Below are 63,985 nucleotides of genomic sequence, written 5' to 3' on the forward strand. Positions count from 1 at the left end.
CGATTTATTGGTACCGCATATTCGATTTTTCGTTTTCGCACGTTCGATTTATCGGTACCGCACATTCGATTTATCGGTCCCACACAATCTATTTATCAGTACCGCACATTCGATTTATCGGTAACGCACATTCGATTTATCGTTTTCGCACGTTCGATTTATCGATACCGCACATTCGATTTATCGGTATCGCAAATTCGGATAAATAGGTATCGCACATTCGATTAAACGGTATCGCACATTCGATTTTTTCGGTACCACAAATTCGATTAATCGGTATCGCACATTCGATTAAACGGTTTCGCACATTCGATTTATCGGTAACAAACGTTCGATTTATCGGTACCGCACATTCGATTTATCGGCACCGCACATTCTATTTATCGGTACCGAAATATCGATTTATCGGTATCGCACATTCGATTTATCGGTACCGCACATTCGATTTATCGGTATCGCAATATCGATTTATCGGTACCGCAATATCGATTTATTGGTATGGCACATTCGATTTATCGGTACGGTACCGCAAATTCTATTTATCGGTATCGCAGATTCGATTAATCGGTATCGCACATTCGATTTTTTCGGTACCACAAATTCGATTAATCGGTATCGCACATTCGATTAAACGGTTTCGCACATTCGATTTATCGGTAACGCACTTTCGATTTATCGGTCCCGCACATTCGATTTATCGGTACCGCACATTCTATTTATCGGTATCGCACAATCGATTAATAGGTCTCGCACGTTCGATTTATCGGTATCGCACATTCCATTATTGGTATCGCACATTCGATTTATCGGTATCGTGAATTCGATTTATCGGTACCGCACATTCGATTTATCGGTACCGCAATAACGATTTATCGGTATGGCACATTCGATTTATCGGTACGGTACCGCAAATTCTATTTATCGGTATCGCAAATTCGATTAATCGGTATCGCACATTCGATTAAACGGTATCGCACATTCGATTTATCGGTAACAAACGTTCGATTTATCGGCACCGCACATTCGATTTATCGGCACCGCACATTCGATTTATCCGTACCGCACATTCGATTTATCGGCACCGCACTTTCGATTTATCGGTACCGCACATTCAATTAATCAGTATCGCAAATTCGATTAATCGGTATTGCACATTCGATTAAACGGTATCGCACATTCGATTTATCGGTACCGCACATTCGATTTATCGGTACCGCACAATCGATTTATCGGTACCGCACATTCCATTTATCGGTATCGTACGTTCGATTTATCGTTTTCGCACGTTCGATTTATCGATACCGCACATTCGATTTATCGGTCCCGCACTATCGATTTATACCGCACATTCTATTTATCGGTACCGCAATATCGATTTATCGGTATCGCACATTCGATTTATCGGTACCGCACATTCGATTTATCGGTATCGCAATATCGATTTATCGGTACCGCACATTCGATTTATCGGTATCGCAAATTCGGATAAATAGGTATCGCACATTCGATTAAACGGTATCGCACATTCGATTTATCGGTATCGCAAATTCGGATAAATAGGTATCGCACATTCGATTAAACGGTATCGCACATTCGATTTATCGGTACCGCAATATCGATTTATCGGTATCGCACATTCTATTTATCGGTATCGTACATTCGAATTACCGATATCGCACATTCCATTTATCGGCACCGCACATTCGATTTATCGGTACCGCACATTCTATTTATCGGTATCGCACAATCGATTAATCGGTCTCGTACATTCGATTGATCGGTAGCGCACAATCGATTTATCGGTATCGCACATTCCATTTATTGGCACTGCACATCCGATTTATCGGTATCGCACATTCGATTTATCGCTACCGCACATTCGATTTATCGGTACCGCACATTCGATTTATCGGTACCGCACAATCGATTTATCGGTACCGCACATTCCATTTATCGGTATCGTACGTTCGATTTATCGTTTTCGCACGTTCGATTTATCGATACCGCACATTCGATTTATCGGTCCCGCACAATCGATTTATACCGCACATTCGACTTATCTTTATCGTAAATTTAATTATCGGTATCGCGCATTCGATTTATCGGTATCGCACCTTCGATTTATGGGTCCCGCACAATCGATTTATAGGTATCACAATATCGATTAATCGGTCTCGCACATTCGAATTATCGGTACCGCACTTTCGATTTATTGGTACCGCATATTCGATTTTTCGTTTTCGCACGTTCGATTTATCGGTACCGCACATTCGATTTATCGGTCCCACACAATCTATTTATCAGTACCGCACATTCGATTTATCGGTAACGCACATTCGATTTATCGTTTTCGCACGTTCGATTTATCGATACCGCACATTCGATTTATCGGTATCGCAAATTCGGATAAATAGGTATCGCACATTCGATTAAACGGTATCGCACATTCGATTTATCGGTACCACAAATTCGATTAATCGGTATCGCACATTCGATTAAACGGTTTCGCACATTCGATTTATCGGTAACAAACGTTCGATTTATCGGTACCGCAGTTTCGATTTATCGGCACCGCACATTCTATTTATCGGTACCGCAATATCGATTTATCGGTATCGCACATTCGATTTATCGGTACCGCACATTCGATTTATCGGTATCGCAATATCGATTTATCGGTACCGCAATATCGATTTATTGGTATCGCGCATTCGATTTATCGGTATCGCACCTTCGATTTATGGGTCCCGCACAATCGATTTATAGGTATCACAATATCGATTAATCGGTCTCGCACATTCGAATTATCGGTACCGCACTTTCGATTTATTGGTACCGCATATTCGATTTTTCGTTTTCGCACGTTCGATTTATCGGTACCGCACATTCGATTTATCGGTCCCACACAATCTATTTATCAGTACCGCACATTCGATTTATCGGTAACGCACATTCGATTTATCGTTTTCGCACGTTCGATTTATCGATACCGCACATTCGATTTATCGGTATCGCAAATTCGGATAAATAGGTATCGCACATTCGATTAAACGGTATCGCACATTCGATTTATCGGTACCACAAATTCGATTAATCGGTATCGCAAATTCGATTAAACGGTTTCGCACATTCGATTTATCGGTAACAATCGTTCGATTTATCGGTACCGCAGTTTCGATTTATCGGCACCGCACATTCTATTTATCGGTACCGCAATATCGATTTATCGGTATCGCACATTCGATTTATCGGTACCGCACATTCGATTTATCGGTATCGCAATATCGATTTATCGGTACCGCAATATCGATTTATTGGTATGGCACATTCGATTTATCGGTACGGTACCGCAAATTCTATTTATCGGTATCGCAAATTCGATTAATCGGTATCGCACATTCGATTAAACGGTATCGCACATTCGATTTATCGGTAACAAACGTTCGATTTATCGGTACCGCACATTCGATTTATCGGCACCGCACATTCGATTTATCGGTAACAAACGTTCGATTTATCGGTACCGCACATTCGATTTATCGGCACCGCACATTCGATTTATCGGTACCACAATATCGATTTATCGGTATCGCACATACGATTTATCGGTACCGCACATTCGATTTATCGGTACCGCACATTCGATTTATCGGTATCGCACATTCGATTTATCGTTTTCGCACGTTCGATTTATCGATACCGCACATTCGATTTATCGGTATCGCACGTTCGATTTATCGATACCGCACATTCGATTTATCGGTATCGCACATTCGATTTATCGGTATCGCAAATTCGGATAAATAGGTATCGCACATTCGATTAAACGGTATCGCACATTCGATTTATCGGTACCACAAATTCGATTAATCGGTATCGCACATTCGATTAAACGGTATCGCACATTCGATTTATCGGTAACAAACGTTCGATTTATCGGTATCGTAAATTTAATAATCGGTATCGCGCATTCGATTTATCGATACCGCACATTCGATTTATCGGTCCCGCACAATCGATTTATACCGCACATTCTATTTATCGGTACCGCAATATCGATTTATCGGTATCGCACATTCGATTTATCGGTACCGCACATTCGATTTATCGGTATCGCAATATCGATTTATCGGTACCGCACATTCGATTTATCGGTATCGCAAATTCGGATAAATAGGTATCGCACATTCGATTAAACGGTATCGCACATTCGATTTATCGGTACCGCAATATCGATTTATCGGTATCGCACATTCTATTTATCGGTATCGTACATTCGAATTACCGATATCGCACATTCCATTTATCGGCACCGCACATTCGATTTATCGGTACCGCACATTCTATTTATCGGTATCGCACAATCGATTAATCGGTCTCGTACATTCGATTGATCGGTAGCGCACAATCGATTTATCGGTATCGCACATTCCATTTATTGGCACTGCACATCCGATTTATCGGTATCGCACATTCGATTTATCGCTACCGCACATTCGATTTATCGGTACCGCACATTCGATTTATCGGTACCGCACAATCGATTTATCGGTACCGCACATTCCATTTATCGGTATCGTACGTTCGATTTATCGTTTTCGCACGTTCGATTTATCGATACCGCACATTCGATTTATCGGTCCCGCACAATCGATTTATACCGCACATTCGACTTATCGGTATCGTAAATTTAATTATCGGTATCGCGCATTCGATTTAACGGTATCGCACCTTCGATTTATGGGTCCCGCACAATCGATTTATAGGTATCACAATATCGATTAATCGGTCTCGCACATTCGAATTATCGGTACCGCACTTCCGATTTATTGGTACCGCATATTCGATTTTTCGTTTTCGCACGTTCGATTTATCGGTACCGCACATTCGATTTATCGGTCCCACACAATCTATTTATCAGTACCGCACATTCGATTTATCGGTAACGCACATTCGATTTATCGTTTTCGCACGTTCGATTTATCGATACCGCACATTCGATTTATCGGTATCGCAAATTCGGATAAATAGGTATCGCACATTCGATTAAACGGTATCGCACATTCGATTTTTTCGGTACCACAAATTCGATTAATCGGTATCGCACATTCGATTAAACGGTTTCGCACATTCGATTTATCGGTAACAAACGTTCGATTTATCGGTACCGCACATTCGATTTATCGGCACCGCACATTCTATTTATCGGTACCGAAATATCGATTTATCGGTATCGCACATTCGATTTATCGGTACCGCACATTCGATTTATCGGTATCGCAATATCGATTTATCGGTACCGCAATATCGATTTATTGGTATGGCACATTCGATTTATCGGTACGGTACCGCAAATTCTATTTATCGGTATCGCAGATTCGATTAATCGGTATCGCACATTCGATTAAACGGTATCGCACATTCGATTTATCGGTAACAAACGTTCGATTTATCGGTACCGCACATTCGATTTATCGGCACCGCACATTCGATTTATCGGTAACAAACGTTCGATTTATCGGTACCGCACATTCGATTTATCGGCACCGCACATTCGATTTATCGGTACCACAATATCGATTTATCGGTATCGCACATACGATTTATCGGCACCGCACATTCGATTTATCGGTACCGCACATTCGATTTATCGGTATCGCACATTCGATTTATCGTTTTCGCACGTTCGATTTATCGATACCGCACATTCGATTTATCGGTATCGCACGTTCGATTTATCGATACCGCACATTCGATTTATCGGTATCGCACATTCGATTTATCGGTATCGCAAATTCGGATAAATAGGTATCGCACATTCGATTAAACGGTATCGCACATTCGATTTATCGGTACCACAAATTCGATTAATCGGTATCGCACATTCGATTAAACGGTATCGCACATTCGATTTATCGGTAACAAACGTTCGATTTATCGGTATCGTAAATTTAATAATCGGTATCGCGCATTCGATTTATCGGTATCGCACCTTCGATTTATCGGTCCCGCACAATCGATTTATAGGTATCGCAATATCGATTAATCGGTCTCGCACATTCTATTTATCGGTACCGCACTTTCGATTTATTGGTACCACATATTCGATATTTCGTTTTCGCACGTTCGATTTATCGGTACCGCACATTCGATTTATCGGTCCCACACAATCGATTCATCAGTACCGCACATTCGACTTATCGATATCGTAAATTCAATTGATCGGTATCGCGCATTCGATTTATCGGTACCGCACATTTGATTTATCGGTACCGCACATTCGATTTATCGGTATCGCATATTCGATTAATCGGTACCGCACATTCGATTTATCGGTACCGCACATTCGATTTATCGGTATCGCAAATTCGGATAAATAGGTATCGCACATTCGATTTATCGGTCCCACACAATCGATTCATCAGTACCGCACATTCGACTTATCGATATCGTAAATTCAATTGATCGGTATCGCGCATTCGATTTATCGGTACCGCACATTTGATTTATCGGTACCGCACATTCGATTTATCGGTATCGCATATTCGATTAATCGGTACCGCACATTCGATTTATCGGTACCGCACATTCGATTTATCGGTATCGCAAATTCGGATAAATAGGTATCGCACATTCGATTAAACGGTATCGCACATTCGATTTATCGGTATCGCGAATTCGATTTATCGGTACCGCACATTCGATTTATCGGTACCGCAATATCGATATATTGGTATCGCACATTCGATTGACCGGTATCGCACATTCGATTTATCGGCATCGCACATTCGATTTATCGGTACCGCAATATCGATTTATCGGTATGGCACATTCGATTTATCGGTACGGTACCTCACATCGATTTATCGGTATCGCAAATTCGATTAATCGGTATCGCACATTCGATTAAACGGTATCGCACATTCGATTTATCGGTAACGCACATTCGATTTATCGGTATCGCACTTTCGATTTTTCGTTCCCGCACAATCGATTTATCGGTACCGCACATTCGATTAATCGGTCTCGCACATTCGATTTATCGGTAGCGCACATTCGATTTATCGGTACCGCAATATCGATTTATCGGTATCGCACATTACATTGATCGGCACCGCACATTCGATTTATCGGTACCGCAATATCGATTTATCGGTCCCGCACAATCGATTTATAGGTATCGCAATATCGATTAATCGGTCTCGCACACTCTATTTATCGGTACCGCACTTTCGATTTATTGGTACCACATATTCGATATTTCGTTTTCGCACGTTCGATTTATCGGTACCGCACATTCGATTTATCGGTCCCACACAATCGATTCATCAGTACCGCACATTCGACTTATCGATATCGTAAATTCAATTGATCGGTATCGCGCATTCGATTTATCGGTATCGCACATTCGATTTATCGGCACCGCACATTCGATTTATCGGTACCGAAATATCGATTAATCGGTATCGCACATACGATTTATCGGTACCGCACATTTGATTTATCGGTACCGCACATTCGATTTATCGGTATCGCATATTCGATTAATCGGTACCGCACATTCGATTTATCGGTACCGCACATTCGATTTATCGGTATCGCAAATTCGGATAAATAGGTATCGCACATTCGATTAAACGGTATCGCACATTCGATTTATCGGTACCGCAATATCGATTTATCGGTATCGCGAATTCGATTTATCGGTACCGCACATTCGATTTATCGGTACCGCAATATCGATTTATTGGTATCGCACATTCGATTGACCGTTATCGCACATTCGATTTATCGGCATCGCACATTCGATTTATCGGTACCGCAATATCGATTTATCGGTCCCGCACAATCGATTTATCGGTACCGCACAATCGATTAATCGGTCTCGCACATTCGATTTATCGGTAGCGCACATTCGATTTATCGGTACCGCAATATCGATTTATCGGTATCGCACATTACATTGATCGGCACCGCACATTCGATTTATCGGTACCGCAATATCGATTTATCGGTCCCGCACAATCGATTTATAGGTATCGCACATTCGATTAATCGATACCGCACATTCGATTTATCGGCACCGCACATTCGATTTATCGGTACCGCACATTCGATTTATCGGTACCGCACATTCGATTTATAGGTATCGCAAATTCGATTAATAGGTATCGCACATTCGATTAAACGGTATCGCACATTCGATTTATCGGTAACGCACTTTCGATTTATCGGTCCCGCACATTCGATTTATCGGTACCGCACATTCTATTTATCGGTATCGCACAATCGATTAATCGGTCTCGTACATTCGATTGATCGGTAGCGCACAATCGATTTATCGGTATCGCACATTCCATTTATTGGCACTGCACATCCGATTTATCGGTATCGCACATTCGATTTATCGCTACCGCACATTCGATTTATCGGTACCGCACATTCGATTTATCGGTACCGCACAATCGATTTATCGGTACCGCACATTCCATTTATCGGTATCGTACGTTCGATTTATCGTTTTCGCACGTTCGATTTATCGATACCGCACATTCGATTTATCGGTCCCGCACAATCGATTTATACCGCACATTCGACTTATCGGTGTCGTAAATTTAATTATCGGTATCGCGCATTCGATTTATCGGTATCGCACCTTCGATTTATGGGTCCCGCACAATCGATTTATAGGTATCACAATATCGATTAATCGGTCTCGCACATTCGAATTATCGGTACCGCACATTCGATTTATCGGTACCACAATATCGATTTATCGGTATCGCACATACGATTTATCGGTACCGCACATTCGATTTATCGGTACCGCACATTCGATTTATCGGTATCGCACATTCGATTTATCGTTTTCGCACGTTCGATTTATCGATACCGCACATTCGATTTATCGGTATCGCACGTTCGATTTATCGATACCGCACATTCGATTTATCGGTATCGCACATTCGATTTATCGGTATCGCAAATTCGGATAAATAGGTATCGCACATTCGATTAAACGGTATCGCACATTCGATTTATCGGTACCACAAATTCGATTAATCGGTATCGCACATTCGATTAAACGGTATCGCACATTCGATTTATCGGTAACAAACGTTCGATTTATCGGTACCGCACATTCGATTTATCGGTACCGCACATTCGAGTTATCGGTACCGCACTTTCGATTTATCGGTACCGCACATTCAATTAATCGGTATCGCAAATTCGATTAATCGGTATTGCACATTCGATTAAACGGTATCGCACATTCGATTTATCGCTAACGCACATTCGATTTATCGGTACCGCACCTTCGATTCATCAGTACCGCACATTCGACTTATCGGTATCGTAAATTTAATAATCGGTATCGCGCATTCGATTTATCGGTATCGCACCTTTGATTTATCGGTCCCGCACAATCGATTTATAGGTATCGCAATATCGATTAATCGGTCTCGCACATTCTATTTATCGGTACCGCACTTTCGATTTATTGGTACCACATATTCGATATTTCGTTTTCGCACGTTCGATTTATCGGTACCGCACATTCGATTTATCGGTCCCACACAATCGATTTATCAGTACCGCACATTCGACTTATCGATATCGTAAATTCAATTGATCGGTATCGCGCATTCGATTTATCGGTATCGCACATTCGATTTATCGGCACCGCACATTCGATTTATCGGTACCGAAATATCGATTAATCGGTATCGCACATACGATTTATCGGTACCGCACATTTGATTTATCGGTACCGCACATTCGATTTATCGGTATCGCATATTCGATTAATCGGTACCGCACATTCGATTTATCGGTACCGCACATTCGATTTATCGGTATCGCAAATTCGGATAAATAGGTATCGCACATTCGATTAAACGGTATCGCACATTCGATTTATCGGTACCGCAATATCGATTTATCGGTATCGCGAATTCGATTTATCGGTACCGCACATTCGATTTATCGGTACCGCAATATCGATTTATTGGTATCGCACATTCGATTGACCGGTATCGCACATTCGATTTATCGGCATCGCACATTCGATTTATCGGTACCGCAATATCGATTTATCGGTATGGCACATTCGATTTATCGGTACGGTACCTCACATCGATTTATCGGTATCGCAAATTCGATTAATCGGTATCGCACATTCGATTAAACGGTATCGCACATTCGATTTATCGGTAACGCACATTCGATTTATCGGTATCGCACTTTCGATTTTTCGTTCCCGCACAATCGATTTATCGGTACCGCACATTCGATTAATCGGTCAAGCACATTCGATTTATCGGTAGCGCACATTCGATTTATCGGTACCGCAATATCGATTTATCGGTATCGCACATTACATTGATCGGCACCGCACATTCGATTTATCGGTACCGCAATATCGATTTATCGGTCCCGCACAATCGATTTATAGGTATCGCACATTCGATTAATCGATACCGCACATTCGATTTATCGGCACCGCACATTCGATTTATCGGTCTCGCACATTCGAATTATCGGTACCGCACTTTCGATTTATCGGTACCGCATATTCGATTTTTCGTTTTCGCACGTTCGATTTATCGGTACCGCACATTCGATTTATCGGTCCCACACAATCTATTTATCAGTACCGCACATTCGATTTATCGGTAACGCACATTCGATTTATCGTTTTCGCACGTTCGATTTATCGATACCGCACATTCGATTTATCGGTATCGCAAATTCGGATAAATAGGTATCGCACATTCGATTAAACGGTATCGCACATTCGATTTATCGGTACCACAAATTCGATTAATCGGTATCGCACATTCGATTAAACGGTTTCGCACATTCGATTTATCGGTAACAAACGTTCGATTTATCGGTACCGCAGTTTCGATTTATCGGCACCGCACATTCTATTTATCGGTACCGCAATATCGATTTATCGGTATCGCACATTCGATTTATCGGTATCGCAATATCGATTTATCGGTATCGCAAATTCGGATAAATAGGTATCGCACATTCGATTAAACGGTATCGCACATTCGATTTATCGGTACCACAAATTCGATTAATCGGTATCGCACATTCGATTAAACGGTTTCGCACATTCGATTTATCGGTAACAAACGTTCGATTTATCGGTACCGCAGTTTCGATTTATCGGCACCGCACATTCTATTTATCGGTACCGCAATATCGATTTATCGGTATCGCACATTCGATTTATCGGTATCGCAATATCGATTTATCGGTACCGCAATATCGATTTATTGGTATGGCACATTCGATTTATCGGTACGGTACCGCACATTCTATTTATCGGTACCGCAATATCGATTTATCGGTACCGCACATTCGATTTATCGGTATCGCAATATCGATTTATCGGTACCGCAATATCGATTTATTGGTATGGCACATTCGATTTATCGGTACGGTACCGCAAATTCTATTTATCGGTATCGCAAATTCGATTAATCGGTATCGCACATTCGATTAAACGGTATCGCACATTCGATTTATCGGTAACAAACGTTCGATTTGTCGGTACCGCACATTCGATTTATCGGCACCGCACATTCGATTTATCGGTAACAAACGTTCGATTTATCGGTACCGCACATTCGATTTATCGGCACCGCACATTCGATTTATCGGTACCACAATATCGATTTATCGGTATCGCACATACGATTTATCGGTACCGCACATTCGATTTATCGGTACCGCACATTCGATTTATCGGTACCGCACATTCGATTTATCGGTATCGCAAATTCGATTAATAGGTATCGCACATTCGATTAAACGGTATCGCACATTCGATTTATCGGTAACGCACTTTCGATTTATCGGTCCCGCACATTCGATTTATCGGTACCGCACATTCTATTTATCGGTATCGCACAATCGATTAATCGGTCTCGTACATTCGATTGATCGGTAGCGCACAATCGATTTATCGGTATCGCACATTCCATTTATTGGCACTGCACATCCGATTTATCGGTATCGCACATTCGATTTATCGCTACCGCACGTTCGATTTATCGGTACCGCACATTCGATTTATCGGTCCCACACAATCTATTTATCAGTACCGCACATTCGATTTATCGGTAACGCACATTCGATTTATCGTTTTCGCACGTTCGATTTATCGATACCGCACATTCGATTTATCGGTATCGCAAATTCGGATAAATAGGTATCGCACATTCGATTAAACGGTATCGCACATTCGATTTATCGGTACCACAAATTCGATTAATCGGTATCGCACATTCGATTAAACGGTTTCGCACATTCGATTTATCGGTAACAAACGTTCGATTTATCGGTACCGCAGTTTCGATTTATCGGCACCGCACATTCTATTTATCGGTACCGCAATATCGATTTATCGGTATCGCACATTCTATTTATCAGCACCGCACATTCGATTTATCGGTAACAAACATTCGATTAAACGGTATCGCACATTCGATTTATCGGTAACAAACGTTCGATTTGTCGGTACCGCACATTCGATTTATCGGCACCGCACATTCGATTTATCGGTAACAAACGTTCGATTTATCGGTACCGCACATTCGATTTATCGGCACCGCACATTCGATTTATCGGTACCACAATATCGATTTATCGGTATCGCACATACGATTTATCGGTACCGCACATTCGATTTATCGGTACCGCACATTCGATTTATCGGTATCGTACGTTCGATTTATCGTTTTCGCACGTTCGATTTTTCGATACCGCACATTCGATTTATCGGTCCCGCACAATCGATTTATACCGCACATTCGACTTATCGGTATCGTAAATTTAATTATCGGTATCGCGCATTCGATTTATCGGTATCGCACCTTCGATTTATGGGTCCCGCACAATCGATTTATAGGTATCACAATATCGATTAATCGGTCTCGCACATTCGAATTATCGGTACCGCAATATCGATTTATCGGTATCGCACATACGATTTATCGGTACCGCACATTCGATTTATCGGTACCGCACATTCGATTTATCGGTATCGCACATTCGATTTATCGTTTTCGCACGTTCGATTTATCGATACCGCACATTCGATTTATCGGTATCGCACGTTCGATTTATCGATACCGCACATTCGATTTATCGGTATCGCAAATTCGGATAAATAGGTATCGCACATTCGATTAAACGGTATCGCACATTCGATTTATCGGTACCACAAATTCGATTAATCGGTATCGCACATTCGATTAAACGGTATCGCACATTCGATTTATCGGTAACAAACGTTCGATTTATCGGTACCGCACATTCGATCTATCGGCACCGCACATTCGATTTATCGGTACCGCAATATCGATTAATCGGTATCGCACATTCGATTTATCGGTACCGCACATTCGATTTATCGGTATCGCAAATTCGAGTAATCGGTATCGCACATTCGATTTATCGGTAACGCAGTTTCGATTTATCGGTACCGCACATTCGATTTATCGGTATCGCAAATTCGGATAAATAGGTATCGCACATTCGATTAAACGGTATCGCACATTCGATTTATCGGTACCGCAATATCGATTTATCGGTATCGCACATTCGACTTATCGGTATCGTAAATTTAATTATCGGTATCGCGCATTCGATTTATCGGTATCGCACCTTCGATTTATTGGTCCCGCACAATCGATTTATCGGTATCGCAAAATTGATTTATCGGTCTCGCACATTCGATTTATCGGTACCGCACTTTCGATTTATCGGTACCGCACATTCGATTTATCGGTATCGCACATTCGATTCATCGGTACCGCAATATCGATTTATCGGTACCGCACAATCGATTAATCGGTACCGCACATTCCATTTATCGGTACCACACATTCGATTTATCGTTATCGCACATTCGATTTATCGGTACCGCAATATCGATTTATCGGTATCGCACATTCCATTATTGGTATCGCACATTCGATTTATCGGTCTCGCACATTCGATTTATCGGTACCGCACTTTCGATTTATCGGTACCGCACATTCGATTTATCGGTATCGCACATTCGATTCATCGGTACCGCAATATCGATTTATCGGTACCGCACAATCGATTAATCGGTACCGCACATTCCATTTATCGGTACCACACATTCGATTTATCGTTATCGCACATTCGATTTATCGGTACCGCAATATCGATTTATCGGTATCGCACATTCCATTATTGGTATCGCACATTCGATTTATCGGTAACGCACATTCGATTTATCGGTACCGCACAATCGATTAATCGGTATCGCACATTCGATTTATCGGTAACGCAGTTTCGATTTATCAGTACCTTACATTCGATTTATCGGTATCGCAAATTCGATTAATAGATATCGCACATTCGATTAATCGGTCTCGCACATTCGATTTATCGGTATCGCACATTCCATTTACCGGTATCGCACATTCGATTTATAGGCACCGCACATTCGATTTATCGGTACCGCAATATCGATTTATCGTTATTGCACATTCGATTCATCGTTACTGCACATTCTTTTTATCGGTATCGTAAATTCGATTTATCGGTCTCGCACATTCGATTTATCGGTAACGCAGTTTCGATTTATCGGTACCGCACATTCTATTTATCGGTATCGCACAATCGATTAATCGGTCTCGCACATTCTATTAATCGGTAGCGCACGTTCGGTTTATCGGTATCGCACATTCTATTTATCCGTATCGCACATTCGATATACCGGTATCGCACATTCGATTTATCGGCACCGCAAATTCGATTTATCGGTACCGCAATATCGATTGATCGGTATCGCACATACGATTTATCGGTATCGCAAATTCGATTAATAGGTATCGCACATTCGATTAAACGTTACCGCACATTCGATTTATCGGTAACGCACATTCGATTAATCGGTACCGCACATTCGATTTATCGATAGCAATATCGATTAATCGGTACCGCACATTCCATTTATCGGTACCGCACATTCGATTTACCGGTATAGCAATATCGATTAATCGGCACCGCACGTTCGATTTATCGGTACCGCAATATCGATTTATCGGTATCGCACATACGATTTATCGGTACCGCACATTCGATTTATCGGTACCGCACATTCGATTTATCGGTATCGCATATTCGATTAATCGGTATCGCACGTTCGATTTATCGGTATCGCACATTCGATTAATCGGTATCGCAAATTCGATTAATCGGTATCGCACATTCTATTTATCGGTATCGCATATTCCATTAATCGTTATCGCACGTTCGATTTATCGGTACCGCACATTCGATTTATCGGTATCGCAAATTCGATTAATCGGTATTGCACATTCGATTAAACGGTATCGCACATTCGATTTATCGGTAACGCAAATTCGATTTATAGGTACCGCCCATTCTATTTATCGGTACCGCAATATCGATTTATCGATATCGCACATTCGATTTATCGGTACTGCACATTCGATTTATCGGTATCGTAATATCGATTTATCGGTATCGCACATTCGATTTATCGGTACCGCACATTCGATTTATCGGTATCGCAAATTCGATTTATCGGTACCGTAATATCGATTTATCGGTATCGCACATTCGATTTATCGGTACCGTACATTCGATTTATCGGTATCGCAAATTCGATTAATTGGTATCGCACATTCGATTAAACGGTATCGCACATTCGATTTATCGGTAACGCACTTTCGATTTATCGGTCCCGCACATTCGATTTATCGGTACCGCACATTCTATTTATCGGTATCGCACATTCGATTAATCTGTCTCGCACATTCGATTTATCGGTAGCGCACATACGATTTATCGGTCCCGCACATTCGATTTATCGGTACCGCGCATTCTATTTATCGTTATCGCACAATCGATTAATCTGTCTCGCACATTCGATTTATCGGTAGCGCACATACGATTTATCGGTACCGCACATTTGATTTATCGTTATCGCTCATTCGATTTATCGGTACCGCAATATCGGTATCGCACATTCGATTCATCGTTACCGCAATATCGATTAATCGGTCTCGCACAGTCGATTTATCGGTAGCAATATCGATTAATCGGTATCGCACATTCCATTTATCGGTATCGTACATTCGATTTACCGGTATCGCACCTTCGATTTATCGGCACCGCACATTCGATTTATCGGTACCGCAATATCGATTTATCGGTATCGCATATTCGATTTATCGGTACCGCACATTCGATTTATCGGTATCGCAAATTCCATTAATCGGTATCGCACATTCGATTTATCGGTCCAGCACAATCGATTTATCGGTACCGCACAATCGATTTATCGGTACCGCATATTCGATTTATCGGTATCGCACATTCGATTTATCGGTACCGCACTTTCGATTTATCGGTCCCGCACAATCGATTTATCGGTAAAGCACAATCGATTTATACCGATAAATCGATTGTGCGGTACCGATAAATCCATTGTGACTTTCGACTTTCGACTTTCGATGACTTTCGACCATCACCAAAAACAATGGTTTTCACCCTTTCACCCCTGGTGACCCCCAATGACCTTCGACTTCCACCAAAAACAAAGGGCTACCGGTGACCTATGGGCCCCCTGCACGGTAACTATGAAGTTGGTCCGACCTTCCTCGCTTGAGATATCGCTTTAGAAAAGGATTTCACCATTTCTCCCCTGGTGACCCCAAATGACCTTCGACCATCACCAAAAACAATGGTTTTCACCATTTCAGCCCTGGTGACCCAAAATTACCTTTGACTTCCACCAAAAACAATGGGCTCCCGGTGATTTTTAAGGTTCTCCTGTACGGTAACTATGAAGTTGGTCCGACCTTACCTGCTTGAGATATTGCGTTCACAATGGTTTTTACCATTTCTCCCCTGGTGACCCCAAATGACCTTTGACCTCCACCAAAAAACAATGGGCTCTGCGTGTGTTATTTTGCGTATACTGATGCGTCTGTTGATCCGTCTGATGATCCGTTTGATACGTCTGATGATGCGTCTGATGATGCGTCTGATGATGTTCTGATGATATTCTGATGAGGTTCTGATGATGCGTATGACGATGATGCGTCTGACGACGTTGAGTCCGACGATGATGCGTCTGACGACGATGCGTCTGACAATGATGAGTCTGACGATGCGTCTAATGATGATGCGTCTAATGATGGTGCTTGTGAAAATGATGTATCTGATGCGTGTGATGATGATGCGTCTGATGCTTCGTCTGATAATGCGTCTGATGATGCGTCTGATAATGCGTCTGATGATACGTCCGATGATGCGTCTGATAATGCGTCTGATGATACGTCCGATGATGCGTCCCATGATGCGTCCGATGAAGCGTCTGATGATGCGTCCGATGATGCGTCTGATAATTCGTCTGATGATGATGCCTGTGAAGGTGATGCGTCTGATAATTATGCGTTTGATGATGTGTCTGATGCGTCTGATGATGTTGCGTATGATGATGCGTCTGATGGTGATGATGTGTCTGCTGATTATGCGTCTGATGATGATTTGTCTGCTGACACGTCTACTGACGCTTCTGATGCTGCTATACAATTCCTTTAAAAGTATTTATGCAGAGATGTACAGTGAGTATATTCCAGTTATAATTATTGTTCGAACCAACACCTTAATTTGGGTAATATGTAGTCCCAAATTAATGTTCTAGATCCCTTCATTTGAATAATTTTTTCAGGCTTATAAGCATTATAGATTATTGCCTATCCTCATTTCCCTACCCACATTCTGACCCCCTCCCTACAGTAATCAAATTCTAGATTCACTGCAATTGTATGCAAGTCCCTTATGCAGGGATGTACAGTGAGTATAATGTAGGTATAATCATTGTTTCAACCAACACCTTAATTTGGGTATTATGTAGTCCCCAAATAATGTTCTAGATCCATTCATTTGAAGACTTTTTCAGGCCCATCAGAATCATTGATTATTGCCTATCCTTAGTTCCCCTACCCACATCGTGACCCCTCCCTACACTACAGTAATTTAGAGAGATGGTGAGAGATGGAGAGAGGTGGAGGTGGAGGCAGCTGCATGGCTGCGTTTTGGGTCCGTTTGATCCAGCAAATGCGCTGACGGGCATCAAACGGACCAGTTGACTGGTCCATTTGATGCTTTGCATTTGCGCAATAGATCCTTTTGGTGATATTGGTTAGTTTGGTGATGTGGTCCGTTTGGTTCATCGTTGTAGACAAATAGGTTCGTCCGCGATGATGAATCGTAAAATAAATCGTGCTGCGCGACCAGTTCAACTCAACGTTGTTGAACGCGATATTTCCTCCTATTTCCTACTTACCGAAGATATTATCGATTCTTTCAGGGATGATGTGTGGATAAGAGGCTTCTTTCTTGGTGGGTCAAGTAGAAGTAAACTTTCCTTTCTATTTACCAAAGTTACTTTGAATTTGATATCAAGTTAGCGTGAGACCTATGTCGTTGCATAAGGACGCCTTACGTGTTACTGTGGTTACCATAGCCGTATGTACTGTAGGCCTACATGGTACTTCGCATACTGAATAGGTTATGCTTAAGCATAGGTTCGCAGTGTTCTCCGCAGGTCATTTTTTTGTCCGGGTGGTAATCGCCGTCCTGTGGGTAATCGCCGTCCTGGGGGAGGGGTCTAAGGGGAGGGGGCGTCCCCCTCCCCTTTGGAAAATTTTTGCCCTCCGAAGGTGGGCTAGACGCCATATGGTGCAATATTTGGTGCTATATTTGCCTTGCATGTATCTCCAGGAATTGCTATTTTTTAGGCAGTGTTTTAAATTTTCTCTTACGTTTGCCAAATGAAAAAAAATAACACTTCAAAATTGTTGCTGAAATATGAGTAGCAATGAATAGGCCCTAAGTCCAATGAAAAATTATTCTACATTGTGCAAGGCTAACCCAACACAGCCTGTGCTTGACTGGGATAACTGCCAAGTTCAGGCATATCAACCAATTATCAGTCCTTATTAGACAGATGCACACAATGAATGAAAGAATGATAAATAGATGATCAAATAACAAATTAGTCTTTATTTATTTCAACACCAACAGGATAACAATTGCAGTGAGAAAGTTGAAAAGAAATAAAGTTTATCAACTTCATGACTTTTGAAGTTCGTAAAAACCCGTCCTTTACAACATTCACTGTATAGAGAACAAAACTCTGAAAATCAGTAGAGAAATTACCAATTGTGTACGAAAAGTAGGTTGGTACACCTTTCAAATTTTACGAAAGCTCGAGCAAAATACTTTCGAAAAATTCACGCGAAACTGGCATTTCGTGCTAAATGCAACTAATTTCATGTAAACAAGGCTCTAGTACACCCATTTATGAATTAACCATAAGACCACATCTGGTGTTGAGCGGCAGAAAAAGAAATTATTTTCTAGAATTTTCACAAAAAAAGGAAAAATTACTATCCTACCATAGTTAAGTGTATAGTAAATAGCCTAACCACTTCGTCGGTTACGGATCTCACGTAACAACAAAAACACAACTTAAATTGTATTTTGCAAAGTTGACGTTCTCTACAAGGACATGGAAACAATATTTAGCATTTAGTTAATCATGCCAAGTGGCCTAAAACATGGGATTGCACGTTTTACTTTCATAAAGATGGCCATACTGTAGCTATTGAGGCCTTGATATCGTGCTATGTCTGTATGGTATAGACTGTGCCTGGTGTATCATGGGGAATAGATTGTTTTGTTCATGCGAAGGAGTCAGTTGGCTTGAGGTGTGTTTTACTTACCCTAATGTTACGGGGATATTTACCTACTTTTCTTGAACGTATAAGATAATATTTCGCATAACTTTACCGATCCTTTACTGACTGACCTAATTAATTCTAGAGTGGAGCCAAAATAGTTTACTCCATGAAATTTTTTTGGGAAACGTGCCAAAAATGTTAAAAAACAGGTGTTAGACAGGGGGTTGTTTTGCAAGGTACCTTGGAAAACTCGAAACACATGAAGCCAGCCTACCGTGATATTTAAGTAGGGTTAAACACTGCAGTTGTAAACTGATGTACGTATCGTGCACGCTGTTCATTGTTAGGCATTCTAGAAACGGGGCTTTGCCGAACGTAGTTTGTTTCATAATATCGACAGTTTTGTAAATCGTCGCGGCCGCGGCAGAAACAAAACATGTAGTTTCGATCAAATTCGTCACTCTTAAAGAATATGAGTGACTTTTAGAAAATGTTTGACGAGGTGCCAGTGTATTTTTTTTTTGTCCGGGCGGCCGAGTTTTTCGTCCGGGCGGTAGCTTTATGTCCGGGCGCTAGCCAGCCTTTTCAAATTTTGTCCGGGCGGCGCGCCCGGACAAAACCGGTAGTGGAGAACACGTTCGGTGTTTTCGTCTCTTTGTTAAATGGACATTTTCTTTGGCCAAATCATGATATCATGTCAAGAAATTATTCATTCATCATACCTTTGTAAAGGCGTTGCCTCATCAAACATATATTTTTGGAATTAATGAACGTAACAATCATGAAAGGGTGCTCATATGCCCACAAGATTATTTTTTACCTATCTTATATATGAGTTCGCCGCTGAAGCCTGTATCCTTTACTTTATATCATTATTACGACGTTGATCCTACATCAGAGAGGTGGAGAGAGCTGAAGAGAGGTGGAGACACTTAGCGAGAGGTGGATAGAGATGGATGGATGTAATATATTTGTCCTTATTGGCGTTCCATATTGTACCTGTTTGTTGCAAGTCTAAATAAAAGACTCTTCCAGTTGTGATGTTAAACAGAGAACCATGCATTGTGTTTTATTCGTTAACGTCCACCAAATATGTTACACTGGCGTCGAAAATGGGATAGAACCCGACAGAACAATGGAATAATTCCTCAAGAATTGTCCCGGAAGACGTTTGTCGATGGACGTTGACGGATCACTTGCTGATCGACGATTAACTTCGATAGTGGTTCGACCACGATATCAATGCGGTAAGTCATCGCAGTGATTACGTAAGGTACTCAGAGTACGTATACGTCTGTTCTCTAGTATTGTTATCGTCGTGCAGCTAGCAAATAATATCATAGGGGTACCAGTGGATAAAAAGCCATATTCTTGAGTGAAGAAGGCCCAGAATATATTCAGTGCTGAGTAACTTAGTGGCCCCGACGAAACCAAGGGACAAAACGCTAGACGAATTTTCAAGTGTCTTAGACAGTACTTTGACTCAGTACCATTGGAGATTTCTAAAAGTTTTCATGTTGGGAAACGAGATCGAAAGCCTGGAGAAACTGTAAGTGACTACATTTTGGCTTTGAAAAAGAAACTGTCCATTCATTGTAATTTTGAAGGCTACCTGAACCGAGCAATGAGGGACAGATTCGTTTGTGGTTTACGGGATGTCAGGATTCAGAACAAACTTGAACACCTTGCAGACCTTACTTTTGTGGATACCTGTCGCATTGCAACAGCTATGGAAATGGCGTCTAAACAGGCTCAAGAGATGCACCATGGTCAGAGCGATGGAGGATCAGTGAACAAAGTTGGGACATCTGTCAAGTGTGATGTGTGATGTTCGACATAGAGGTAAGGATGTGTTCAGTCTGTCAAAAGGTGAGGGCGGCTTCTACAAAATTACCACTTCATCCATGGGTTTGGCCAACCCGTCCTTTTCAGAGAGTCCATGTGGATTTCTATGAAGACAAGAAACAGTACTTCCTAATTCTGATAGATGCTCATTCCAAGTGGGTAGAAGTCAAGCCAATGAGCAATGAGCAAGACTACGGTTAATCGTACTATCGAGGAATTGATGGTGATTTTTGACCAACACGGTTTGCCTGAGCAACTCGTCTCAGACAATGGTCCACAATTTACTTCCCATGATTTCGGTGAGTTCATGAGGAAGAACGGTATGAAACATGTCCTTGTAGCACCATACCACCTTGTCTCAAATGGGGCTGCAGAGAGAGCGGTTCGTTTGTTTAATGAATCTTTCACAAAACAGGTTATTGAAGGTAACAAAGAAAGATCACTTAATTATAGAATTGCTGATTTTCTATTGCGTTATAGAAGTACACCGCAAAGTACTATCGGTGTTAGTCCAGCTGAATCACTCATGAAGAGACAGTTGCGAACTAGGTTGCATTTGCTAAAACCAGAAATGTCAAAGAGAGTAGAAGAAAAACAAAAAACTCAGAAATTTCAGTTTGATAAAGACAGGAAACTTGAACGAGTATTTGAAGTTGGAGATGTTGTTGGAGTAAGGAATACTCGGGATAAATCTAAAGTTCTAATCGTACAAGTTAGGAGACCAAGAAATTATTTGGTGAAGGTTGGTTCTTCTAGTCGACTTGTTCATGTAGATTATCTGGTAAAGGTATCTTAACAAGAGAGGGAACCTGGAGGTTATTAACAATCTGATTTACAGGATAATGCAGTAACTCATATTAATTATCTAACCAAGGAAGTTATTTCCCAGGATATCATGTCACAAAACCCGGTAGGAAAACCGTCTTCTGTCGATACACCTATTTTCCAACCAGGGAATGAAACTTCCAACTTGATGGTAAAAATATCTGGAAATATGGGTAAACCTGTTTCAGATTCTGCGGAACCTTTTCCCCTAAGCAGTGGTTTGAGGAGGTCGGCTAGGGAAAGAAAACCTGTACAAAAGTTAAATTGTAAGACTTATCATCCTTATCGCCTGGATAACAAATGTGTTTCTTTTCTTCAAGGGGGAGGGCAGTGTAATATTTTTGTCCTTATTGGCGTTCCATTTTGTACCTGTTTTGCTGCAAGTCTATATAAAAGACTCTTCCAGTTGTGATGTTAAACAGAGAACCATGCATGGTGTTTTATTCGTTAACGTCCACCAAATATGTTACAATAGACATGATTCATAGAGATGGATCATGAGATGTGTAGCATTATTTTGTTAGCCTAATATTACGCAAAATAAAGGAAATTTGAACAACTGTGAGAGTTGGCGGAAGGAGATTGAGCGGCCTAAAGTCAAAATTTTGATATAAATGTCGGAACTAGACGATAACATATCGGAATGTCGAGAAATCAATCGTAAGGATAACATATTGTACATTTCGAATGTAAAAAAAAAAAGTAAAAATTTGGAAATAAAATAGTTGAAAGTTACAAAATATCCTTTGGGTCACCATAGCATGTACACAACTTATTCTATCTGTACAACGAAATGAAAAGACTTTGGAACGCTATCTTAAATACACGGCATAGCAGTTTCACGAAACGAATAGCCCTGAAAGAAAATACCCTCGTGAACACGATGAAATTGGTTTCATCATTATGTGTATATAAATGCACTGCAAGAATTCTTATTGTCAAAAACGTACTTCAGCAGACGCGCGCGCGTGTACTCACGCCACGTTTCTTTGTGTAAAGTATAGAGGTCATCAATCTAGCGCTTTCGACGGAATACAAAATCTCCGGGTTGATGTATATCTCTGGGACGCTTTGAGCTTACGCAATTGCTAAAAAAAGCAGCAGTTGTGAGACGCTTATCACCTAGTAGTAGTAAGTTGAGTCTCGTCTATCCGACATGCTCAGTGATTAACCTCCGCCACGTATCACGATCTTGCGCAAGGTTTATTGCTTCCTCGAAATTGTTAATATTAATGTCCTTAAATTGCGACTTTATTTTTCCAAGCAAGGTAGTCACGGGCCTTCCTACTGGTTTAGCAGTATGTCTCAGTGCTTCTCTTATAGCAACCATTACTGGAGCGTCCTCCTGGAGTCTTGCTACATGACCGAAAAATCTCAATCTTCGCAATTGTACAAAAAATGCTCTTTAATAAAGTCTCAAAAATCCTGAGCTTAATGTTCCGGCTTATGTTTTTGCTTTTAAAAATGCTTGACAGTGTGTTGAAAGCACCGTTGGTTATACCAATTCTTCGGTTAATGTCTTCTTCGGTCCCCAGCAAGCTTCCAACATATTTACACTTCTTCCAACTTTCATTTCCTTTTCTTGTGATTGAAAATTTCTCAGTTTTTGTGCAATTGATTTTCAGATTTCTTCCTGCCAGTTTGTCAGAAACTCGTTTTTCGATATCTTGCAGTACATGCTCACCAGTTGATGCCCAAGAGATATCATCAGCGTATTGTTGGTCTACTGTGAAGAACAAAATTAGTGGTGGTAGTGCTGTAATCATGATCAACTAACTGCAATGGCAGGATAACTGCATCGATATCATTATCATCTGATTTCAAAGAGTTGGCTAGATAAGTTATAAAAAATAGTGCACTTGCACTATCTTCTTGTGGTGAACCAATGTAAGTGTTAAAAGGAAGTCCGAGTTTGCCCTCTAATTTGACGGTGTAGGAGACGTTATCGATTAGTAGTGATATCAGGTGAAGTTCGTCGTTTTCAAGAACCTGTTCTAGGTCAGTTAGCAAGGATGCTCATATCTAGCATCAATAGATTTATAGTGTAACCTATGGATGTTATAGCTTTTTCTGCTAGCACTTTAAATGCGAAGACAAGTTCAGCTGTGCAACGTCCTGAAGTGTAGGCAGTTTGGGTAATGGGGAGGATATGCTCATCAATTGACGGACGAATCCTCCTGGCCACACAAACCGCAAGAATTTTCCTCAGTATTGATAATAAAAATACTGGTCTTAAGTTTTCTGGTGGACTTTTAGTCAAAAACGTACTTCAGCAGACGCGCGCGTGTACTCACGTCACTTTTCTGTGTGTAAAGAATAGAGGTCGCTTTCGACGGAATACAAAATCTCCGGGTTGATGTATATCTCTGGGACGCTTTGAGCTTACGTAATTGCTAATAAAAGCAGCAGTTGCGAGACGCGTATCACCTCCCTGCAACTAAATATTTCACACTGTAGAGTTATGTAACATGATGCATGTTTTGTCTGCGTTGTTAGATCATCGCAAAACACGATGCGTACTGCATTCACCAGAAAGGCTTCATTTTATTTTTCCATGCATTTCATTGTGTAGCTTATGAGAATTTGAGACGCGAATACAGCATTGGGCAGAGTGTGTCTCTCCGTGACGTCACAACCGCGCTATGGTAGAGATAATGTTTTGTATGTTAAAACAGCGTCAATAATATCTTGTACAGTGTGCTATCAGTACGGGTATATCTACCACGAATTTATCAACGCTATTGAAATTACTTTCAAGAATTTATCAAAATGTGGTAAGTTTTAAATAAAAACATGAAGTGATCGTAGACGGTTTGTAGATTAGAAATTTATTACAGAAATGGTTTACTTCACGTTAAATAACCTCGTTGATAACTTAGTAAAGTGTATTAACAAGGTTATTCAGGCGCGTATCCAGGGGGGGGCGTTGGGGGCGCGCGCCCCCCGGGTAAATAAGGGGAGAGGGAAAAAAGAGAAGAAAAAAGGGAGAAAAGAGGGGAAAAAGAGGAGGAGGAGAGGAAGGAAGGGAAAAGAAAAAGAAGAAAGAGAGAAAAAGGAGAAAAGGAGGGAGTAAAAGAAAAAAACGCCAAGGGAAGACAAAGGGGAACAGTGACATAATTACAGCGCTGATCCCTATTATATACACATGGCCGGGTAGCCAGTGACTGATCGAGGATTTTGGAAGCGGCGTGCGCCTCACCCTACCCCTTACACCGACAACTCCATTATTGACGTTTCCATTTTTCCTCTCTCACTAATGTATCTACATATATATATATATATATATATATATATATATATATATATATATATATATATATATATATATATATATATATATATATATACTATATATGGTCTATCAATACGCGTGTGTGTGTATGGACGCCTTAAACAACATGTGCTATGAAACCAACTGTGGCTGGTCTCGAACTCGACCGAGTCGTCGGGGAACATGACGCATTTCGGGAAGGGAGCGAACGCCCCCCCCCCCCTCCCCGAGTATATTTTTTCTTATGATATCGCTAGTAATTTCAAAATAGAAAATGCTTAGATGCAACTCACAAGGCATGGGAAGTGTCATTTCCAGCGATCTGGGAGGCATTTTCGGCCAAAATTTTCTTGTACGCTTCGCGCCAACTCGTGGTGGCGCTACGCTTAGATAGTTTGCCTATAGGCTTCGCCCCTCCCTTGGCAAATTATTATTATTATATTAAATTATTATTGTAAAGCAAACAGCAGATATGACATCATATCAGTGAGCATGAAAATGGCGTTCCAGGATGAAGAGCCTCAAAACTGTCGATGTGTGTAGTCATAGGAACCCAATTTGATTTGGGGGGCTGTAACGACTTGCCCGAAAAATATAACCTAAATTTTTCGCGCGCAGAGCGCGCGTTCAACATATTAAAGTCAATATCATATAAGTAAGCATCGTTGTACTGTACGGTCCGTGGAAATTGCGCAGTATACCGCGGGATGCTAACGTAAACAACGAAATGTATTATGTAGATGTAGTAAAAGCATGGAGGTCAAATTATGTCAAAGTCTCTTATACATTAGTAATGGCGAATTAGTCGGCCAAGCTTAGAACTTTATTTTAATTATCAAGGAGATTCATTTCCTTTAGCTACATCATTGCAATTTATTTTTCTTTCAGTAGGAGCCCCCCCCCCCCCGCCTCCTACGCCTATGTGTGTAGTGTTCGGTTTCGGAAATATCTGCTATCTTTTCATTTCATTCAACCAAGTTTTATAATAACCGTTATAAGAGGGTTTAATATTTGTACACCAATAAATTATTTTAGAAAATTTCCTGACCAACATTCTTAATCATACTTCAAATTTGACCGGTCTGTTAGGGGTTGAAGGAGGTTTTTCTATATTGGTTGTCCATAGATGACATTTTTTGCAACATTATGGGTATGTTTTCAAGTGAATTTATTCACGAGAAATGTGAATTTTCAAATTCTGAACAAATAATGGGCTGAAAACCTTGAAAAGTGGGGCTGTCGGGCATTGTGGGCCGCGACGTAGAATCACCTACAAAAGCAATGATTCACAGGACATGCGATGAGGTCGAACATGATGTGTGACTGGTGAAAATCTTCAAAAAGGTTATGGATGGAAAACAAACTATTGGGAAATACTTGGTTCTCGGGCAAAGTGTATATCTGGTTGGTCATTTTCAAGCCCGAGAAGTGCCGTTTCCGGTGATCTGGAGGGTATCAAAACCAGAAATTTTCTTGTACGCTGCGCGCCAACCGATGGTGGCGCTCCGCTTAGATAGTAATTCGCGCCCCCCGGGTTAGAAAATCCTGGATACGCCCCTGTCTAGCCCATCCTCCGTATGCGAAAACTTTCAAAAGGGGGAGGGGGCACCCCCTCTCCTTAGACCCCTCCCCCAGGACGGCGATCCGTATCCAACTAAGTGCCCCCCATCAAATGCTGGTGCCCCCCTGTGCCCCCCCCAGACTGAAAAGTCTGGTGACGCCACTGCCCCCAGACCCAAATCGAGCCAGAGGGTATTTCAGGGGTACAACCACGTATACTTCTGGCGGACTTTAACCCCCAGTAAAAAATCAGGCGGTGGGCTACAGCGCCCCCACCCCCACTTGCAGACATAATTACTAACATTTCTAAAGTGTACATAAACATATTACATACATTTTCTGTATCACCTACAACAGTCAAAAATTCTGAAACACTGTTTAAAACGTTGCAAGATTTAGAACCCTTTTGTATTTCAGTACCCTCCATGTTTACAAAATTTCTGAAAGGGGAGGGGTAATCCCGTCCTTGACCACATAACATTGTACCTCTGGGTAGAGCCTCTATCGTGACATGGAAAGTAATCAATACAGGCGTTAATTAAACTTAATCTCTAAAACTTAAAACGGGGACACTAATTTGGCCCAGCCCCTCATATCACGAAGGCCTCTGGGACTACTTTTAAGAAATATTCACATTTATGGAGACAAATTTATCAATCCAATCTCATGAGATGTTTTTGAGGAAAAAAAGCTTGTATTGGGTAATCTCCATAAAAATCAACCCAAACTTGCTTCTTCATTATATGTCCAACGCCAAACTTGCTTCTTCATTATATGTCCAACGCTTAAACTGCAATTATGCCTTATTTGAAAGTTACCACGAACGAAGCCATCTCCGGTCAATCTCATATCATACACTTTACTAACTTGACCAGCATGCTATTATTACTTGTAATGCTCAAGCCTTGTAAAGATTGACACATAGTTGGGAACTACCTCCCTTTATCGTTATTAAACACTGATTATAACAAGATTTGTGCAAAAATCCTCGCCACGCCAACAGAATTAAGCACGCCTTCCACTCTATTGTTAATGCAAATCAGACTGGTTTTTATCAAAGATCGCTTTATTGGTGAAAACATTAGTTTTGTATTAGATTTAATAGACTATGGATCTTCCTTCAAATGAGCGGGCTTCTTTTTTTCTGGTAGATTTTGAAAAAAAAAGGTTCCTTTAGAAAATCGATCACCAATTTCAAGAATGAAATTATTTGAAATAATTCTTTCAATAACATCAACTCTATATATAGACTGTTTCACAAGCAGGGGTGGACTGGGTCTTAAAACCGGCCCGGGCATTTTCCACCTAGACTGGCCCATTTCCATTGATATGCTAGTAACATAGTGATCGCCGTCCATTGAAATCTTTTTGAACTTAAGATGCAAAATGGTGCTATATTTCTCAGTTTTGTAGGTTACAATAATCCTTTAAATATGACCCAAAAATATTTTGCAGAAACAACACTTAATTAAACTGAGGAATGATAGAAACGTAAACAAAATTAGACAAATATATATGTTTTAGACTGGATATTATTTATATTTTCAAGCATTTTGTGACAACATGCTTGAAAAAAATTGGAAAAACCTAAATAAAATCCATTAGCATGGACGGGTTGCTAATAGCACATACTTTTGTTACGAATTAACAGACTAACTAACATGGTGAATCCATGAGCTGATTCCCACAGTTAAATATATATTTCTACACAGCCCACCCAGGCATTGCCAACTGCCTGTTTGGCCAGTCTGCCACTGTTCACAAGCCTTAGAAGGGCATTATGTATGTGAAAGATCATTTAGATCAGTATAACCGTCCTTTACAGATCAATACTTTCAATATCATAAATATAATATCCTTAAGTATCCTTTCATCCGTATTTACGAACTAATTGCCGCTATTCCTAGGGAATGGTAAACACGCATGAAAGAAGCCGAAAAGTGTAATGCCAATCGTGGTAACTTTAAGGTTGATGGTGAGCTTAATGGGTATGAAGGCGAAGACTCGCGCACAAAGATACGTCTAATGGCAGTAATCTGACCTAGTTTCGAATGAGGTGTAACAGAAGTGTTAGACACCACCATCGATCCCAGAAAATACACACACAGCTTGCTACCGTCGGTAATAAGACACCAGTGTACAGTCAATATATACAGCTACGGTCAAAATCACAGCACAGTGTACATAGCAGTGATGGACATCTCAGGTCTAGACAAAAGATAATATGGTATCACGTTTCATTACTGTCTGCATTTTGTAGCGACAAGAAGAAAACTTCACTAAAGCAACGGAAAGTTAACTTTTACAGAGTGCGGCACGCAGTTAGGGGCGAGGCTTCCATGCCTTAAATAGAGTGATGACTCACGCACAATGAAATGTCTGATGTCGGTAATCTGACCTAGTTTCGAATGAGATATAACAGAAGTGTTAGACACCACCATCTATCCCAGAAAATACACACACACAGTTTGCTACCGTCGGTAATTAGACACTAGTATACAGTCAATACATACAGCTACGATCAATACCCACAAGAGAGTGTACATAGCAGAGATGGACATCTCAGATCTAGATAAAAGATAACAAGGTCTCACGTTTCATTACTGTCTGCATTTTGTATCGACAAGATAAAACTTCACTTGCAAGCAACTTTTTCAGAGGGCTGCACGCAGTTTTGGGCGAGTTTTCAAAGCCTTTAAATCAAGTCTGGAGGAAATTTCTCTACAACACTGTATGTTTACTTTATCAGAATCTTAACTTTATTTAAATTAAACTTGTACACACAAGTTAGCTTAATGTGTATTTCATTGACTAACTCGGCATATTTACGTACATGCATATTCATGATTGAACTCTTTTAACGTTTTATTGATCTGTACAGTAGCCTAGTATTTCAACCTACAATAACAAATAACACATTCACCATCCTTTAAGGATGGTAACATTCGGCACAGACATGTTACCTTGAAAGATTTATTTTCAAAAACAGGGTTTTTTAAACTAACAAATTTTAACATAGGACTCATGCAAGGAACAAAGAGAGCGTGAGTGAAATGTCTTGTCAGATGAGAATAGTGGAAAATTAATGATATATTTCATTTCTCTGGACTTCAGAAGATTGCATATTTTGGTACTTTGTCTGTATTCCCAGTTTTGCTTCCACCTAAATATTCTTGTTTTATGCCCTCTGCTGGCTGTGGTGTTTTTGTTTTGGACAATCTGTAAATGGATGTTTGACAAGTATACATGTATTCCCTTACTGCCAAAACAAAACCTAATGTTAGGCTATAGTGCATGTAACTATTTGAACAGGGGAAAAATCATGAAAGTGTGGTGTTTGGACCTAACATTGCTTCTAATGATTGATCCTGGTTTAATCGTACAATTGTGGTTTTTTAGTTTGGGCTAGATTATTGGAATATCTTTTATTAATGATATTTTTGTCAAAAGAGCTTTACGAAGATTTGAAAATGCAGTACATGTTAGTGTTCAATGTACTGAAATTCTGTGCTGGTGGCAAAATGGCCGATGTTTTAATGTTTGCCCTATCGAGTCCCTTCCATTGCATCCAGTCCCTTCCTTTGATTCAAGTGCTTGCCTGAATTTGAGGCAAATAACAGTTGAGTCTGAGTCCATTTAAGTCATTTTGAGTTTCTGAATAGAGTCAAGTTAGGTCATTTTGAGTTTCTGTATGGAGTCAAGTTACGTTGTGTTGAGTTTCTGTATGGAGTCAAGTTAAGTCGTATCGAGTTTCTGCATGGAGTCAAGTTGTGTTGAGTTTCTGTATGGAGTCAAGTTAAGTCATGTGAGTTTCTGTATGGAGTCAAGTTAAGATGTGTTGAGTTTTTGTATGGAGTCAAGTTAAGTCATGTGAGTTTCTGTATGGAGTCAAGTTAGGTCATTTTGAGTTTCTGTACAGAGTCAAGTTATGTCATGTGAGTTTCTGTATGGAGTCAAATTAAGTCGTGTTGAGTTTCTGCATGGAGTCAAGTTGTGTAGAGTTTCTGTATGGAGTCAAGTTAAGTTGTGTTGAGTTCCTTTATGGAGTCAAGTTAAGCTGTGTTGAGTTTCTGTATGGAGTCAAGTTAAGTTGTGTTGAGTTTCTGTATGGAGTCAAGTTAAGTTGTGTTGAGTTTCTGTATGAAGTCAAGTTAAGTTGTGTTGAGTTTCTGTATGGAGTCAAGTTAAGTTGTGTTGAGTTTCTGTATGGAGTCAAGTTAAGTTGTGTTGAGTTTCTGTATGGAGTCAAGTTAAGTTGTGTTGAGTTTCTGTATGGAGTCAAGTTAAGTTGTGTTGAGTTTCTGCATGGAGTCAAGTTGTGTAGAGTTTCTGTATGGAGTCAAGTTAAGTTGTGTTGAGTTCCTTTATGGAGTCAAGTTAAGCTGTGTTGAGTTTCTGTATGGAGTCAAGTTAAGTTGTGTTGAGTTTCTGTATGGAGTCAAGTTAAGTTGTGTTGAGTTTCTGTATGAAGTCAAGTTAAGTTGTGTTGAGTTTCTGTATGGAGTCAAGTTAAGTTGTGTTGAGTTTCTGTATGGAGTCAAGTTAAGTTGTGTTGAGTTTCTGTATGGAGTCAAGTTAAGTTGTGTTGAGTTTCTGTATGGAGTCAAGTTAAGTCGTGTTGAGTTTCTGTGTGGAGTCAAGTTAAGTCGTGTTGAGTTTCTGTATGGAGTCAAGTTAAGTCGTGTTGTGTTTTCTACTGGAGTCCAGTCATGCTGACTCGAGTCAAGGCAAGTCAAGAGAAAATGTGACTTGAGTCACAGCTAGATTCACTGACATGACTTGTCACAATAAAGCTTACCTGATATCAAGCTAAGCACATGAATCAGACTATATAACAATCAAAGAGTTAGTACTTATTACTCATCTACGCTCAGAAGCAGTAGGTTGCTTATGATATTCCTATATTTGTGTCAGCCTGGTAAGATGGTCGGGCCACAGATGCCTGTTCCTCAACTGAATGAGGATGGTCTGTTCAGGTCTTCCAAATTCCTTTTCAAGAACATCATTGCACATTGACTCAATCCAAAACAGAAATTTGGGATGTTCCCAAACTGAGGATATAAATCTTCAACCATTTCTCAGGAGAGAGTGTCTGCTCATAACACCAGCTTCATTGTGTCAGTATTTAACTAGTCAAATGACACAACAGTATGCAAAGTCATGGTTCATCAGGGTTAATTTATCATCTGTTATAATACAGCAGAAGAAGTTCCAATTGGAAAGAGAGAGACCGTCTTGTCTAAGATCTTGTAGTGAAACGAGCTGGCTTTCCTCCTCCCAGGTGTGTTGTGTTGTAAGCTACGATTAATAATAGTCATCTGTTATAAATAAAATGGCAAACATAAATTATAACTTAGTGTGAAACTGCTCCAAAAGGGTACATGTAAAAGTATTCTCAGAAATTAGGATATATCAATGACTGAAAATGAAACAATAAACATGATGAACTACTACATACTTGAAATATGTAACAAAATTCAGTCAACACTAACTGGAAATCAAGATATAACTTTGTGATGTTTGGGTTGCACATGCAGTTAGGTCACTACCAGGCTCATTATGGACAGAACCAAGGGTCAATCAAAACAGCAGAAATAATTAGCAAATAACTAGCAATCCCTGCAGGATTGCAGTCTACGGATCCTTGCAGGATAGCAGTCTAGCGATCCCTGCAGGATTTGTCTAGGGATCCCTGCATGATTGCAGTCTAGAGATCCCTGCAGGATTGCAGTCTAGCAATCCGCAATCCCTGCAGGATTGCAGTCTACGGATCCCTGCAGGATAGCAGTCTAGCGATCCCTGCAGGATTGCAGTCTAGTGATCCCGACATGATTGCTGTCTAGCGATCCCTGCATGATTGCAGTCTAGAGATCCCTGCAGGATTGCAGTCTAGAGATCCCTAAAGGATTGCAGACTAGCAATCCCTGTAGTTTTGCAGTCTAGTTATCCCTGTAGCATTGCACATCTAGCGATCCCTGCAGGATTCCAGTCTTGCATTCCTTGCAGGGTTGCAGTCTAGCAATCCCTGCAAGATTGTAGTCTACTGTAGCTATCCCTACTGTGTTGCAGTCTAGCAATCCATGCAGAATTGCAGACTTGCAATCCCTGTAGTTTTGCAGTCTAGGAATCTCTGCAGGATTGCTGTTAAGTTGTAGGAGGGCCAGGGATAATTTTATAGAACTGCAGAGACTTCTGGAAGGTTGATGGGGATACAAGAGTTCACATATGACTTAAAATTGTTGGTAGTACCGTTATTGTTGAAGTACAACTAGAGCAGGGTTGTCCAACCTACGGCCCGCGGGCCACAGTCCGGCCCGCCGCAGGGTTGCGTCCGGCCCGTCAGAGATGCTCTACGGTGCTAAATTTAGTGAGCAGATTTATTGATAACAATTTGAAGCTATATAATCAATCATTCGAACCTTCTGGGTCCAAAAAAATGCATACAGGTCAGTTTGTGTGACACTCTCTCAGCGGAGGGGGGGGGTGTCGGCTGGACTTTATTCATCTGTTTTATCAGGAAGGAAAATAAATCAGTGCGCTCCGCGCGAAGTGCTCACATTTTGTTGCCTTGGGCTTCAGGCAAAAAATCAAGCGTAGGGTTCATGCAGCCCCCTCCTTCATCATAATCATTCCATGTGGCCCTCCTCTGCAAAAGGTTGGACAACCCTGAACTAGAGTCACACATATGGCTTCATATTGTTGGTAGTACTATTATTGTTGAAGTACAACTAGAGTAGTACATATAGCTTCATATTGTTGGTAGTACTGTTATTGTTGAAGTACAACTAGAGTCGCACATATGGCTTCATATTGTTGGTAGTACTGTTATTGTTGAAGTACAACTAGAGTTGCACATAGGACTTCATATTGTTGGTAGTACTATTATTGTTGAAGTAAAACTAGAGTTGCACATAGGACTTCATATTGTTGGTAGTAATGTTATTGTTGAAGTGTTCTAGAGTCGAACATAGGACTTCATATTGTTGGTAGTACTGTTATTGTTGAAGTAAAACTAGAGTTACACATAGGACTTCACATTGTTGGTAGTACTTTTATTGTTGAAGTACAACTAGAGTCGCACATATAGCTTCATCCTGTTGGAAGTACTGTTATTGTTGAAGTACAACTAGAGTCGCACATATAGCTTCATATTGTTGGTAGTACTGTTATTGTTGAAGTAAAACTAGAGTTGCACATAGGACTTCATATTGTTGGTAGTACTATTATTGTTGAAGTAAAACTAGAGTTACACATAGGACTTCACATTGTTGGTAGTACTTTTATTGTTGAAGTACAACTAGAGTTGCACATATAGCTTCATCCTGTTGGAAGTACTGTTATTGTTGAAGTACAACTAGAGTCGCACATATAGCTTCATATTGTTGGTAGTACTGTTATTGTTGAAGTAAAACTAGAGTTGCACATAGGACTTCATATTGTTGGTAGTACTATTATTGTTGAAGTAAAACTAGAGTTGCACATATGGCTTCATATTGTTGGTAGTAATGTTATTGTTGAAGTAAACTAGAGTTGCACATAGGACCTCATATTGTTGGTAGTACTGTTTAGTTTAGTTTAGTAGAAAAAAGGATCAGGAGGGACACTTAAGTCCCCATCAAGGACCCTATAAAGAGAGGGGAAAAAACTGAAGACACAAACACTCAGACCCGATTACAATGCTTAAAGTGCTTGTCCAAAGCATTCTTAAACCCATTGACACTACTTGCAAGTACAACTTTCTCAGGCAAACCATTCCACTCATTCACAACCCTATTAGAAAAAAAGTTATGCCGAATATTAATCCTACTATGCGACTTTTGAAGTTTAAGACAATGACCTCTAGTACAACTACTGTTTGCAAACATGAAAAAGTTGGTAAAGGATAAATTGTCGAAGCCATACACAATCTTGAAAACCTGGATCAAGTCCCCACGTAACCTCCTAAGCTCCAGTGTGGTGAGATTCAACAGTTGTAACCGCCTATAATAAGGAACCCTCTTTAAGGAACTAATCATCCTAGTAGCCCTCCTCTGGACCTTTTCAAGTACTTCCTTATCCTTAGCAAAATAAGGGTTCCAAGCCTGCACAGCATACTCCAGATGAGGCCTAACCAACTGCTTATAAAGCCTAACTACGATGTCCTCTTTCAGAAAACTGAAGTTCCTCTTGATCATAACTAAAACCCTATTACCTTTTTTAGCAGCTTCAAGACAATGTTTGGAAGGTTGCAGAGACGAGTCAATGTAGATACCTAGGTCTCTTTCAACAGAGACCTCCTGTAACTCCACACCATTTAGATTGTATGTAAACTTTTGGTTACTACTACCAATGTGCATTACCTTACATTTATCAATATTAAAAAGCATTTGCCAGCCCTGAGACCAGGAAAAAATCTTATCTAAATCCGCTTGAAATTTCTCAGAATCGCTTTTGGAAGAGACCTCAGAATACAATTTGGTGTCATCAGCAAACTTCTTAGCTGTACACAAAATATCTCTGTCGATGTCATTTAAATAGGCAACAAACAACAGGGGACCTAATACAGACCCTTGTGGAACCCCACTAGTAACGTTCTGCCAAGAAGAAGCACAGCCATTAATTACCACCCTCTGTTCCCTATTACCAAGCCAATTCCCGATCCAAGACAGTAAATTCCCTATGACACCCATGCTCTTCAGCCTAAGTAAAAGACGCTAGTGGGGAACTTTATCAAAGGCCTTCTGGAAATCCAGGAACACAACATCTACAGACCTCTGCCTATTTAGTGAGCTTGTTACATCTTCCATAAACTCAAGGATATTAGTGAGACAAGACCTTTTTTGACAAAAGCCATGCTGAGACTCTCTAATCAAAGACTGACTAATGAAGTGACAGACCAAAGACTTTTTAACAATAGACTCCATGACCTTACAAACTACACTAGTGAGACTAACCGGCCTATAATTACAGGGCTTAGTCTTATCACCCTTCTTGAAAATTGGGGTAATATTAGCACATCTCCAGTCCCTAGGAACATAACCTTCATCCATAAATTTACTAAAAATCAACGAGAGTGGAACGCAGAAATGGTGTGCAAAAGTCTTCAACAAATACGGATGGATTGCATCCGGTCCAGAAGCTTTAGAAACATTTAGACGAAGCAGCTGTTATTGTTGAAGTAAAACTAGAGTTGCACATAGGACTTCATATTGTTGGTAGTACTATTATTGTTGAAGTAAAACTAGAGTTACACATAGGACTTCATATTGTTGGTAGTACTGTTATTGTTGAAGTGTTCTAGAGTCGAACATAGGACTTCATATTGTTGGTAGTACTGTTATTGTTGAAGTAAAACTAGAGTTGCACATAGGACTCCATATTGTTGGTAGTACTATTATTGTTGAAGTACAACTAGAGTTGCACATATGACTTCATATTGTTGGTAGTACTATTATTGTTGAAGTAAAACTAGAGTTGCACATAGGACTTCATATTGTTGGTAGTACTATTATTGTTGAAGTAAAACTAGAGTTACACATAGGACTTCATATTGTTGGTAGTACTGTTATTGTTGGAGTAAAACTAGAGTTGCACATATGACTTCATATTGTTGGTAGTACTGTTATTGTTGAAGTAAAACTAGAGTTGCACATAGGACTTCATATTGTTGGTAGTACTATTATTGTTGAAGTAAAACTAGAGTTACACATAGGACTTCATATTGTTGGTAGTACTATTATTGTTGAAGTAAAACTAGAGTTGCACATATGGCTTCATATTGTTGGTAGTAATGTTATTGTTGAAGTAAACTAGAGTTGCACATAGGACCTCATATTGTTGGTAGTACTGTTTAGTTTAGTTTAGTAGAAAAAAGGATCAGGAGGGACACTTAAGTCCCCATCAAGGACCCTATAAAGAGAGGGGAAAAAACTGAAGACACAAACACTCAGACCCGATTACAATGCTTAAAGTGCTTGTCCAAAGCATTCTTAAACCCATTGACACTACTTGCAAGTACAACTTTCTCAGGCAAACCATTCCACTCATTCACAACCCTATTAGAAAAAAAGTTATGCCGAATATTAATCCTACTATGCGACTTTTGAAGTTTAAGACAATGACCTCTAGTACAACTACTGTTTGCAAACATGAAAAAGTTGGTAAAGGATAAATTGTCGAAGCCATACACAATCTTGAAAACCTGGATCAAGTCCCCACGTAACCTCCTAAGCTCCAGTGTGGTGAGATTCAACAGTTGTAACCGCCTATAATAAGGAACCCTCTTTAAGGAACTAATCATCCTAGTAGCCCTCCTCTGGACCTTTTCAAGTACTTCCTTATCCTTAGCAAAATAAGGGTTCCAAGCCTGCACAGCATACTCCAGATGAGGCCTAACCAACTGCTTATAAAGCCTAACTACGATGTCCTCTTTCAGAAAACTGAAGTTCCTCTTGATCATAACTAAAACCCTATTACCTTTTTTAGCAGCTTCAAGACAATGTTTGGAAGGTTGCAGAGACGAGTCAATGTAGATACCTAGGTCTCTTTCAACAGAGACCTCCTGTAACTCCACACCATTTAGATTGTATGTAAACTTTTGGTTACTACTACCAATGTGCATTACCTTACATTTATCAATATTAAAAAGCATTTGCCAGCCCTGAGACCAGGAAAAAATCTTATCTAAATCCGCTTGAAATTTCTCAGAATCGCTTTTGGAAGAGACCTCAGAATACAATTTGGTGTCATCAGCAAACTTCTTAGCTGTACACAAAATATCTCTGTCGATGTCATTTAAATAGGCAACAAACAACAGGGGACCTAATACAGACCCTTGTGGAACCCCACTAGTAACGTTCTGCCAAGAAGAAGCACAGCCATTAATTACCACCCTCTGTTCCCTATTACCAAGCCAATTCCCGATCCAAGACAGTAAATTCCCTATGACACCCATGCTCTTCAGCCTAAGTAAAAGACGCTAGTGGGGAACTTTATCAAAGGCCTTCTGGAAATCCAGGAACACAACATCTACAGACCTCTGCCTATTTAGTGAGCTTGTTACATCTTCCATAAACTCAAGGATATTAGTGAGACAAGACCTTTTTTGACAAAAGCCATGCTGAGACTCTCTAATCAAAGACTGACTAATGAAGTGACAGACCAAAGACTTTTTAACAATAGACTCCATGACCTTACAAACTACACTAGTGAGACTAACCGGCCTATAATTACAGGGCTTAGTCTTATCACCCTTCTTGAAAATTGGGGTAATATTAGCACATCTCCAGTCCCTAGGAACATAACCTTCATCCATAAATTTACTAAAAATCAACGAGAGTGGAACGCAGAAATGGTGTGCAAAAGTCTTCAACAAATACGGATGGATTGCATCCGGTCCAGAAGCTTTAGAAACATTTAGACGAAGCAGCTGTTATTGTTGAAGTAAAACTAGAGTTGCTCATAGGACTTTATATTGTTGGTAGTACTATTATTGTTGAAGTAAAACTAGAGTTACACATAGGACTTCATATTGTTGGTAGTACTGTTATTGTTGAAGTGTTCTAGAGTCGAACATAGGACTTCATATTGTTGGTAGTACTGTTATTGTTGAAGTAAAACTAGAGTTGCACATATGACTTCATATTGTTGGTAGTACTGCTATTGTTGAAGTAAAACTAGAGTTGCACATAGGACTTCATATTGTTGGTAGTACTGTTATTGTTGGAGTAAAACTAGAGTTGCACATAGGACTTCATATTGTTGGTAGTACTGTTATTGTTGAAGTAAAACTAGAGTTGCACATAGGACTTCATATTGTTGGTAGTACTGTTATTGTTGGAGTAAAACTAGAGTTGCACATAGGACTTCATATTGTTGGTAGTACTGTTATTGTCAGAGTAAACTAGAGTTGCCATAGGACTTCATATTGTTGGTAGTACTGTTATTGTTGAAGTAAAACTAGAGTAGCACATAGGACTTCATATTGTTGGTAGTACTGTTATTGTCGGAGTAAAAGTAGAGTTGCACATATGACTTCATATTGTTGGTAGTACTATTATTGTTGAAGTAAAACTAGAGTTACACATATGACTTCATATTGTTGGTAGTACTATTATTGTTGAAGTAAAACTAGAGTTACACATATGACTTCATATTGTTGGTAGTACTATTATTGTTGAAGTAAAACTAGAGTTACACATAGGACTTCATATTGTTGGTAGTACTATTATTGTTGAAGTAAAACTAGAGTTACACATAGGACTTCATATTGTTGGTAGTACTATTATTGTTGAAGTAAAACTAGAGTTACACATAGGACTTCATATTGTTGGTAGTAATGTTATTGTTGAAGTAAAACTAGAGTTGCACATAGGACTTCATATTGTTGGTAGTACTATTATTGTTGAAGTAAAACTAGAGTTACACATAGGACTTCATATTGTTGGTAGTACTATTATTGTTGAAGTAAAACTAGAGTTACACATAGGACTTCATATTGTTGGTAGTAATGTTATTGTTGAAGTAAAACTAGAGTTACACATAGGACTTCATATTGTTGGTAGTACTATTATTGTTGAAGTAAAACTAGAGTTACACATAGGACTTCATATTGTTGGTAGTAATGTTATTGTCGAGAAGATTGTTGTGGATTTGACAAGGTCAAAGGTCTCTGTTATTATTGAAACCCAACAAGTGTTTAAGAAAGGTGTTTGCTGAAGTGCTTTCAATTTAATTTCTAACTAGCTCATTTATTTATCTTAATTACAACATTTCAGCTATCCATTCAAGAAGAGAAGCCTTACACATTGTTTGGTCTTTTTTCTGGCATAAGACTGAAAATACAGCATTAGTACATACCTGACCATGAACATCTTTGGAAAATCCACTGGTTAGTCCTTCTATCTGGATTAAGATGTCTGCTTGATGAGAGAGGACATTTGTAAGTTTCAAAGAATCCTCATCACCGACATCAATATCGTTGTGAACTAAAGAAACTAGATTCCCAGAGCTCTGTGGATAACATAATAAATATGTCATAACTAAAGATACATGTAACAACAGTTACGGTACGAATATGTTATAACTAGTAACATCTTAAAACTTGCAGCATGATAATATAGTTTGTTACAGATAATTAGTTACATCTGATATATTTTAAATTTTGTTTCATGGCGAAATTGTAATTATTAGTTACAAATAATATATTTTGTAATTTATCATATGTTGAACGTGTTTCAATTAGTTACATATAATATATTTTGTTATATGGTGAAAGTGTAATTATTAGTTACAAATTATATTTGTTATATGGTAAATGTGTAACAATTATATATTATATTTTATCATATGGTAAATGTGTGATAATTAGTTACATGATGAATATTCAGATTACATAATCTCAAAGAAACACAAACCCATGAGACTACATGTGTTATAAGAAACCTAGGAATAAATGATATAGATATGTGTGGGCTTACATTGTGATTGTGGATTAAACCTGAAACTGTAAACATAGTTGATAATGTGTTTGTTTTGAAGGGATCAACTAGTGTAAAAGTAAAAGAGGAAAAGGATATTCCACCCTGGAATAGCCAATTCAATATCTTGTCCACAAACTGAGTAGTTATTACATGTAGTTATTGCATGTAGTTATTACATGTAATCTATTTTGACACACTAAACCTTTCATTATTCAAGGAAGTGGATCACAGCAGGTGGTCTGTGATGTCATCGGGGAGAAAAATCTTTCATAAAATGAGTTTTGCTTAGGCTAGAAAATGCCCTTCTTGCTGACTTATCCTTGAAATTTGAAGTGTTTATTTGGCTGTCAATTTTATCTGTAATTAGAACTTCATCCAAATGCAACTCTCTTGTAGAAATATTATTTTCCTCTGTGGATAAATGATGAAAATATTATAAAGGATATTCAGCTCTATTGCCCTGATGATATTATTCAGTCTGCTGTTGCATGATGCATTTACAAAATGTTACTAAGTTTATAAAATTCATATCATAGCTCATATCATATCTCTATCAAAAATACAAATTGTTTATCAAGATCAGAGAAGGACATGATTTTAGTTGTCCCTTAAACAATCAGGCTTTAATATTTGCTTTTATGAAAAGCAAGTTCAGTTTCTGAAAAGATGAACATTGCACGATTACAAAGAATGACCAAAGTGTACACTATCATGCGATGTTTAGGTTTGGGAAATTACAAAGAATGACCAATGTGTACACTATCATACGATGTGTAAGTTTGGGAAATTACAAAGAATGACCAAAGTGTACACTATCATGCGATGTTTAGGTTTGGGAAATTACAAAGAATGACCAATGTGTACACACTATCATGCCTTGCGATGTTTAGGTTTGGGAAATTACGAAGAATGACCAATGTGTACACAGCTATCATCTGATGTTTAGGTTTGGGAAATTACAAAGAATGACCAAAGTGTACACTATCATGCGATGTGTAGGTTTGGGAAATTACAAAGAATGACCAAAGTGTACACTATCATGCGATGTTTAGGTTTGGGAAATTACAAAGAATGACCAATGTGTACACTATCATGCGATGTGTAGGTTTGGGAAATTACAAAGAATGACCAATGTGTACACTATCATACGATGTGTAGGCTTGGGAAATTACGAAGAATGACCAATGTGTACATTATCATGCGATGTGTAGGCTTGGGAAATTACCAAGAATGACCAATGTGATACACTATCATGCGATGTGTAGGTTTGGGAAATTACAAAGAATGACCAATGTGTACACTATCATACGATGTGTAGGTTTGGGAAATTACAAAGAATGACCAATGTGTACAATATCCCAGGATGTGTAAGTTTGGTGAATACAACACCAGTCTTGGACCAGTAAAATTCTCCTTCGGGTGGATCGTAATAGTACCATTATATTTTATTATATTTCAGTATCCCATGAAACCAATTTAACATATCACCTATTTAGGGTATTAAGTTATTAACCCAACCTGAAAATGGTGGATCATGTTACTACTACTATATTTATTGATGGAGTGATTGAGGGTGACCCCAATTTATCATATTACCATTTGGCATATTTAGTTACAACCCAATCTAAATTGAAGTTCACAACTAGTTGTCCAACAAACCACCTCCAAAGCTGTTTTTGGTTCATGTTTCGATGCACAAACATTAAACTTTGCCTTGAAGATGCAGTTGTGACTTAGGATGTACATTAGTTTCAGGAATTTTGCTAGGCAATCAGTTTCAGCTACTAGAAGGTCAAAGTCCTGTAGTCATGGTTATGGGCACAACAGGAACACCTGACTATTGCATGGAAACTACAATAGCAACAGATATACCTTGAACACCTGACTCATGCAAGGAAACTAAAATAGCAACAGATATACCTTGAATACCTGACTCATGCAAGGAAACTACAATAGCAACAGATATACCTTGAACATGTGACTCATACAAGGAAACTAAAGTAGCAACAGATATACCTTGAATACCTGACTCATGCAAGGAAACTACAATAGCAACAGATATACCTTGAACACCTGACTCATGCAAGGAAACTACAATAGCAACAGATATACCTTGAACATGTGACTCATACAAGGAAACTACAATAGCAACAGATATACCTTGAATACCTGACTCATGCAAGGAAACTACAATAGCAACAGATATACCTTGAATACCTGACTCATACAAGGAAACTACAATAGCAACAGATATACCTTGAACATGTGACTCATACAAGGAAACTACAATAGCTACTGATATACCTTGAACACCTGACTCAGGCAAGGAAACTACAATATCAACAGATATACCTTGAACACCTGACTCATACAAGGAAACTACAATAGCAACAGATATACCTTGAACACCTGACTCATGCAAGGAAACTACAATAGCAACAGATATACCTTGAACACCTGACTCATGCAAGGAAACTACAATATCAACAGATATACCTTGAACACCTGACTCATGCAAGGAAACTACAATAGCAACAGATATACCTTGAACACCTGACTCATACAAGGAAACTACAATAGCAACATATTTACCTTGAACACCTGACTCATGCAAGGAAACTACAATAGCAACAGATATACCTTGAACACCTGAAACATGCAAGGAAACTAAAAAAGCAACACATAAACCTGGAACACCTGACTCATGCAAGGAAACTACAATAGCAATAGATCTACCTGGAACACCTGACTCATACAAGGAAACTAAAGTAGCAACAGATATACCTTGAACACCTGACTCATACAAGGAAACTACAATAGCAACATATTTACCTTGAACACCTGACTCATGCAAGGAAACTACAATAGCAACAGATATACCTTGAACACCTGAAACATGCAAGGAAACTAAAAAAGCAACACATAAACCTGGAACACCTGACTCATGCAAGGAAACTACAATAGCAACAGATATACCTTGAACACCTGACTCATGCAAGGAAACTAAAATAGCAACAGATATACCTTGAATACCTGACTCATGCAAGGAAACTACAATAGCAATAGATCTACCTGGAACACCTGACTCATTTATGGAAACTACAATAGCAACAGATATACCTTGAACACCTGACTCATGCAAGGAAACTAAAATAGCAACAGATATACCTTGAACACCTGACTCATGCAAGGAAACTAAAATAGCAACAGATATACCTTGAATACCTGACTCATGCAAGGAAACTACAATAGCAATAGATCTACCTGGAACACCTGACTCATTTATGGAAACTACAATAGCAACAGATATACCTTGAACACCTGACTCATGCAAGGAAACTAAAATAGCAACAGATATACCTTGAATACCTGACTCATGCAAGGAAACTACAATAGCAATAGATCTACCTGGAACACCTGACTCATTTATGGAAACTACAATAGCAATAGATCTACCTGGAACACCTGACTCATGCAAGGAAACTACAATAGCAATAGATCTACCTGGAACACCTGACTCATTTATGGAAACTACAATAGCAACAGATATACCTGACTCATGCAAGGAAACTACAATAGCAACAGATATACCTTGAACACCTGACTCATACAAGGAAACTACAATAGCAACAGATATACCTTGAACACCTGACTCATACAAGGAAACTACAATAGCAACAGATATACCTTGAACACCTGACTCATTATGGAAACTACAATAGCAACAGATATACCTTGAACACCTGAATTGGCATACCCGAGTTATCCCTGACAAAATTCATAACATTATATATTATATATTAAATTATAAAAGAATACCTACTTACTAAAAACCAGAAATATAATATAAGGACAAGTATGCCGAGTTTTGAATTATAGGATGCCCTTTAATCACCATTACAGAGGTTGTATACTGTAGTCAAGACTTGGTACATGTAATATATTCAATGTAATGTGTTCAAGAAATACTGTAGTCATCTTACATCTAATGCAGTGTTAGCCCTTTTATATGACAAGTATATTACACAGGTACCTGAAGGCTAACCAATAGCATAAATTACTTTACAGCTTCTGTAGTATTATGTACGTATTCTTAGGAGCAGTGAGTTAACATTCAAAGACTCATTCTCACTGCAACACTATGGACTACAAAGCTATTTATATTTACTAAAGGGTCTTTAACAAGACCATATAATGCCGAACATAAATACCTGTGTAAGTGTCTTGAGTGTTACTCTGCAATAATGGATGAATTCAGCTATAGCTTGCACATGGAATCCCAGGGCCATGAGGACTGACAGGTCATCAATAATTACTGAGATGGGAGAAGATGGACTATCTCTGACATGAGAGGAAACTAAAGATGAAACAGTGTCATAGAGATGACGGAGAGATCTACACCTGAGAAGAGGAAGATTCAGAGTAGTAACATTGCAGTCACAAAACTACAGAAATTATACATGAGTTCTGCAATATCAAACAACAGTTCTACAACCTGGGCTGCAACCTCCATTTTATAAAGATTTTTCAAACAGCAAGGTAATCCCCAATGGACATGACATCTTACTTCTCTGCCCCACCCTCAAACACAATGGTAGTTGCATCCCTGCTTTAATTACCGTGCAAAAGACACATAAGAATTACAGAAGTAGACACTCTTACAAAATGTGTACACCACATAGATATTTGTATGGGTTGACAATGTTAGGGAATTTGCAAAACCATATTCCACTAATATATATATATATATATTTATATATATGTAAAAATATGATACTGGAGAGATTTTATAGTCCCTTTTTTCATTTTGCTGAAATTTCCATCCATCATACTCCTTTGCTTGTATTTCCCTTTTCAATGGTTGTGTCAATATACCATCAGATATCAGGTGCGTATCCAGGGGGGGGGGGGGGCGTTGGGGGCGCGCCCCCCGGGTAAGGAAAAGAGGAGAGAAAAAAAGAAGAAAAAAGGGAAAAGGAGGGGGGGAAAAAGAAAAGGAGGAGAGGAAGGAAGGGAAAAGAAAAAGAAAAAAAAAAGAGAAAAAGGAGAAAAGGGGGGAGTAGAAGATAGCCAAGACCTCGGGAAGAGAAAAAGGAACAGTCATAGTTAAAGCGCTGATCCCTATTATATACACAGGGTAGCCAGTGACAGATCAAGGATTACGGAGGGGGTGTGCGCCTCACCCTACCCCTTACACCGACAACTCCATTTTTGACGTTTCCATTATTCCTCTCTCACTAATGTATCTATATAAATACTATATATGGTCTATCATAACGCATGTGTGTGTGTGTATGGACGCCTTAAACAATTGTGCAATTGTGCTATATGGAACCAACTGTGGCTGGTCTTGAACTCGACCGAGTCGTTGGGGAACATGACGCATTTCGGGAAGGGGCGGCCGCCCCCCCCCCCCGAGCAAATTTTCTTTATGACATCGCTAGTAATTTCAAAATACACAATGCTTAGATGCAACTTACAAGGCCTGGGAAGTGTCATTTCCAGCGATCTGGGAGGCATTTTCTGCCAAAAATTTTATTGTACGCTTCGCGCCAACTCATGGTGGCGCTTCACTTAGATAGTTTGCCTACAGGCTTCGCCCCTCCCTTGGCAATTACTCGCTACACGCCCTTTTGAATTTGTAAAGCAAAGAGCAGATATAACATGATATCAGTGAGCATTGAAATGCATGTTCCAGGAAGAACAGCCTCAAAAACTGTCTATGTGTGTAGTCAAAGGCGTAGGAGCCCAATTGGATTTGGGGGCTGTAATGACTTGCCCGAAAAAAAAGCCAAAATTTTTCCCGCGCAAAGCGCGCATTCAACATATCGATGCCAATATCATATAAGCATGCATCAGTTATTACATTGCATGGCATCGTGTACCGCACGGTCCGTGAAAGTTGCACAGTATACCTCCGGATGCTAATGTAAACAACGAAATGTCTTATGTAGATGGACAAAAAGCATACAGATCCATTTATGTCAAAACTCTCTTTTACAGTAGTAATATCGGCCAAGCTTAGAACTTTATTTTAATTACCAAGGAGATCATTTTTAAGCTGTACATTGCTATTTATTTTTCTTTCAGTAGGTGCCCGAGAAAAATGGGGAAAAGTTGGTTGCGGGGGGGGGGCTGCAGCCCCCGCCTCCTACGGGACCTACGCCTATGTGTGTAGTGTTCGGTTTCGAAATACCTGATACCTGATACCTTTTTCATTTCCTTCAACAAAGTTTTATAATAGCCATTATAACAGGTTTTAATATTTGTACACCAATAAATAAACTGTGTCTGAATTTTCAAAAACTTCCTGACCAACATTCTTCATCATACTTTCCTCTACTCGTGCAATTTTGACCTGTCTGTTAGGGGTTCAAGGAGGTTTTTCTTTATTGGTTGTCCATAGATTGAATTTTGTGCAACATTATGGGTATGTTCTGAAGTGATTTTATTCACGAGAAATGTGAATTTTCAAATTCTCAACAAATAATGGGCTTAAAACCTTGAAAAGTGGGGCTTTCGGATATTGTGGGCCGTGACGTAGAATCACCTACAAAAGCAATGATCAATAGGACATGCAATCAGGTCGAACATGATGTGTGACTGGTGACAATCTTCAAAAGGTTATGGATGGAAAAAAAACTTTTGGGAAATACTGCGGTTCTCAGGCAAAAGTGTACATCTGGTTGGTCATTTTCAAGCCCGAGAAGTGCCATTTCCGGTGATCTGGGGGGTATCAAAACCCAGAAATTTTCTTGTACGCTCCGCGCCAACCGATGGTGGCGCTCCGCTTAGATAGTAATTCGCGCCCCCCGGGTTAGAAAATCCTGGATACGCGCCTGGATATCATTGATAGTTATTCAACCATACATTGGATGGATGCGAAAATATGAGGGTTTTACTGCAAATATTGGGCTAATTTTGGACACCAAAATGTGACATTATGAGAATGGCTGTAATTGAGATGCACTTTTCTTAGTTTTTCATATGTTATTATGCCTTGACTTTGCGTTTTCTATTCAAGTGAAAGCAGAGCTTCAATTACACTTGCAAATCTCAGTCACCCATGCTCATCAACTGCTGGAAAATAAAGATCTTCATCTTTGTTAACGTACATATTTTTGGTGTCCTCCTGCATAACGTACGTTAACTGGTGGCAACTTTTCATGATTATTACCTAATTACACGCTGCACAGTAGTGTGCTAGGGATTGCAAGTCCCAGAAACTCACTACTCATGCTGAGAATAGGTCTAATGGCATCTCAGAGGACAATTCATTCAAAAATACATGTGAAAAAACTTGTTATTGGTTGTTAAACTGTACAAATTGTTCGGTGTCCTCAACATAACGTACATTAAATGGTCATTATTTCACTGACAACTGATAGTTTTGAATATCAAAACATTTGTAACTGATCAACACCCCACATACACTGATAGTAAACATTTCTTTTACTGCTAGCAGTTCAAATCCTCTGTATCAGTCACAATATGTGTGTGGTGTCCTCATTTCTAGCCTGCATAACGTACGTTAACTGTGAAAATCTATTTTAGGCTCATGGCAGGAATTCTCACAGAATATTCAACTCACTTAATATTTCACCATGTTTGAAATAGAATTAAACTATTTCCATTATCCAATGAGTCTTAAACATGGTTTTAGGACATCAAAACATACTCTGTTAACATATGTTATGGTGTCTCATATTTTGGTGTCTTCATAACGTACGTTAACAATATGCACTTTGAATGTAAATTATTGAGAAGACTGAGAACTTCCATGTTAGGAAACACTTCATTTCCAAGTCGTTCTAAGGTACTCTATCTAACTAGTTGATGAAATTTGTCATTGAGCCAGTGGCTTAGTTCTATAACTCCAAATTCCTGTTGTAATGTTAACATATGTTATGGTGTCCTAAATGATCAGCCTCATTAACTTTCAATGCAATGTGATAAGTACTTAAAATTTTGTTTTTATGTCATATATGATATCATTTGACATTGCTCATATATATTCCCCTTAACTTTAATGGAGAAGGGGCTATGTTTATAGACAACTGTAGGACACCGAGTAACGTACGTTAACATCATCACTAGTTTTTTTTATTTGCCTCAAATCCACCTTTCTTGATACTGTATTATCTTTTAACATTACTAATTGTGTTCCACATTCACCGGAGAACCAGAATCAGTACTCGAATAGATACCTTTGTGTAATTCATTTTTGAACATGCATGTCACACTTTAGTAACCGAGTATCATATTATGACATGTGTATATGTGTATAAGTGTATATGTGTATATGTATATATGTACATACGGTGACCTTTTTAGTTAATACTCAGGGATATTGGTCACTTCTCCTGCTTATTATCACCCCTGGTGACCTGTTTAGTTAATACTCAGGGATATTGGTCACTTCTCCTGCTTATTATCACCCCTGGTGACCTGTTTAGTTAATACTCAGGGATATTGGTCACTTCTCCTGCTTATTATCACCCCTGGTGACCTGTTTAGTTAATACTCAGGGATATTGGTCACTTCTCCTGCTTATTTTAGATGATTCCTTTATGGTTTCCTTCAATACATCCTTGCAATTGTAAAGTGTATTGTTAGACATACAAGCACTGCATACATACACAACAAGGAGCACGCACATTGCCACTAACACACAATCAATGACTCAATACTAGGTTAGCAGGTTGCATATTAACAATCCAGGCAAAATATCACCCTTGGTGACATTTATGGTTTCTACATCTGTGTCTTATGTTTGAACAAACTGTAATAAATGTATAAACGAAGGTAACTTGTGATTCTTTCATAGTGTAAGATGCTATACTTGTTGTATAATCTAGCAAACTCAATATGGAAAGCAGATACACTAAGCCTTACTGAACACAATTGGTGAAGAGAGAGGGTCTCCCTGTCTCTGATTCCTCCATATTCCCATCATGATAAAGCTGAAGCGAGAATGACAATCCATCTAAATGACTAAGTTGACCTTTACCCTTGGCGGTAGCGATGTGTGTACCCTGAAAGAAACAACAGGATGGCTGGCTTAATAGTACAGAGATAGACACAGGCATTTGTGTGGAAGTTTAAGTATTTAGGAACTAACCTCATGTTGCTATAACATCTGAAGTATTAGTATCTTTATAAGACAAAAGATAAGTTATGTGGACAATGTACAACTGACATACAGAGAGTAAACATCTCAAGTACTCCTGTATGTGACAAAAGTCTTTTAGGTTCCATTTAGTAAGTAGAATCCTACATAAAAACTAGATGCTTGTTCTGCTTCATCAATCATGAAAAGAATCTGCTATGATGTACACAAAATCATTCTGTACTTGTTAGCAAAATGTTTAAGGACAAGTGTTTCCAAGCATGGATAGAAAGTTAACAGAGGTAATAATGACTACTGCCCTCGCTCTTTCCAAATGGCTTGAGTGGCTTTCCACTGCATTAGAGTGGACATCTGATAACTGCTACTCAATGTTATGTCCACAATGACCCAAGGAATATGGGCAAATGACCGTGAGGATTGTACAATTACTGTACAGTTAAGATTCAGACCGAGCTATAAGTCATTCCAAGAATCATTGTCAATCTATCAAACTATTTCTTATTCATTAATCGACATTCTACCAGTTTCGGTAGATGGATTGCTTCTGTTAATGTTATTCTAGGAGACAGGCAAAGATAACCTACTGTACATATATCAACAGTACAATATCATTTCCCGCTCACTAACTTTAATATTACTTCTATGAAACGAAGACATCTGGAAACTTTAATCCATGGATACACAAAACAGATTTATTTTCATAATCCCAAAACTCACAAATTTCTGAGCGACACTGTTGTAGTGACCAAAGGACTGAGCCAACGATACAAAGATCACCTTGTGTTGACCTAGAGAGGGTGAAAGAAGGAAAGAAATGGAATTTATTAGTGTACGTACAGTAACTAAGGAAAGAAATGGAATTTATTAGTGTACGTAACTAAGGAAAGAAATGTAATTTATTAGTGTACAACTAAGGAAAGAAATGGAATTTATTAGTGTACGTAACTAAGGAAAGAAATGTAATTTATTAGTGTACAACTAAGGAAAGAAATGGAATTTATTAGTGTACGTAACTAAGGAAAGAAATGGAATTTATTAGTGTACGTAACTAAGGACAGAAATGGAATTTATTAGTGTACGTAACTAAGGAAAGAAATGGAATTTATTAGTGTACGTAACTAAGGAAAGAAATGGAATTTATTAGTGTACATAACTAAGGAAAGAAATGGAATTTATTAGTGTACGTAACTAAGGAAAGAAATGGAATTTAGTAGTGTACGTAACTAAGGAAAGAAATGGAATTTATGAGTGTACAACTCTACTACCTCCTGCTAAACAGTACATGAATACAACATGCATTGTTGATTTGTTCTTTTGGTGTCCAAAAGATTCTTAATATGCAGTTGTCATATATCAAGAAATTTGGGAAGGTTGGAAAAAATATTAGCAGGTCTACAACATTCATAGCAAAAAAAAATCTTAGTATAATTCTTATACGACTAGCCTACTTAATGGAATTGGTTCTGACATTGTCATAGCCATTTAAATGTTTGGCTGCTGGAAGGCACCAAGTGGGAGTAGCATGGAGCATAAGACTGGGGAGTTGAGAGAACAATGGAATCTTTGTAACTTATATCATTATACTGTAGGTAACATTCACAGAAGTCAAGTGTATGAAGTTGATAGATTGATAACAGATTATCAAAAATTTCTGTCAAAGTAATTTAGTACTATCATACTAAATTTAGAATATTACAAGGGAGTACATATGAACGTTTATTTAGACAAATAGACACCGATCAAAGATGGACAGTACATCAATGTTCAATCTATTTTTTTACAAGGTGCGTATCCAGGGGGGGGGCGTTGGGGGCGCGCGCCCCCCGGGTAAGAAAAAGAGGAGAGAAAAAAAAGAGAAGAAAAAAGGAAAAAAGAGGGGAAAAAGAGGAGGAGGAGAGGAAGGAAGGGAAAAGAAAAAGAAGAAAGAGAGAAGAAGGAGAAAAGGAGGGAGTAAAAGAAAAACGCGAAGACACCGGGAAGAGAAAGAGGAACAGTGACATCATTACAGCGCTGAAGGGTAGCCAGTGACGGATCAATGATTTCGTAAAAGTGTGCCTCACCCTACCCCTTACACCAACAACTCCATTTTTTTGACGTTTCCATTTTCCTCTCTCACTAATGATCTATATATATACTATATATGGTCTATCATAACGCGTGTGTAGAATTGTGCTATGAAACCAACTGTGGCTGGTCTCGAACTCGACCGTGTCGTCGGGGAACATGACGCATTTTGGGATGGGGGCGACCGCCCCCCCCATTCAGCATTTTTTTAAATGATATCGCTAAGTAATTTCAAAATAGAAAGTGCTTACAGTAGATGCAACTTACAAGGCCTGGGAAGTGTCATTTCCAGCGATCTGGGAGACATTTTCGGCCAAAATTTGCTTGCACGCTTCGCGCTAACAAATGGTCCTTGGTAGTGCCATTTCCAGCGATCTGGGAGGCATTTTCGGCCAAAATTTTCTTGTACGCTTCGCGTCAACCTATGGTGGCGCTACGCTTAGATAATTTGCCTACAGGCTTCGCCCCTCCCTTGGCAAATTCCTCGCTACGCGCCTGTTTGAATTTGTAACGCAAACAGCATATATCACATCATATCAGTGAGCATGAAAATGGCGTTCCAGGATGAAAATCCTCAAAACTGTCAGACTTGCCTGAAAAAATAACCAACACTTTTCGCGCGCAAAGCGCGCGTTCACGTGTCAGTGTCAATATCATATAAGCAAGCATCGGTTATTACATCGCATGCCATCATGTACCGTACGGTCCGTTAAAATTGCGCAGTATACCGCGGGATGCTAATGTAAAGAACGACATGTCTTATGTAGATGTATAAAAAACATGGAGGTCCAATTATGTCAAAAGTTTCTTTTACATTAGTAATGGCGAATTAGGGGCTGCACCCCGCCGCGCAGTGGCGGAGCGTCCATACGGTCAGGGGGTGGATGCGCCCCCTGACTGACTCAAATGGACTGCTGGCGCCTTTTTCAGCTCTTTACCACTTTTTACTTATTCTAGATTATTGACTTTTTTATTGCGCTCTCATCTACTTATTGACATTTGTCACATTTTGTTGGTGTAATTTGGCGATGACACCCTATTCTTCGTTTATCTGCAAATTAGCCAGGCCCTGAAAGGGTCATTTCCGGCGATCTAGGGAGTATCTTTACTCAAAATTTGTCTGTGCGCTACGCGCCAACCAGTGTTGGCGCTCCGCTTAGATAGTGTCGAAAGCGCCCCTACAGACCATTCTCGCCCCTCCTGACCAATACCCCTAGCTCCGCCACTGCCGCCGCGCCTCCTACGCGTATGTGTGTAGTGTTCGGTTTCGGAAATATCTGCTATTTTTTCATTTCCTTCAACCAAGTTTTATAATAGCCGTTATAAGAGGTTTAATATTTGTACACCAATAAATTAACTGTGTCTGAATTTTCGAAAATTTCTGACCAACATTCTGCATCACACTTCCCTCTACTCGTGCAATTTTGACCGGTCTGTTAGAGGTTGAAGGTAGTTCTTCTATATTGGTTGTCCATAGATGAAATTTTGTACAACATTATGGGTATGTTTTGCAGTGAGTTTATTCACGAGAAATGGGAATTTTCAAATTCTGAACAAATTTGGGGCTTAAAACCTTGAAAAGTGGGGCTGACGGGTATTGTGGGCCGCGACGTAGAATCACCTACAAAAGCAAAGACCCACAGGACATGCGATCAGGTCAAACATGACGTGTGCCGGGTTGACAATCTTCAAAAAGGTTATGGATGGAAAAAAAAAACTATTAGGATATACTTGGTTCTCAGGCCAAAAGTGTACATCTGGTTGGTCATTTCAAGCCCGAGAAGTGCCGTTTCCGGTGATCTGGGGGGGTATCAAAACCAGAATTTTTTCTGTACGCTGCGCGCCAACCGATGGTGGCGCTCCGCTTAGATAGTAATTCGCGCCCCCCGGGTTAGAAAATCCTGGATACGTGCCTGTTTACAATTCACATAATTTATGAAATCTTCAAATGCACAATACCAATTATAGCCTGATGTCTACTCTTGCTGTCACTGCACTATCAGTTAGTTCATTTTAGAGATTTAGAACTTTTATACTCAGTTGCAATTTTGCAGTCACTCACTTTGAGGAGTATTAAGTTATTAACAAGTGCAGTAACTCCTCAATGGCAAAGAAAACAACTTACTTCTCACAAAAGTTGATAAGAAATGGTGAATAACAAAGGAGCCATCAGCTTGATGATCAGTGACTAAAATAAACTGACCCTGAAATGAAACCAAACAAAATGCATTATTACTTATAAAAGCAATTGACATTTCATAACTGTGGTTACCGAATTTTGTTTTGTCCCAGGAGGCTTCATAATTCATTTATTCTAAAAGTATGTCATTAACATGGGTCACCCAACTTTTGCAATGAATGAATTCAATTTAATTACAGTATCAAAAAAAACATGCCCCCCCGAAAAATATTGAACATTGAACATTGATGTTGTAACTCAATATTTAGACCTTTCAAGGTGACCCCTGTATGAGCATCACACCATGAAAGCAAGCTAACCTGTGTCTACCAGTAGGATCAGTACATTAGAGAAACTGCTGCTCTCCAAAAACTTTCCTCTTTTGCAAATTATGGAAGCTTGTCAGCAATTTCCATCCCATTCCATTGGGATGAAAACATTTCCAATACTGTGAGGCTTGGCTCTGCCTCATACCTTTACAATAATTAATTAAAGCATGTGAGATGGTTAAACTTGTCCAATATCCAGCAGAAAATGACAATTTTCATCCACTGTGACAGACAGAAAACATTCATATACATCGAGTTCCTGACATCCGTTAACACTTGCTTCAGGAGACATACACCACCTGTAATACATTGTTATGAAAATTTTGGAAAATGCCCCTTTAAGAAAAGCTTTGCATCCACCCATTCCCCAGCCCCTCCACTTCCCCCTTCATCCTATGTTTGGATTATGTTAATTTACAAAATTCGAAAATCTGGCTGGCATTCCGGTCTAATATTTGTGCTGAATTGGGCAAAACCAGGTATATGCTCCAATTAGAATTTGTTGAATCTGATGCATCCCTACATAAATTGCTACTTACAGTACTGTACTTTAGGCCCAGCATAAAAATAAACCCTGTTTCTTGTCTGAACTTTTCAACAAAGGAAGAGTATCACTTTGTCTGCTCAGAATAAAGGTGACAGCCAGGAATATCATGGTGTTTTGAGTCTTGCAAACTTTGCCTAGCTGAATACAATCCAAAGCTAGGCTTTATGGGATAGTTCCTGAGGTATTTCAATCAAAAAATGCTAAAGAGTTCAAACCACCCATAAAATGACATTTCTATATCAATCAAACCAAGTGTTCTCCTTCTGGGAAAGTGCCAAAAAGCAGCATGAGAAGTTCATTTTTTTTTAAATGTTATCAATCATGATGACATGATCTGTTTTTTTGTTGCCTGTATGTTGAATACATGCGGTGCTAGAAAACCAAACAAGGAGGTCAAAATTCCTGATGTTGACTATAGTCTAAGACCCCCTTCCATCTCCTATGATTCTAATCATGTTATTTACATTCTCTATTGTGTACTTTGCAAAGAGGGCAATTATGTAGGTGAAACATGCTCCCGGTTTGGCTAACGTTTTAATAATCACAAAAAATGCTTTCATGATAATTTTGCAGGATTCTCAGTTTCCGAACATTTCAATCTTCACAGTCATTCTCTCAAATACCTTAAATGTATTTTAATTGCCTCAAACATCAAATCCACCACTGAAGGTAAACATAAAGAAATTGATTGGATCTTTGTATTAAGTTTCACATCACCGGCCTCAACAAAGACCTTGGACTCCTTAACATGCAACTATCAGTTCTACAAACATACAGTATGTAATCTGTTCTTTGCTCCTACCTCCGCTTCCTGTATATGTCATGGTTTATTTGTTTCTAATTCCCTCAATGCGACTAACACTTATCTAGCTTACTAGTCATACTTTCATGTTACATTTTGTACTTTTTGATTCGACAGCCAAGTATTGCTGATGAAGGTCCCAGAGGGACCGAAAATTCCATATATTTTCTAAAACATTTCTCCTTATTAGTCATTAGTAATTAGTCTCCTTATTATGAGTCATGAATATCTTATTTCTCTGGTTTACTCTAATATTTTTTTTGGAGTAAACGTGGATTTTCTTATATATTGATCTCCAGAGTAAGGCAAATGTGTCACCAAAACAGAACTAGTATTGTTCGATACAGGTGACAAACGCCTACAGTGGAATTACGACCTTCCTTATAGGTCATTACGATTTAAATACATATATATATTGTAGTGCATTGGAAAATCCAGAACAGTGAAAATACTTTCAGCCTCCACAGGGGTTCGTACCCTGGCCTCCTGTTTTATATGCGGACAACCTAACTACTAGGCTATGGAAGCTGATTGTATGTCCAGAGGTTCGAAACCTATAAGGAAGGTCGTAATTCCACTGTAGGCATTTATATATAACAGTAGGCGAATTTGGGGAACACGCAAGATTGCCGTATTCTACTGTACTTTGTGCCTGGGTATAAATGAACATAGCCTAAAAAGTAACCACAATAGAATTTCTCAATGTGTGATTCTCTGAGTAACAACTACTAGTGTTCCACTAGTCTGAGTCTCATCTAGTCTCAACATATATTTCGCTCTGTCCACCAGACATGGAGCACTCTGCGCCAAGATAGACGCAAACCAACCAACTTAAATATATACATATACACACACACACACATATATGTTGTAGTTGGCCTAGTTGGTTAGGGTGTCTGCGTACAGAGCGGGAGGCCCGGGTTTGAATCCCGGTGGAGGCTGGAAGTTTTTTCACTGTTCTTGATTTTCCAACTCATTAAAATTTTCATATTTATATATATATTTATAAATGAAAACCGTAATGAGTTGGAAAATCAAGAACAGTGAAAAAACTTCCAGCCTCCATCGGGATTCGAACCCGGGCCTTCCGCTCTGTACGCGGACACATTAACCACTAGGCTATGGACGCTGATTGTATGTCCAGAGGTTCGAAACCGGTAAGGAAGGTCGTTATTCCACTGTAGGCGTTTATCACCTGTATTGAACAATACTAGTTCTGTTTTTGGTGACATACTTTGCCTTACTCTAGAGATCAAACATGATGCTAACCAACTTGAAATCATTTGTGATTCCTAAAGCCGGATCTCCAAAGAGCTACTGTTCTTTGAACACACTTTATGTTAATGCAATGGAGGTAAACGACAACATATACATGTATATGTTGATACTAGTTGAGACTAGTGGATCACTAGTACAGTAGTTGTAACTCGGAGTTTCACGCGTTATAGCGATCGTCAGCAACACATATTCCGTTCTGTCCACTGGACATAGAGCACTCTGCGCCAAGATAGACGCCAACCAACCAACTCTATATATATATGTATATGTTTATATATATTTATATATATGTATATGTATATATATATATATTTAATATATATATAACGAACATTGGCTGTTTTACTTCCAATCACTTACCTAATTTAATTTAAAATGTATCTCATTTGAGATCCAGCCCTTCTCTAAATGCAGCATAGTCGTTTAACAGTTTTTCTGTTATTCCTACATTTATATAACAGTAGGCGAATTTGAAGATCACGCAAAATTGCCGTATTTTACTGTACTTGGTGCCTGTGTGCATAGGCGTACGAGGCGGGGGGGGGGGGGCAGGGGGCAGACTGCCCCCCCAAATTTCCAGAGGACAAAAAATTTGGGCAGTCTAAGAGAAAATATATATATATATATAAATATGCAGTAGCTTGCCCAAATCTTTTTCAAATTTTTGCCTGACAATTCCATGCTTTTCTTTATTTAGCATCATGATGCCCGAATATTTTTGTGTAACACCACCTTTGTGCACCATCAATTTTTTTTTATAACTAGTCAACTGTATACCTGGACATCCCCGACATGAGTGTATATAAGAAACATTTTCTTTTTCATGGATGGTGGGGGGGGGGGGGGAGTGCCTACAAGCCTAGAAGTACAGGTTTATCATATTCTTTGTTATATTTTATACTTTTTTGTGAGACAAATTGCAGTCTCACCCGACACAGCGACATTATACCACCTACTGTACGTGTCGTTGAACACTGTTTTTCTGGAGGTAGCTGAGTACTATGTTAAAATAATAAATACGGTAACTACTCTGTAAATAGGAGCTTAAAAATATACTGTCCTATTTTTCCCCTTCAAAGTGATGTTACCATTTTTTCTTCTTCTAATTTACCAAAGTTTTGGGGAAGTGTAAATTTCTAAAACGTGAGATTATAAAATAAAGAATGTTTAGATGCAACTTGCAAGGCCTCAGAAGTGCCGTTTCCGGCAATCTGAGAGGCATTTTTTGCCCAAAAATTCCAACTGATGGTGGCGCTCCGCTTAGATAGTATCACGGGAACTTTCGGGCAAAAGTTTTCTGCCCCCCCAAACTGAAATGGTCCCGTACGCCTATGCCTGTGTGTAAATGAACATAGCCTCGAAAGTTCTAGGCTACTGTAGCTGCTTGTTAGAAGTACAGTAGAACTGTATTCAGGACGAGAGACAAAAATCCTGTTCTGGTTACTTTGCTTGACTAGGCATACAGCAGTAGGATAGGTAACGCAAGACCACAATAATGACAAATGTCAGATTCTTTTTTCGTTTCCGTCAAAATATGTGAATCAGTAAGTTACAAATGTCTTACCACCTCTAGCAAAGTTTAGCCAAACCCAAGTTACAGTAGCCTACGGGTTAGTTGGCTACTGAGTATTGGGGACTAACTTTAGTCATGTCTCAAAACGAGAGTCTTAAAATTGCTCACGGCAACTGCTGTGTTATTTTATAAGAGACTTGATCTTTATTTTGTGGTACTTACCTTCCCTGATTCTAGACTTTCACCAAATCCGATAAGCGAGTTTAGTTCCTTTATCATTGCGAATTTGAGACGAACTTGAATGCTATATGCTTATGAATGAGTAACATGCAGAGATGATTTATAGCATTGGTACTAGATCCACGATTTCTTCATTTGAAGAGACCCGATGGTCAGGGTTACCACTGCAGTTGTACATGCGTTATTATATTTCGTGTAGCCTATTTTCAATAGGCCCATGTATGGTTTTCAAATCAATAGCTGGAGGTGAAATAAGTTTAATTTTGGAGTGGCTAATACTTAAGTATGTTAGTACATAAACAATTCTGTGGTACCGTTTAGTAGGAAGAGACAGTTACTTAGAGAAATTTGATGTCAAAATTAGCAGATTCTTACTGACCAGAAACGTGGTGCATAAAGGCCATGAACGCAAAACCCACCGTGTGACGTCATTGTGCGGAGTTGACCGCGAAACTATAACAATGAACTTTTCATGTACATCTCGTAAGAAAGTGAACCTTTTATTAACTGTTTGCAGTTAGTTTCCAGTCAGTGGATGTAATATAAATCGAATCCACGAAATATTAACCGTTGGGTATGTCTCAGTCTCACTGCCATAATGTATGGCTTTCAGAAAGTCACAACTCCACAAACTGCAGACACACAAGCGATAAATGACGCACGATAGATTCCATATTTCATATATTAGTTTCAAAAGTTAAAACTTGAGAAAACTTTTACTGTCTCAGTACAATATATACATGCCTACAATACACATCGTTCTTACATGTTAGTGTGCATATACTAACTTAGCTCCGTGAATAGTGTCGTGTCGTTGGTTCTGCTAAAGAGAACTAAGTCAGGGCCTATTGTGTAGCAGTGTACAAACTCTCTTATGTAACATGATCTTTTCCCCTGTCACATATGGGGTAAATCACGGCTGAAGATAAACAATTGAGTATGCACATTAGAATAACAAGGCAATTGTGACTAATGATGAGGCATATATATAAAATTTTAAAAAATGGGATTGAGACAACCTTAAGATGGCCTCTGCGTATACTATACTTCCTATACGTTTTTGTATAGAAGTCGGCGCTGAACGTGAATCTTCTCCTGCAGACGGTGGGAAACCTTTTACAAAATTAATCCAAAGCATGCGATGTCTTTCGTCGGTTTGATGACGTAAAGAAACTTAAATTTCGGTTTCCAGATGTGTTTTTGCAACCTCCTACTTCACAATTCGTTATGCATTTTGATAATAACAGTATGACAGAGTGTCGTATCGGCCTAGTGTTAATGCCGAAGGAAATAGCTTGACCGAAAATGTTCACCTCACCGACTCTAGAGACCGTATAGTAGGATTGTCACGTGAGCGCTTAGGACTTTTAGCGAAAAGCATAGGCGTAGGAGGCGGGGGGCTGGGGGCTGCAGCCCCGCCCCCAACCATATTTTTTGGTGAAAATTCGGGCAATTTGCTGAGAATTTTTCGGGCATCTACTGGAAGAATAATAATTTGCAATGTGTTTTTCAAATTTTTTGGTGAAAGTTTGGGCAATATGCTGAGAATTTTTCGGGCACCTACCAGTGGCGGAGCGTCCATACAGTCAGAGGGGCGGATGCCCCCCTGACGGACTCAAATGGACTGCTGGTGCCCTTTTCAGCTTTTTACCACTTTTTACTTATTCGCGATTATTGACTTTTTTATTGCGCTCTCAAATACCTATTGACATTTGTCACATTTTGTTGGTGCAATTTTCTGACAAATGCTGATGACACCAATTTATTCTTCGATTATCTGCAAATTAGCAAGGCCTGGAATGAGTCATTTCCGGCGATCTAGGGAGTATCTTTACTCCAAAAATTGCTGTACGCTTCGCGCCAACTTGTGGTGGCGCTCCGCTTAGATAGTGTCGAAAGCGCCCCTACAAACCATTCTCCCCCCCCCGTCCACTGACCAATACCCCTAGCTCCGCCACTGGCACCTGCTGAAAGAAGAATAATTTTGCAATGAATTTTTCAATGGTTAAACTTATATTATTGTTATTATCATTGTGGTTGTAACAACTTCCCCAATAATTATAACCAATGTGGAAGGGTAATAACACGGAAAATGATTGTACGTTATTGGCATGTGATGTAATAACGGGGGTTGGTGGTGTGGGTGTTGTATTTTGCACTTTCTTTGTTTCAAAGGGACCAGACCAGAAAAGTATCAACTTATTTCTGGTTCCTCTACTTCCATCTCACATATATATTATTTCAATACTCTATATTTACTGTTTACTGTATTTGATACCATCTATATTTATCCTAAACTGTTCAAAATGTAAAATAATGGAATGTAGAAATAAATTCAATTCAATTCAATTCAATTAAAAAAAAATAACCGATGAATACCTATGTGATATGCACATCTACAAAAGGAACCTGCGCGGAGCGCGAAAAATTTTGGTTATATTTTTCGGGCAAGTCGTTACAGCTCCCCCCCCCCCCCCCAATCAAATGAGGCTCCCACGCCTACGGCGAAAAATAATATAATGTGTCATACCAATCCCATCGACAATCGCTGGAATCTGGGAACTTCTTAATAATTGACGATTCAACAAAAATGGATTAAATGGAAAAGAAAAGATGGACCGCGAAGGTAAATGAAATCTTCCACCAGGGGATCAGATTACGTTTTAGCGGATACGGATGGAGAAAGGCGAATGGAAAACCTTTCAAGTTTGAATAGTAGAAGCCTTGGCCACTCACGCATCGGCTCAAAATTTACCGAGGTTCTTCCCTTACTTTTCTAATTATCTGTGTCCCATTTATTTGCTCCAGTCCTGTTACTACTGTACCGACTCGATATATCCTCGTTTAACATTCCCATCCCAGCCTTTCCAGTCATCACCAATGTTCTTTTTTTTGCGCCACAATATTGTGTCGTATTTTACGTTTAGTATAAGTGACTACATCGATTTGTTTCCTTCAATGTTTCGCAATTCCTATATATCCAGTTGGATTGACTTTCTATTCAGGTGCGTATCCAGGGGGGGGGCGTTGGGGGCGCGCGCCCCCCGGGTAAGAAAAAGAGGAGAGAAAAAAAAAGGGAAGAAAAAAGGAAAAAAGAGGGGAAAAAAGAGGAGGAGGAGAGGAAGGAAGGGAAAAGAAAAAGAAAAAAGAGAGAAAAAGGAGAAAAGGAGGGAGTAAAAGAAAAACGCGAAGAGAAAGAGGAACAGTGACATCATTACAACGCTGAAGGGTAGCCAGTGACGGATCAATGATTTCGTAAAAGTGTGACTCATCCTACCCCTTACACCGACAACTCCATTTTTTGACGTTTTCATTTTCCTCTCTCACTAATGATCTATATATATACTATATATGGTCTATCATAACGCGTGTGTAGAATTGTGCTATGAAACCAACTGTGGCTAGTCTCGAACTCGACCGTGTCGTCGGGGAACATGACGATTTTTGGGATGGGGGCGACCGCCCACCCCCCCCCCCCCATTCAGCATTTTTTTAAATGATATCGCTAAGTAATTTCAAAATAGAAAGTGCTTAGATGCAACTTACAAGGCCTGGGAAGTGTCATTTCCAGCGATCTGGAAGACATTTTCGGCCAAAATTTGCTTGTACGCTTCGCGCTAACAAATGGTCCTGGGTAGTGCCATTTCCAGCGATCTGGGAGGCATTTTCGGCCAAAATTTTCTTGAACGCTTCGCGCCAACCTATGGTGGCTCTACGCTTAGATAGTTTGCCTACAGGCTTCGCCCCTCCCTTGGCAAATTCCTCGCTACGCGCCTGTTCGAATTTGTAACGCAAACAGCAGATATCACATCATATCAGTGAGCATGAAAATGGCGTTCCAGGATGAAAATCCTCAAAACTGTCCGACCTGCCTGAAAAAATAACCAAAAATTTTCGCGCGCGAAGCGCGCGTTCAACGTGTTCATGTCAATATCATATAAGCAAGCATCGGCTATTACATCGCATGCCATCATGTATCGTACGGTCCGTTCAAATTGCGCAGTATACCGCGGGATGCTAATATAAACAACGACATATCTCATGTAGATGTATAAAAAGCATGGAGGTCCAATTATGTCAAAATTCTCTTTTACATTAGTAATGGTGAATTAGGGGCTGCACCCCCGCCGCGCAGTGGCGGAGCGTCCATACGGTCAGGGGCGGATGCCCCCCCCCCCCCGACGGACTCAAATGGACTGCTGGAGCCTTTTTCAGCTCTTTACCACTTTTTACTTATTCTAGATTATTGACTTTTTTATTGCGCTCTCATCTACTTATTGACATTTGTCACATTTTGTTGGTGTAATTTGGCGATGACACCTTATTCTTCGTTTATCTGCAAATTAGCCAGGCCCGGAAAGGGTCATTTCCGGCGATCTAGGGAGTATCTTTACTCAAAAATTTTCTGTACGCTACGCGCCAACCAGTGGTGGCGCTCCGCTTAGATAGTGTCGAAAGCGCTCCCTACAGACCATTCTCGCCACTCCTGACCAATACCCCTAGCTCCGCCACTGCCGCCGCGCCTCCTACGCCTATGTGTGTAGTGTTCGGTTTCAGAAATATCTGCTATTTTTTCATTTCCTTCAACCAAGTTTTATAATAGTCGTTATAAGAGGTTTTAATGTTTGTACACCAATAAATTAACTGTGTCGGAATTTTCGAAAATTTCTGACCAGCATTCTGCATCACACTTCCCTCTACTCGTGCAATTTTGACCGGTCTGTTAGGGGTTCAAGGAAGTTTTTCTATATTGGTTGTCCATAGATGAAACTTTGTACAACATTATGGGTATGTTTTCAAGTGAGTTTATTCACGAGAAATGTGAAGTTTCAAATTCTGAACAAATATGGGGCTTAAAACCTTGAAAAGTGGGGCTGACGGGTATTGAGGGCCGCGACGTAGAATCACCTACAAAAGCAAAGACCCACAGGATATGCGATCAGGTCGAACATGACCTGTGCCGGGTTGACAATCTTCAAAAAGGTTATGGATGGAAAAAAAAACTTTTAGGAAATACTTGGTTCTCAGGCAAAAAGTGTACATCTGGTTGGTCATTTCAAGCCCGAGAAGTGCCGTTTCCGGTGATCTGGGGGGTATCAAAATAAGAAATTTTCTTGTACGCTGCGCGCCAACCGATGGTGGCCCTCCGCTTAGATAGTAATTC

The 63,985-nt window shown here is 39.6% G+C and overlaps 1 protein-coding gene across 2 annotated transcripts; it reads right to left on the reverse strand.

The window, feature by feature from the left end:
- Window positions 1-28,793: 28,793 nt before the first annotated feature.
- LOC139984551 (elongator complex protein 6-like) lies at window positions 28,794-59,124 on the reverse strand. Of its 2 annotated transcripts, XM_071998489.1 has the most exons (8): window positions 58,804-58,849; window positions 54,059-54,137; window positions 51,318-51,404; window positions 50,587-50,657; window positions 49,635-49,774; window positions 44,951-45,140; window positions 40,117-40,269; window positions 28,794-32,597 (listed from the first exon to the last, which is right to left on the reverse strand). In XM_071998489.1, exons 3-8 carry the CDS (start codon window positions 51,349-51,351, stop codon window positions 32,469-32,471), a joined length of 717 nt encoding a protein of 238 aa, XP_071854590.1. In that variant the 5' UTR covers window positions 51,352-51,404; window positions 54,059-54,137; window positions 58,804-58,849; the 3' UTR covers window positions 28,794-32,468. The 2 variants fall into 2 exon arrangements, with proteins under 2 accessions (XP_071854590.1, XP_071854589.1); XM_071998488.1 differs by lacking the exon at window positions 51,318-51,404 and having other exon boundaries at window positions 58,804-59,124.
- Between the last annotated feature and the right edge of the window lie 4,861 nt (window positions 59,125-63,985).

This window comes from Apostichopus japonicus, chromosome 17 (assembly GCF_037975245.1).
Source record: "Apostichopus japonicus isolate 1M-3 chromosome 17, ASM3797524v1, whole genome shotgun sequence".
Lineage (NCBI taxonomy): Eukaryota > Metazoa > Echinodermata > Holothuroidea > Aspidochirotida > Stichopodidae > Apostichopus > Apostichopus japonicus.

Bases quoted from the DNA above. Each gene is read 5' to 3' on its own strand.
- LOC139984551 (XM_071998488.1), bottom strand. From the start codon at position 58,860: ATGATAAAGGAACTAAACTCGCTTATCGGATTTGGTGAAAGTCTAGAA. The intron at 45,141-49,634 runs GTAAGGCTTAGT...TCCTCTTCTCAG, and splicing joins CTCTTCACCAATTGTGTTCA to GTGTAGATCTCTCCGTCATC. The intron at 40,270-44,950 runs GTATTTATGTTC...TGTTATCCACAG, and splicing joins CACTCAAGACACTTACACAG to AGCTCTGGGAATCTAGTTTC.